The following is a 61738-nucleotide window of genomic DNA, read 5'->3' on the forward strand; positions in this document are numbered from 1 at the left end:
ATGTATTATAGTAAATTTAAATGTGCCAATAAGTCACCTATTATATTATTTAGTTAATGTATATTTATATATTTTTTAGCTGAAAGAAAACCTCCGTATTTTAACATGAATGCAATGAGTGCACTTTATCATATTGCACAAAATGATACTCCTACCTTACAATCATCTGAATGGTCCGATACATTTCGATATTTTGTTGAACTGTGTTTACAAAAAAATCCTAGTGAGCGTCCACCATCATCTAAACTTTTACAAGTAAGTTTATAAATTGAATGTTTTAATTAATTTAGAGAAATATGTTATTTTATTTTTATCATGTTTAGCATCAGTTAATAACTCGCTCAAGATCATCTCACGTTTTAATTGATCTTATACAAAGAACAAAAGCTGCTGTTCGAGATTTAGATAATCTCAATTATAGGAAAATGAAAAAAATTCTTATGGTTGATTCATATGAAACTGAAAGTAATGTTGGTGACAATGATGGTAGGTATACATTTTTAATAAATTTGTTGTTTCGCATTGAAAAACGAAACAACAAATAATACAATTTTTTGTAATTAATGCCAGACAATGCTGATGAACATACAGGAGGAGAAAGCAGCAAGAGTAATAGTATAACTTCAGAACATTCAATACAGTCGATTGGTGTCAGCGCTTCATCGCACAGTAGTTCCACCAATAGTACGCCAAATATGAATGAAATAACTAATATGAGCACAAACGACCACTATCCAACAGCTAGAAATCGTCACAAAGTATTATTATTATATTTTTATTGTTCTAATGCACTACACACGAACACCATAAATTTTATAATATGTATGTGGGGTATTTAAATGAGATATCATTGTATTTTAATACAATTTAGATAAAACTAAAAATAATGTAGTTAATATTTTAATAAGTTGTATCAATAAAACTGTATAAAACGTTTCTATTGAATAATGTATTAACATTATAAAAGTATTTATTTCGCTTCTAATCATTAATTGGTTATTCAATTTTCCATTAAAAAAAATAATAATAAGAAATATATTAATGAAAAATTTAATTTGAACACATTTTTACTTAATCTTAACTTAAAAGAAAACGATACATCCACATGTTGTGTTTTTCAAACAATGCTCTATAGATGTTAATTACAAATTTTGAATATTCCATTTAAATCTGTTGTATTTAATATTAGACTGAATTAACTTGTTATCAAGTTAAAAAGTATGAATATCTAGTAAATTTCCATTCTAGTATTTTATATAACTGAGGTAAATGAATTGTTTAGAATGTATAATTTGCTAGGTATGCATAAGACTAGAACAATGCAACAATACTCGTATATAAAAATTCTATTCAAATTTCTATGGTAAAATAATATAAAGTATTACCTTAATACACTTTACAAAATATTGTAAAATTCCATCAAAAATGTATTGACTACTCTTTTTTTTTTTAATATTGTATTTGTAAATGTTTTTATTTTGCTTCTTAAAGAAAATACTGTTAATAGATATTTTTGATTTTGAATCATGTTACAATCTTATTGTAATTTTGAAAATTGATAATATTACTTAACATATTTTACCGTAGTTATGTTGTATTGTATTATTACAGTTTTACATTGTGGGAAATTGGTGGATAATCCCCTCTCCTTGGTTAGTCATTAAAACAAAACATTTGTCATGAATAAAAATTACTTCATGTATAGATGTACAGCAAATAATTATTATAAAATTGTAAAGCACATAAAATAAATTCTTTCACCTATTAACCAAAAAAAATGTGAGATGCTTGTATTGTCATTTATAGTTTTTAGTTTTATTAATACTATAATGCTTGTTATGAAATTTAATATGTTTCCTTTAAATTTCATAGTTTGTTTTCTAAAAACAAAAGTCTAAAACACTTGAAAAAGGAGGTTAAATGATCTTATTAATATTATTTAAATTTTTAGCTCTTGAATATTAAAAAAAAAAGTTTAATTTAAGTGAAGTGTATTATAAATCTTTATGTTTAGTACTTAAACGTATAAAATAATAATATTAATATTTTATTTTAGCCATCTAGTAATAATTCAAATTCTATTGTATCTAACGATCATGTGGCTATTGGAGTTCCCAATAATTTTGCAACTATTCGAACAACATCTATAGTCACAAAACAACAAAAAGAACATATGCAGGAAGAAATGCACGAACAAATGTCTGGCTATAAACGAATGAGAAGAGAACACCAGGGTGCATTGTTAAAAGTAATTAAGCTTAAAATAAGTTTTGAAATATTTGTAAATTTAATGAATTCATGTATATTATATACTTATGTTAAAGCTTGAAGATAGATGTAAACTTGAAATGGAAAGTCATAAACAACTCTTGGATAAAGAATATGAAACTTTATTGCAACAATTTAGCAAGGAACTAGAGAAATTACAAATTAAACATCAGCAAGAATTAGAAAAAAAGGTATTTTTTAATTTTATAATAATCATAGTTTTTAATTTATATTAAAACCAATTATATTTAATATAATTGTATTGTAAGTTATACCATTTATCATTTCAATATTATAACTTTTCGAGTGTTCTGCAGGATGGCTATTTTCCTTAAGCTTTTGTCAAGTATTTAATTTTTCTTTTTCTACGTTCATATGCTTATTGTAACCGTTACTATAAATTATATATTGATATTTATATTGAATTTTTAAATTTTTATTGAGGTAATGCAAGTTGAATATAATCTTTCTTTACATTAATTTATACATTTTTGAATTATGCATTATTATATGCCTATAAATGTACACTTCATCTAAATTGTATTATTTTTGTTACTAAATTTAACCATTAATTTTTTTTTTTAATAAATATTCAGACTATTTATATTGTCCAATTTTATCAATACTTATGTATACTTTGTATACATTTACATAAATCATTATATTATTTTCTAATATAAAAAATCTAGTGTATTATATTGAATATTAACTTGTTAGATTTATTAGACATGGATGTAACTAAAATTTAGTAACAAGAATTTCTGTGAAATCATAATTAACTGAGTAGTAAATTTAAAATATGGCTATATCACTAAATTAAATTTATGTGACAATTAAGATATATTAAGTATGTTTTAATTTACTTTATACAAGAAAAACTATCAATAAAGTTTTTTTTTTTATACATCAGTACAATAATTTCCATGAAAACTGGTTAACCATATTCTTAAAAATTATTAATTTATATTGATAAGTATACATATTGAATCCATTTCGCAAAAACTTGGCTTAAATGTCAATGATTAGAGGCTAAGTCCTAACATAAATAATCACATTTAGATGAAGTGTTAATAATTTATAATATATGTATATATATGAAGAATTTTAATTTTATTGAAACAAAATTTTTTTCTTCAATCTATATTTATACATTATACAATAGGTAAATTAGATGATATTAAATGATAAGAACGGACATTGCTCATTAGTGACACATTGTGAAAATTGTTTTTAAGGAAAGAGTAGGTCCCTACACCAGTCTTTTTATAGTGCTTTAGTGGGTTACTACCTTGAATTTTTTTGAATGAAAAATGAATGATAATAGAGTGTGCGAGTACTGAAAGTTTTATGTATGTTTAAGTGAGCATAGCAAGTTTATTTAAAGTTGGATGTAAAAGTCTTTGTATAGTAAGTTGTTGATGATATACCAGAAAGCTCTTAATATTATGTATATTATGCACTTAGACTGACATACTTGTATGGTCTTAATGTTGTACAGTTCCAAAGTTGAATATCATAGTACCACATGGGTCTTAAACAGCTATGTAGATTGTCTTTTCAATTTTCAATGAAAGTTTAAAACAGTAAAGATCTAAGAAGATGAAATATTGAATTGAGTATTTTATGCTTGTTTTAAGAAGGACCTCTAGTGAGATGTTTATCAAGGATTAGACTTTGGTATTTTAATTGTGTAGAATATAGAATTTGTGCATTGTTAATAAAGTCAATAATTCTATTTTATAAATTAAGTTGTGTAGTTAAATAATATTAAATTATAATTATTTTATTGTAGATGAAACAAAATGTTGCTGCTGAAAAGAAAATAATGAAAGAAATAACTAATAAACAAGAAGCTGATCGCAAGGCGTTTGACACTCAGCGAAAAAAAGATTATAAAACCAGTAAAGAGCGATGGAAACGTGAGTTATTATTGGATGAATCCACGCCTAAGCGACAAAAAGATGCTGCTTTACAGTTAGTATGCATATATTATAAAATAACTGTATATTTTAAAATTAATTCTTGTTTAAAGATCTCAAAAAGAAAACCTTAAACAAATGGAAGCTCAAGAAGAACACAGACTTATTCGAGGTCAAAAAGACTACTTGGAACTTGAAATTAGAAAATTTCGTAGAAAAAGGCTGAATCAATACCATTTGTATGAACAAGGATTATTAAGAGAAGTATGTATTTTTTATTAAGTTAAGTGAACTCTGTAGTGAATATTAGTTATGATTTAATTTATAACAACAAATGAATTTATTTATTATAAATAGTTAAGCAAATGTTTTAATGTTTTGTCTATTTTTAATTAAATGCGTGACAATTATAATTAGTTTTTTTTTACTAAATGTATCTAGAATTACAAGAAACTATGGGAGATAATTTTTAATAACTTAATGTTGTTGAATATTTATAGGAACTCGGAAAAAGACAACAGCAGTTAGAAACTGCTCATTCTATGTTATTACGACATCATGAAGATACTAGAAACCTCGAAACAAGACAACAAAGAGCTGTCCATGCTTTACGAGCTGATCAAGTAACTAGACAACATGAAACTGAATTACAGCACCAACATGATTATTGTTCTCGGGCTCATCGTGATTTACGTAAGAGACATGCAATGCAACTTCGACAACAACCTAAAAGTCTCAAAGTAAGTTAAATATAAATTATTCAAAAAAGTGAAAATGTCTACATGTGTTATCTTTGTATTACAATAATTTTATTTTGCAATTCCAATTTTATATAGTTAGCTTTAATATTAAAGTGAATAGAATGACCTTTTACACAATTTAAAAGTAAAGACATTGTCTTTCTTAAAAGCCCACTTGAAAAATATAGATAATGTTCTTTCCTTTGAAGTCAATTTATTTTAATTTAAAATTAACTATATCAAATTTGAAAAACTCGACCCAAATTTTCCATTTACATTTGTTAGACAGACTAAATTCAATTTGTGTCTTCAGTTTACTTATAATTAATATTAGAGAGCAATTACTTATTGTCGAATTTGTGAAGAATATATATTGAACCATAGCAATTTTTTATATTTTTAATTTAAATTGTATATATGAATTAAACCTAACTTGTGGCAAAGATAATATTCTGTATAAATTCAATTATATGTAAATTTGTATTGATATCAGCTATAAATAAACTAGTAAGAATCAATAGAGCTATTTGTGTGAATTTATCATTGTATTTAATTTTAATTAGTACACAATGAATTTAAAAAGATAAAAAATAAATAATTGTGTATATTTTAGCACAAAGAAATGCAAATTCGAAAACAGTTCAGAGAAACATGTAAAACTCAAACACGACAGTACAAAGTATTAAAAGCTCAAGTACTGGCAACTACAACCAAAGAAGAACAAAAAACTGTAATAAAAAAACTAAAGGAAGAACAACGAAGAAAATTAGCATTGCTCGGAGAACAATATGAACAAAGTATTTCTGAAATGTTACAAAAACAATCTGTAAGTTCACGAGTTATTATAACATTTTTTAAAATTAAAATATGTTTAAATTATACATATATATTACCTTTATACTTTTTAGATACGACTCGACGAATCACAAGAAGTCGAGTGTCATGTGCTTAAAGAACGTTTAAGATATGAACTTGAAATATTAATGGCATATCAATCCAAGAATAAGATGCAAGCAGATGCTCAAAGAAATCGCGAGAAAAAAGAATTAGAGGATCGTATCTCAGTTCGAAGATCATTACTTGAGCAAAAGGTGTTGTGCATAGTAATTAATTATTCATAATTTTATATTCTTCAAATGAAAAGTTACCATTACTTATAAATATAAAGTTAAAAAATTATAAAAAATATAATTAACAAATAATAGAAAAAAAGTTTATTTTTATTTAGTAATATATTAGTTATTTCTATTAATTTCGATGTTTTATGCAGTTTATTATACATTTTTGAAGAAAAAGCTCCATTTTAATTAGTTTTTTTAATATATAATATTATTAGCAATAGGTCTTATCATAATTTATTTTGTGCTATTTCAGATGGAAATGGAAACAAAACAATTTCTACAAGAGCGTGGGGAACGTATTCGTCTCCTTCGTGAAAAACAAGAGAGAGAATTAGAACAATTTGATGAAGAGTCTGCCCGTTTAGGATTTAGGTTAGTATTTTTTTTTTTATATTGCTTAATTCATTATTATATTTTGTTCTATGTGATTATTTTAGTGCCTTAGCGATTGCCGAAGCATCAAGTCATGAACAGGACAGTTTGTCTGGTAGTGTGCTTAGCCTAGCACGTAGCAACAGTACTAACTCATTTCATGAAGGAAATCTATAGCCTCGTATATTTCTATGTAAATAATTTTACTATCTACCCTTTCTAACAGCTTTTTAATATTTACACATATCAAATAGTGGACAAATTTCTCGTTTAAATTTGATTCTACTTAAATATTTTTTATCATATTCAGTATTAGAAAGCTTAATTAACGGATTAAAATTAACATATTTTCTTGAAAACAAATTAATTATAATAGCATTGTTTAATACCATAACATTTTAATTGTTTAATTATAATTACCTACTGTAATCCCTTGATACATTTTGTAGACATTGTTTCCTTTTGTAATTAAATGACAAAAATGTGAACAAAACGATTTACTTTATATATATTTATATATATTATTATTATTGTAACATTTTTATTATGTACATATATCTATTATAGTAAGCTAAAAATATTTAAATGTATGTGTTGAATGTATTTAATGTTTTTTGTTCTTATGGATAATTTGATTTTTTAAATTAAAAGTTTACATTGCTTTTAAAGAACATAATAAATTATACTATGATTCTGATGACCATTTTTTATTACTCAAGTATAAATTGAAACTATAAATCTAATTTGTTATCAGTTTACAAGATTGACCATAAAACCAATATAAAGTTTAATGAAATAATTAGATTTGTTTGGAACAAATTATGTCTGCCTATTTTGATACAATTAGCAATAATGCTTGATAACATTTCAAAATAGACAAACACAATCGATACATTTACTATAGCAAAAATGTATGAATTAAAAAAAATATATCAATAATTGAATCATTCAGTGTTTTTATTAACAATACATATTTTATTTCTTACATTTTTTATTGGATTCATTAGGATTCCTTTTCATCCATTGCTTTTGCACTGAACCTTTGAAACTGAGCATAGCAGATTTTGAATAAACATCTTTTGTAGCGAAAGGAGACAATTTAGCTGTATAATCTGGGTCCAAAGCATTGGTTTTAGATTTAGCCAGCCTAGATGGCCGTTGATGAGGCATCGGTTGATCTTCTACTAGTCTTGGATTAACTGCATGTTTACCACCTTGTGGTTTGGGTAAAGAGTACTTCTTACCTTTAAGATTTAATGGTCTTTTACCATTAATGTACACACATTGTTTACCATTTTCATCTAAATAAACGGCAACTCTTTTTAAGCTTTTGTTTCCACATTTTGGACAAAACAATCTTGTCATATTTGATGTCAATGTAAAGCATCCATAACAGCGTCTTATGTAAGTCCGAACTTCTTTAATCACACGGCCATCTAAAGCAATAATAGACAGGCCAATTTGTTTGAGCACATTTTGTACAGCATAATCAGTAGTAATACAACCAACTTTAGCTTCTTGTTCAGTGAGATCATCTCCATTATTTTTATTTATATTTTTTATATTATCTTCTGTAATCCACCCATCATTGATATCTAATTCTGACACATCATCACTCAAATGGTCTGGATCGTAAAATCCAACAGTTTTTTCATTAACCTCAGGCTTTTCAAATATAACTGATTTAGAAATAGGTTCGGTCTTTAAACCGTCTATACCAAAATTTTCTTTGTGTATTTGATAAGCCAAAGCTATTACTTTAATATCGGTAACAGATAAATTTGGATAGTCACCAGTCTTTTTTGAAAAGTCCACAACAAATTGAACATGTTCGGGGAATACGGTTTTAATGTTGAGTGTGTACGGCAATACTGATAGATCTGTTTTTTGACGTTTATTTGTCACTTCGTTCACCACCTCTTGTATAGTGTAGATGTTCACGCCAAAATCTTGGAGTGGTGCTTTATCAATGAAACCTGCAGTGTCCACGATCAAATGTTCAATTTTATTCATTTTGAATTCGTAAATTCATTGAAAATTGAAATCCAAGCCGCTAAACTAGTCACTTACACAGCACACGTGAGAAACAAGTACGCAACGAGTGTATTGAGTGTAAATGTAAAATCCTCAATGCCAATTGAACATACCTGGGATGACCAATCAGAGAATAGTGATTACTGAATAACTGATAACAGTTTATTTTTTATAGATCAGTAGTGATAAGCAATTTTGTATGTTTAGTTGCTTTTCTTCACATTACGGGCACCAAATAATATTATGTTACGTCTTACTGATACTGAATGTGTTAAACAACTATGTCTTAAAAGAGTGGTCGGCAACTTTTCAAAATCTCGGGCCACATTCACAAATGTAAAAAGTTTTGCGGGCCACACAAAAATAAAAATTTCATACCTTTATTACAAAGAAAAAATACTGCTATTTTATTTAATTTGAATTTTTAAGAATAAAATTTGAATATTGAATAAAATAAAATGATGTTTTATAATAGTGTGGAAATTATAACTGTATGAAAACATATTTAATATATTAAATGCGATTATTGCTGTTGGATTTTGCTCACGATTTTTTCAATTACTACATCAAAATTACTTGTGCCAGCTCTATTAAATAATGGAGGCGATCATCGATTAATTATGAATATAGTGGGTTTTTAATTTTTTTCATGTGAGAAAAGGCCTGTTCACATACGTATACGTTAGTTTAAATATGCTTAAGTATTTTGCAGCTATCATTTTTATTTTTGTAAATTCTGAAGGAAGTTAGCAAAAAACAGCGAAGGTGAAAGTTTTATTGAATTTTTAAAAGTATCTTGTGATTGTATGGAAATGATAGATTTATCATTTCCATTTGAAGATCAACAATAACTTCATTCATATCTATATTAAATTTATTTGAGAGTAATGTTAAATATTGTGAACATTGTTTAAAACCTTGAAAGCGTTTATTAAATTCATATTGAAGTGTCGAAAAACCTTCAACAAACTTAATTGTCGAAAACGGGATTTCGACGATTCAAACAAACTTATACACGCTGAAAAATATGTCAGTTCATTTATTTCAATATGAGACCGTAAAAGTTTTAACTTAGTTTCAAACGATTTAATATGAAACCACGTATCAGGAATTAATTGATTTTTACATTGTAGTTTTATATGAAGTTCATTTATATACTTCAATGTATCAATGAAAAATACCATACACTATACTACACACATCATGTTATATTTTATCATGATTGATTAAATAAAATATGAAATTAAAAGTTAAATTACTTTTATTGAATATATTTAAAATTTTGTTAAATATGTAGGTTTATAATATGAAATTAAATTTCGTCAAGCGGGCCACTTAAAATAGATGTGCGGGCCGCCGGTTGCCGACCACTGCCTTAAAATATTTTGAGCCGTGCGTCAGTGTGCATTAAATAGTGTCAATAAGAATGATTCAATTTTCCTGAAATCATCAATAAAAATAAATAATAATATATAAACTATATCAATATAATAATTATTGATTAAAAATATTTATCCAACGATAAGAATAGACAAACATTAAAGTTCATAAAGATAAAGTTGCCAAAATGACAAGTAAGATTTAAAAGTACCTATTCATTTAATAAGTTATATGCAAATTGAATAAAAACATTAATTCGCCGAGTAAATTAAAGAAAAACTAGTTTCATCGCGTTATTTCATAGTAATCGGCATAATTTATATTGTACTTAATACTGAGGTACATTGTAGTAAAAATATTTAGGTATATAACTATATTGTGGTGTGAATCATTAGAAAAAACCTAATCTATGTTCAAAAAATTGGCATTTAAAAGTGTTTAAAAAAAAAAGCCATTAGCATAATATAGTGTTGAACCTCTGAATACATTTTTTTATGTGAGAATCAAATTCACCAAATTTAAAGGACTAGTTGCGTGTATATTTGCTTAGTTAAGTAGTATCATATAACAATATGTATGTCGTATTTACCTTTAAGTAAAATTAATGTATTATTTGAATCAGTTATCATTGGAGATGAATTATTTAAATATTTCGACTTTTTACTTTTTGATTTTTTTTCGTTTTATGTTTATAACATTTTTTTTTCGAATTAAAAAAAAATTAAAAATCTTGTACAAAGTAAGTTGTTTTTACAGCAGTTAAAAAATATCAAAAATACAAAGTTACTTAATATTTTTTTTTTTTTTTTTTTAGACGTTTGAAGGTCGAATTTTGACAAAATTGTACATGTAAATGAAGCGCATTATCATAACAATTTTAATTATTATTTTGAATAAGGTATCTAATTAAAAAAAATAATCGTTGAAGCTTAATACTTTTCATTATTATGTATCTGTATAATATTATTTTCAATGCACAAAATAGAATAACAAAAGTGTATTATATGATAATCATTTATTAGGACCCGGAATTTGATACGTTTGCATTTTTTTCTTCTGCTCTAATGTGGTTGCTCGTTTACAGAAATTTGATTCATGAAATAAAGAATTTAATGATACAATTTTTATTTAGAATTTTTTGCATTTTTAGGAAATTTTATGCTTTACGATAATTTTTTTAGTGTTTTTGATGCATTTTATACATTTTTTTGCATTTTTCTCATTGAAGATTATACATTATTGTATCATAATCAGTTTGGATTAGCTTGTCGATTATTGACGTTCATTTCTTTATCATTTATTATTGAGCTATATGATTATTTAATAAACTGTAGACAGGTATAAGCTAGAGAAGTAATTGTTAACTATCATATTTCGGTTATCACAAACCCGTGTTTGACATTATTTTGGACCCATATTTCTCATTTAATTTGAGTTTGACGGCCTTGTTAATTTAATTATACCTATTTACTGTAAAGACTGTATATTGCTATGTTGTGTCATTTTTATTAATTTTAAATTTCTATATTATTTTTTACGTTTGAAATGTTTAAACTTAAATTAACAAATTAGATCAAGTTTAATAGCATTTATTGATAAATTTGAAAAAAAGACATTTTTTCCACTGACGGGATAGCCTTGTTTTGCAAAATTTATGAAGTGAAGGTTGCTGCAGTGGTCTATAAATAACTCAAAAAAAGTCAAAATTTTTTGAAAATAAATTGTATATAGATAACACTAACATAAACATTTGGTAAAAATTTCAAGTATTTACCGTGATTAGTTTTTGAATTACAACCATATAAAAAAATCGATTTGGTCAAAAACTGGTTTTGCGTAAAAATTCCCGTTTTTCCATAATTTTTTTTTTTGTTTTTCTCGATTTTTTTTAAAACTGTTGGAAAATGTTTATTTTTTAACCAAGGATATTCACTTTTCCATCGGAAACCACCCCCGAAGTTTGAAATTGAAGCATTATTTCGACTACTTATGCTGTACACAGACACACACAAAAAAAAACACACTTCATTGTAAAATCAATACATTCATCACTCCGTTTAGAATCTAAAATTATTACTTACGTAAATATTTTAACTTTAATTTTAAATTGAAATGATATTTTGTTACCGAGTAGTTTAAAAAAAAAACCAAGAAATTCGATAAAGAAGACATTACCAAAAAATTAGTGAATGCTAATATTTATTTCACCTATAAAAAATATCGATAAAAAAGTAATTAATTGGAATACTTATTATATAGTTTTATTTAATTAAAAAAATATACATTTTTCATGTCATTTTATGCATTTTTTTTCGTAAACTCTTTATATATTTTTAGTTCATCAAATTCCGAATCCTAATAATAATTATTTCGTTAATAATACTATATATATGCGATGTTCTGGAATAAAATGTGCTTAACGTACATGATATATCACGTATTACTAAAAGTACCAGTTATAAATAAATTATAAGACATCGTTGAAAATATAGGCTGATAAATCAACCATCTCTGCTCAGAATTGTTTTTGGAAGGCAACTATTTATCATATTGAATTAAAATGTTAACACGTCATCCAATACAACGACCTACTAGCTATAACTTAACCTAACCTACATAGCAGAGCGACTTCAGCAGTTTTTTTCTTTTATTCATATTTGAGACCCGTTATAAATATATACTGGTATATAGCATATTAATACCAACGTATTCGAACACTTTTATATATGAAATAAATATGGGTTTGGGGAGGGGTTGTATTGCTTTGTTGAGTATAGTTAAAATGTTAAATATAATATTGTGTATAATGTTTATTATTGTTAACGTTTGTTATATTAATTAATCCAGAAATGCAGCCAAAGCCGTTGGGTGTAGCCGTCAGATCATAATATATCCAAAAAAAAAAAATGTCATTGTTTTTAAGAGTAGAGGAACTTATAACAGTTGATACATTGTGTTTATATAAAATAACCTATAGTAAAATAATCAAAAGTCTATTGTTTGCAATATATAGAGTGATTCATTAAGCATGCCCACTCCCTTTTTCTTCTTCAATAATGCAGTCATCTAAAGGCTTTATTTTTGAATAATTAAAAAATTGTCATTCCTGCGTTTGATGATATTATAGTATTATTATTTCTTAGCTAATAATATTCAAATGATTGAATTATTTATTAATTTAATTGTATTTTCACCTCTTTTTCCTTTTTGGATTCAATAGGTTTTATATAACTGTCCCGTTTTGAAAATAATAAATTTAAACATCAATTTTTTTTATTTAAAATATTCTTAACTTTTTTTATTTTTCTGTTGATACTGATAAATTAATTTTATTATTGATTGTAAATTATAACTAAGTGTAATTTATATATATTTTATGTATATATATATGTATATATATATTGCACAAAAATAATATTTACGGTAAATGTTACAAAACAATTTTTGGACGTTGCGTGTTTATGTGAATTCAATTTAAATATGAGTTTTATTTAAAAAATAAAATGTAAATCATCTAAACCTAACAATTTAAATATTTTATTTTTAGGAGCACATATACCAATTTACTTAGAATATATATTATACTATAATATTTAGATAACTATTCGGATATATAATCCAGATTTCAAATAAAATTACGAAATAGTATAAGTATGATGTAGATAAATAAAATTAGGTACTATTTAAATAAATAGAGCTGTCTTTTAGTATGTGGTCTAAAATACATAAGGTATATCTGCCATTGAATAAAGTATTATAAACATTTTATTTTAAGTTTTAATTTTGTACGGATGATAAATAAGAATAAAAAATGTTACCATAAAAAATAATTCATATTCGCTAGAATATAAAATATTATAAATAAATTCTTGATTTCTTTATTTGTTTTCTATTTTTTTTTTTTTTTTTTTATATATATATAATAATTACTAAATGACAGCCTTATTTAATTAGCTTTACAGACATCAATGCCTTGAGTCTATATTTACAGTCGAATATGGAAAATTAAAATAATTATATATATTTAAAATAATAAGTAGTGTATTGAACAGTAGAAGCAGAATACAGAGACATAGAGTAAGATATAAGTGTATAGTGGAAACATTTACTTTGTATCATTCCCAAATTCCAAATAGAGCAATTTGACCCCGGTGACAAATTAATAAAAAGAACTTAATATAGTGGGTAAAAAATATATGTAATATAATAAACCATCTTTAGTACAAAATAATTTAATTAATGATTACGTATCTAAAATAACAAGGCAAATATATAGGTACAGTTTTCTTCAATAGGTACTTTATTTATAAAGGTATAATTATAATTTAGAAAGATTCCATCATCCTACTATACTTAGTAAACATATTGTATAATCATAAATTTGTTAAATTTAAAGAATATGTCTGTACATAAAACGTTAATTTTTTGATTAATTCTTAAAAGTAAAAAAGAAAAAAATATAAAAAGACTAAATTATATACTTATAAGAATCTATTTTTTTTGGTAAAATAACAAAAAGTAAATAAGTATAAGCTAAAAAGTATATTTTACTAAAAAAATATATAATAAATAAATATGTAACAAAAAATATGTATTTATATTAATAAATACATATCAAATAAATTCTCTAATTCGTTCAATTGTATTCACAAATTTACAATTAGACATTAGTATAATATAAATCTGATTTAATAGAGGTCACTATACAGTATACATCTATACGTATATTAACTATATTACAATATTCATAATCTGCATCCGTGTCTCGAATGTTTTATAGGCAATATTATGAAAAGAAAAACTAAATACTGATCTTTAAAAATGTTTAATTTACAAGTTTAATATTAGTAGTCTTTTAGGAAATTTGGGATAGAAAATCCACAGCTCACTCAGCCTCCCCTAAATCCGTCCCTGAATCTATGATAGTAATTATTAAACATTACACTTCAAATATCATGATAATTTAATAGAATGAATAACCGTTTTTCTAATAACTTAATAGATAATAGCCAATACACGTATACGACATGAAAGTAACCATTGTATGTCTGTATACACAGTATTGTCAGTACCTACACTAATACACGATAGGTAGGTCATTGTTTGCAATATTTATATACATAATTGATTATACCTATTCGAAATAGAATTTATAATAAAATATAACTGTTTATTTTTATTATAAGGTTGAAGGATTATGAATATATTATAATCAACACATTTAAATACAGTTTAAACTATAACTGTTTTAATAGTATTATCATTATGATTTAAATGTAAATCTGCTTTATCATACCAATCACTTCTGTATCTAAAATAGATAATCGAGCATTGTAATTGTACCTATAGTACACGCTAGGCTGTAGGTAGACACAGTAGTGTACATAATCGTTTGTTGTTTATAACATCCGGTCAATCAGCTAAACTAAAGAAATTAAAGGGTGTGGCGTATAGTTGACATTGCCCAAATTTGATGGTCATTACATTATATATTTATAGAATGACTGAACGATGCATGTATAATTATCCTTTGCTTTATCCATTTTCCGCACTCTGACATTATAACGTATAGGAAAAATAAATGAACAGTACTCGTATAATATTGCTGATTATAAATATATAATTAAAAAATACCAATCTAACTTCGGTTTGTTGATATTTTAATATTTATTATTGATGTAAAAATATACATACATATTATATTATATACTACAGACTACAGAGTATTAATCTGTTAAATATAATATGTAAATGAGTGGATCGTGAAAATAATAGATACATAATACGTAGCTGGTACATCCTTTCAAGTGTTGTCATTAAACGTGTAAGATATGTATGTTATTTTTAGATTTAAATAATTTGTTGAGAAATATCGATATATTACCAGAAAGATAATCATTAAATTGGTAATTGTAATATGTTTAGCTGTGAAAATAAATTCTTGGTCACCCAAGAAGTACACTCAGTGCCCAACTCTAAATTTAAAAACTTACATTACTTATCTATATACTGCATCGGTATATATAAATAAAAATGAATACATTATCTATTGTTATTTATTAGCCGATATATACATAATTTCACATTTCCACTGTAGTATATACAATGCATTTTACTATATTACATAAATAGATACCTACATGAGCCATACAGTTATAATATAACTACAAATACTTACCACCTATTGCTCTTCAAAAGTCTATTATACCGTGGTCGCCCCGTGGATTGAGAGTGCAAGCAAGCGCAAATTTATTAATATACTCAGATTATGTATACCTATATATGTATTATGTATGTATATTATATTATTTAGAAGTTGCAGGTACAATAGACGTTCTCAAACATTGTTTTTTGTCTTTTATTAAGCATGATTATTTTTGTTATTTTTTTTTTTTTTTTTTTTGCTACCGGTACTTATAATTATTTTTACAATTAAATTAATCCGACCTTCGTATCTTTATAACACTCACACAGCATGAAATTGTACCTACTCATTGTTTCGTCGGCGGCGTGTGCATAATATGTCTACATAAGCTCAATGATGAATATAATATATTATACGTTCCTATAACATACATTATTGTATAGGTAAACCTACATGCCTAATTTCATACTTGCACATAATACAAACGATTGTTGTATAAAACCGTTTTGAATCATATTATCGTATATTGTAGGTATATTTATAGTTAAATGCACGTTGCATTCAAAAAAAAAAAAACTTTAAATACATTATACATGACTACAATTTGCACATCACGTTTTCGAAACGATTCCTATTTACATTATAAGTTATAATGCACGAATATCCGTTCAACTATCATCGCTGTTGCAATATCCGGACACTTATCAATAACGATCATCGAATATTATGTACTTACGTCTAAATGTTTAATTTATATCCGCAGATTTATATCACAATAATTACTATCTATGAACCATGTACAATATTGTTATATTTAATTTTATTATCGCTAGTGCTCAATTCGGCGAGTGGTTGTATATGGGGGGGGGAAGGGAGGGAGTGATGGAGATCTCCCACAATTTCGTTTTGAGAACATCTATACAATTATTCTACTAATTACTATTTTCAACAAGTCTATTCATTATTTTTTGTTATTTGTTTTTTGCAAAATTGTATTACCTCTATAAGATATATAAGTTATTTCATAAATTAAACAATTTATTATTATTACACTATACAATATATATCTGCAATTTATCAGTGTATAGAATAAAATTTAACTGAAATTTAAAAAAAGATATAAATTTATCAATATTTAAATAATCAAAATTATTTTTTATATGAATAATTATTTATTATTTTGTAATAATATTTGTTTTAATTGCTTTTAATAGACAATAGTATAGTATAGTTTATGTACGTACTATACTTACCTACATGGCTACACATATTCGTTTAGGGATTGACGGTTGAACGCTTGCTTATGCCCTTCACAAGTTATGTTGAGTTAAATGATTTCATAAAACACTAATTTTTTTAAGCCTAAAAATCCCTTTCTCTTATTTTTTAAATTCAAGTACTAACACCACAACTGTGAATTATTCTTTACCATGAATATAATCGGTGGACCCTCAACATATCCCTCGATCCTTGTTCAAAATATCCTAATTAAGGATATACCCATTAATATATATCCTTTATTTCATGTATATATTTTATTGATTTTCAGTGGAGGTACCTCATATTACATTTTATTTAGTTATTAGTGTTATTATACCACAATAGCATGCTCTTATTTTTAATGAATATATAATTTAACTGTCAATAATTAATAATTATATATGCTTATTTTATTTTCGTTATTTTTATGCTAAATCAGGTATAAAACTTTTACGTTCTAATAACTTGTAATATGAATACCAGTATTTCATATTAAATAATAAAAACCATTATATAATAGCCAATTCATAATGGACAGTGATAACTTTTAATTAATATGGTTTGTAAACTCATCACATTTGTATGCGTTTTGTACGACAGTTAGATATTTATTTCTAATCTGTTGTTATTTAATTATTTTAAAACGTTAGTACGGTGATTTCATACAGAAATTATGATAGCACACCAGATATGGCATGAGGAAGACAGAAAGAGTTTTTTTAGACAAAAAGTGGAAGTATTAAATTCAATGGGACACCTAAGGGAAAAACCTGAAGAAATTGAACAATAAACTATAACTCAGTGTGACAGCACAAAGTGCTCTGAAATTAAAAGAAAACTTTTAACTACTTCCAACTTCGGTAAAATTATTAACCGTACATTTAATATTGGTTACGAAAATGTAGTAATAGAAGTTTATTACGAGTATAAACGATACAATTTACTGCTCCTAAAATCGAATATGGTCGTGAAATTAAACCAGTTAGATTCAAAAGCAAAAAAAAAATTGAACCATGTGGGTTAATTATTGATTTTGAGATTTTTACCTGAGTGTTACTTCAGATAGACTAATCAATGACGGTGAAATCGTAAACATTTTTGGCAAGTACATAAGGATGACACTATTGGAGATTGTAAAAAAAAAAATTATGCAAGGCAATTATATCTTACAAAAAGAAAATATTGCGTATTTTTCATATGATTATTTGAATCGAAAAAGGATTCAAAACTGAAAAAAATGTGTATGACATATTATTTTGACAACAAAATATGTTGCCAAAATTAAATAATTTTTTCTTCGATTGATTATTGCCTGAAATTGTGACCTGAGACACCCTGGAAGACCTATCGGAAATTCGGCTTCATCGTTCAAGTTTAAGAAAAAAAGGCTTTAGCAATATCATCTAACAATTAAAAAATTATTGTTCATAAATTATAAATTACTAATTTAATTCATTAGAAAAGTTAACATTTATGTTCTTACCTATTTATTATGTACCTATACTATTAATAAACTATTTTAACTACTATATACTATACAAAATACTATTACTTATTAGTTATTACTTATAAGTTGTACTTAATAGTAAAAGTTCCTAGTGTTCCTACTATTTATCTGAATATTTTACATGGTGTACTACTAATAACAGTATATGTACTAGCCACTAGATATTAATGTAATGTAATATCTATATCTGCCTAAAAAAAAAAAAATAATAATAATCTAATACATTTTAAGTATTTTACATATATTTATACTAAGCCTTAGTAAATTTAGGTATCTATATTTTGCTTCTCAGCTTACTGGTCTGTTAAGGACCATTATTCCCTTCAAGTGGTCTCGCCATCCGTCTGTGTAGTAAGTCGATTCAAAGATCACATTCTAGTTTATTTATTTTATGTCTCTTGTTTTTAAATCAATTCACTGAGTTCTGAGTCATCTTAGGAGTCTTCTTTTGTTTATTCTTTCAACGAGTAATTTTTTATTAGTTTCCCATCTGCTCTCCAAGTGTGTCCGAACACTCCAGACCACTTTAGTTGTTTATTTTTGATAAAACGCTAAGAAATTCGGTCTGTCTTACAATTTCTGTAATTCATTATTTCTTCACCTCTCATAGGTATTTGTTTCTCGATCGAATTGTAGTCCATGTATGTTCTAGAGCATTTTTTCTCAAATATCATTAATTTTCTCTCATCACGTTTTGTCAAGGACCACATCTCGTATACATATATGTTACTATTGGAAATAAGTAGCTACAATTTCATATTGCTCACCAAAACAGTGGCTGATACAGTGGGTTGTATTTTTATGTTATAATATTGGGCTGAAACTCACTAAATGCCAATATTTCTATTTTTATGATACTTTTAATAATACATGCCCGTATATAATAATCTTAGATAATAGATAATAGACCTATCTTACATTATTATCCAATATCTTAGAATTCTTAGATAATAATATAGAAACGTTACTTCTCGAACGCGCGCCGTGGATGTTGTTATCAATTTACCGCCACCGTCGTTGTTTTCGTATTTTGTCTGATTATCACAATTTTAAATACGTTGTGCCGAAGGTTAGGTTAAAAAAATGAAACGTAAAAAAAGATCTGGTTCATTAGACGCGTTTATTAAAAAAAGATCAACAGTGTTTCAAATACACCAAGCGAGTACAACTAATTTAAAAAAAATATTTATGAACTATGTACCCATATAAAAACATGTTTATGTTATAGATTTAATTTTTGTAGATAATTGTATTGATTTTGTAAATTAATACATTGTAAAAATAAATTACTTTTATTTAATTATTGTTTATTATGTTTATTAACTTCAAATTTATTTAGTTGTACAGGTGAATTAATACAAGTATTTAACCTCCAATAAATTACAGGTTAAATTGAAAAAAAGGTATTTCATTTTTGAAAATTCGCCCCCTACCCTTAGGTGACTTCTGGATCCGCTACTGAACCAAAAGGTAGTTTGAGTTCTGATTGTTTCTGGACATCATCATGTACCTACTATTAGTGTCGTTTATACATACTTGCTTTAAGTAGTTCTCGATCGTTTGAACGAATTCCTTTTTTAGTGTATAATACTACAATATTATCGGCAAATGTCAAAATCACTGAATTTCCAGTTATGTTTATATACATTGCTCGTTTATATCTTTTACTATTTTTCCAAAGATAGATTGAATAATGTGAGAGAAAAGGCGTCTCCTAAGCGGAGGCCAGATTTTACCTCAAATGGTTCAAAGCAGTTTTATAACAATCGTATTTTACAATTTTTCTTTTCATTATACATTTTTATTGGATTTTTATACTTCTTTGGTATTTTAAGTAGTTATAATTCTTTTCATAATTCATTTTTGCTTATTCTGTCATATGTCTGAGGTATATAAATATCTAATGTATGTTTTCACTTCTCATCGAATTCATAATATTTTCCCAAACTTATCTGAGGATAAATATGTGGTCGGTGGTTGATTTTTCGAAAACCGTATTGGTAACTTTCAATAATTATTGTTTTGATATAGCAATATTCCAAATGTCTAGAATTCTTTCTATTCTTCATACACATCTAATTATTGCTATTCATTTCTTCTATAACGGTAATCGTCCTCTCTTTATTTAATATCTACATAAATATTTTTATTTTATAAAAATTTAGTAGAAAGTTGTATGTAAATAAATTATTGTAAATCACTTCGAACAATTTATTATATTATATTATGTTTTTATAGAATAATATAAATTAATGCTTGTAAAATAAACAATTATAGTGGTTAATTTTAATAACAAAAATTTCGTTATTACCATCACTGATTATGATTATTAGAGATAAAATTTTATAGGCATTTGCTTTTTTTTTATTGGTTAGAAATGAATCTAAATCAGATACACATTTAATTCATAATATTTATACAATAAAATTATTTTTTTTTTTTTTTTGATTTTTTAGTTATTATTTTTTTAAATTTTATAGTCTTCATGTTAAATTCCACAGATTTTGATTGTAAGTTTATAGGTGACCGAGTTATATACTGTTTATACTCAAGAAAGGTAGGATGATTTATCTCTTACTAATATCAAAACTAAATTTGAATACTTTTACAAAATTATTATTTTACTAATAATTTTACTTAACAATAAATTTGCAGCTTTTTTTTTTTTATTTTTATTTTATTGGCTACTGTATTACTTGTATGAGAAAACATAAATTCCGATACCTAACTATTTAGCATAATAATATATGGGAATAATTATTACGACCAAGTATTGATGGTGCGAAAGGAAACGGTACCTACATGAATTCTATTCACACTAATAATACTCGTAAGTAATAATCATTTACGACTAACTCATATACTCGTAATCTCCGGTGGCGTTGATGAAATTAAAATGCCTAAATGTTGCTCCTTAAATAAAAGCTCTAGCTAGGCCTTTTAAGGAATTTTCATTAGCAAACATTTAAAATAACAATATAATATGATAATGGATGCATGTTTATTTTGTTAATTTTATTCGATTTTACTTTAAATTTATATCACATATTTAGTATTTACATTGTAATAATATTTGATTTGGTTGCTATAAATATATATATTTATATTATATTTAGATGTAGTCGTAAACACACAATTCTATTTACAATATTTTAAAAATAATAACTTTATTATATAATATAATTATATACAAATTAATATATAGTTGTCGATGTAGTTGGCTAAAAAAATTGATGTCACCTTCAGTAATATGAAAATTCAAAATTGCAATAATTGCAGACATCTATTTAAGTTAGCGAATTAACTGTTAGGTATTGTATGATTGTGTTTATGGTCAACAGAAATTCTTTCTACACACGAAGACCTTGAAAGTTGTATACAGTTGTGATATGGTTATGGTTAAAATATAGAAAAAAGAAATGTTGCAGTTAATTATGTTACATTGACAAACATATTATGTATTTAATATCTAAGTATATATTTTGTATTCTCAATACATTTCAAATACTTTAAGGAAAAAATAAGTTTAAGTCAAACTTGTTTTAGATTCTGTGCAGAAAAATGAATATATAATTGGTTCTAATATGTTTTTTATAATAAAAAAAATGCTCTGATATTTAACTTTGAAGGAAGTTTCTCAATTTCTGATAACCGAATCTACTAATTGGATCTAGGTTGTAGAGTCAAATGCTTAAATATAGAAATTTCATAGTACCTGCCCTATTAGATAAACAGGAAAAATAAAATTTACGTTTAATTAGTTTTTGACAAAATTATTTTTTTTGTAATCTCAAAAACGAGTATAGGTAACTTTTTACTTGAAATTTTCATCACATTTTCAAATATAGCATTTTCTAGATATTATGATCAATTTAAAATTATTCTCTTTTTGAGCTATTTTTAAACATTTATAGTTTTATTTGACTTATGCATGAAATATTTTTTTGTTCATGAATAAAAAGCTTTAATATTTAATAAAAGGTTTCTCACAAGTTTTTCATATAGCAGTTAAGACAATAAAAAATAATATTGACAATCTTTTTTCATAAACGTTTTTTTTCAAAATTGTGAATTATTTTACGTACTATAAAATAACATACTAGTTTTGTTCAGAATTGTTTTTCTACGCATGCAATGATTTATCATTGGTTTAAATTTAACACACCCATAACAATAATTTATAATCAATGCAAAGAGTACTTGACACCTACTATTATATGTAGCAAAAAGACTTCACCGTTTTTTTTATTTTGTACTCGTAAATATTAAATGAAAAAAAAAATATATTAAATATTAAACGCACAAAGATTTAATGCATTTAGCAATGCAATCCTGTATATATGTACAAAATGAAGAAGGATTTCACGATAACCTTGTTTAATAAATAACTTGCTTGTTAGAGACTATATTAAATAATTTATAGTATTATATAATAACTGAAAATTTTTAATAATTAATTATAGACCGTATAACTGTTCTTTAAAAATTATAATTGTTTAATTGTAGGTAGATACCTTAATCCCATCCTAAAAATAAATATATAAAATTGCAAAATATATTTAAATAATAAAAACACTACTTTATCCAAGCGTTTATATACTCATTCATTTGAAATAATTTTCAATCGCATTCTTAACTGGTATCGATAATGGTACATTTTTATAATACATTATTATACTATAGACTTTATTATTTATCTCACGTATGCATATTATGTGGTATCCGGCTAGACATATTTTATAACATTATACCTAAGTACCTAAGTATAACTATCGGTTTATCGACCACATTACGTGATATATATATGTGTTTATTCTATGTTCGTTTATTATTGCAATTTATGTACTTGCATAAAGATACGTTTTAAATTTTATATAGTATATATTATATGCACTTTAAATAGCCGGGGATGGAGTGGAATGTAAGCAGAAGGCTGAGGGGTATCACGACAATTCTCGCTTTATCTCGCTATACATATAAATGCTATTGTAATAGTGGTATACTAGAATAATACAATACATTTGTGTATAGCGTATATTTCGATCACTTATACAATAAAAATTATGAATTAAAATAGAATAATTTAAGAATTGGGTAATATAATAATACAGACAAATCATGCTAATAATCAATTGTATTATTATATAATAGTGATCAGTGATCACTGATCCGCTGCGTTCGTAGCTAATGGTGTGATTGTCAGTGATAAGTAATAATTAAATAATAATAAAATTATAGATTATAATGTATATTGTGTATAATAATTATTGTATTATATATAATACAATATATTATATTTTATATAATATGTATAATATATAAAACTGAAAAAATGGTTTTCCAACAACCCCTGCAATTTTATCATTGACGTTGCGTCTCTGAACGCCGCTAACCTGCAGATTATATATCAAAGTCGGAGTTCGAAATGCATTTTTTTCGAGTAGATGGAGATGTTTAATTTTTTATTTCCTTCCTCCTCCACCCCTCCCGGGTAACCAACCATCCAATCCCGTCAACATATTTTTGCGTGCAGTTCATGGCGGACAGCCACCGCACCTCGGGAATCAACACGACAACAATAACAATAATCGCAAACGGCTGTCTCCGGTGCACGTCCCGCCGCAATACCTACTGCGTACAGTGTAGCGCCGCCGCCGCTGCACCGCGCACAGCAACGGCTCGCCCGACCGCAGACGGCAGCAACAGTCCGGCAGACGCAAACACGCGATCGACATGGAACCATCACCGGTTGTACGGCCGCTGCGGGAACCGTCGCACGGACAGGCGCAAAACGACCGGCAGACTTCCGACGACGCTTCCTCGTCCGAGCCCTGTTACATCGACGGCGTCACCGTTTCCGACGAGGTTACGACGGCCGCTGTGGTGGTCGACCGTTCGGAGACGACGACGGCCGCGGACGAGAGTATTGTTACTGCGGTGGCGACTGCCGACGAGAATCACGCGACCACCGCGGTGACGGCCGCCCACGATAATATCGCTAATGCGGTGACGACCGCCGACGAGAATATTGCTAATGCGGTGACGACCGCCGACGAAGAGGTCACTACTGCGGCTGCTGCGGTGGCAACGTTGCAGGTGACCACTGAAGAAAAGGTGGTGACCGCCGCCCCAAGGGTATCCCAAGTGAGTTTCGTCAGAAAATTCAAACCATTTTTCATTTTTTCCCTCTTTTTTTTTTTTTTTATCTCGAAACCGCTCTTATTGGACGTCACGCCTGCGTATGCGTTGTCTCTGTCTTGCAAACGGATAACGCGGACGAATTTCGTCGCTTGACGGTCCCATTTTTGTGTTGTTGATATATAAGAATGATTTTATAAAAGTCTTCAAGGTGAGAATTTTGTCCGTGTCCTACCATTAGTTTTTTACAATATTTTAATTTTTTTTAGCAAGTCATGATGTTTTTAAATAGGTACTTATATTTTACTTACACTTAGCATTGGATTAAAAATTAAAATATTATACGAAACCGATGATGAAACAAAGATAATATTCATACCTTTTAGTTTAATTGTAAGCAATCCATTATAATATTTAAGCAATGTAACAACATTAAATTAGACCTACTAAACGCATATTTTGATATGTTATAATATATTAGTAAAACAGTGTCAACGTATTCGTATAGGACGTCGTTAAGTCGTTGAAGAGTAAACTCCCGTGTGATGTTAACGTGAGATAAATTTAAAAATGTTGATTTTGCTCAAGTCAGATATACACGAATTGTGAGGTTTGCGGGAGAAAATTTATAATTTTTAATGCTTATTAGGTACAAATTGATAATAATAATATTTTTCATACATTTAATTATTCTATTTTACCCCCAACTACCCTTAAATGTCCATTGATACTAGTTAGTATAATTACAACATGATTGATGTGATGTGGATGAAGGATGGAATTAGCTAGGGTAGGGGTACTATATAGTATATATTTATAAACGTTCAATATTGATTTATCACCTGTAGCCGATAGAATTTATCAAATTAAGACGTGTTTATAATAACCATGTGTTTGTTAATTAATTTTTTAAATGAATTATTGCGACAAAATTACGGTCTTGTCAAATAAATTTAAAAGTTAAAATAATGTATTGCTAAAATATATTAGAATGTTAACAAATAATGATAAATAATCCATTAAAATTATTACGTCTTGATAAATGTGAATATCAAATGTTTATAAAATAAGAACGAAATTTGAAATAATTTAACTCTTATTTATTATCGTTTTAATACATACCAAAATAATTAAAGTCAACGACTAATACTTTCTGGAAATTTATTAGGCATGCAATACGTATACATAAACATTAAATACACACAATAATTATGAATTTTGATTATCGTTTATTTAAAATATAATAATCTTTATACATTTGAGTATAATAACACATTAGATGATCTTTTAAATTCTCAATAAATTGGAAAACTTTAATGTAAACATAATTATAAAATTCTTTACATAAAAGAATAGAGAGATTTATCATTTAATATTTATATATGTATTATTATGCTATTATATATTTACCTATTTAATTAATATTTTTATTTTAAATTATTGATAATTAGAATTTCCATTACGTTATCAATTTAAAAATATTATTTTGGTACTATAATATTATCGTCTATCAGTTATCGCTAGACAGTTAGCTAGTTATCTATTTACGAACATAGTATAATACAATATACATTATACATACACTTATAAAATTTTAAATATTAGTTATGGATTAATTTTTTTTTTTTGAAAGCATTATTTTTTCTTTTCAAGGTCTAAAATGTATCCATAAAATACTAAGAAGTAGGTATTTATGTTTATAATTATGTATGATAAGTTGTTATTCTTTATATTAGATACCTACTCATTGTCAGCTATACATTTGATTTTTTCACGAGATATACAATCTATATCTAAAGCTAGTCTCACACTACGGAATTATTTATCCGTGAACTACAATCAATGCAAACAATGTATACGGCGTAATACGTATTCATATCTACTTGCAATATGAACACATACTGTTCAGTGTACAATTTTCATCGTTGTTTGATTCATTATACTTTTAATCTATTTTGAATATTGATCATGGAATGAAAATCGAACAACTCAATTTTTATTCCATTTCAATGTACAACATGTGTTCTTTTAAAGTGATATAGTTGTATATTGTGCATTTATATATACTATATCATACTAAATTTACAGAGCATTATATGCACTATCCGTGTACATTGTTCAAAGTTTATCGAACACTGCTCACAAATAAATAAAAACGTAGCGTGTGACGAGCTTTAAGTCAAAATTAATACTACTATTTGGATACGAAAGAGATACATTCAACTTAAAAAGTAAAATAAAAATACATGTATAAATTGACAAAATTTGAGGAGAGAATCCACCCATTAATAAATGACACTCATTTTTTTTTCTTGGGTATGGAGTATGGACACTAGAATAACTGCCATTTTTTAGTATTTTTTTTACATTATTATTTTTACCTATTTTATACTTAAAAATAAAAACAACTTAAAGTAGAATCCTATTATTTCATGTTGTACATAGCTTTAAATTAGATATACTTAAACATTAACAATATTATGCAGTTTTTAAATATAATAATTTTAATGTTATTATCGATCTTTATTGTATTATATGTGTAAGGTTAATTTGATACCTATGTTTTATTTTATGTGAAATTGATAGTAAGACATAAAAACCAACCAATTTCACCCCGCATAAAATTCTGTTCAGCAGCTTAAAATATGTAGCATAAAAATGTCCATTGGGATGGCTTAGAATAGAATTTTTAAATTAGTGGATTTTTATAAGTAATAATATCTAAAATCACTTTTTTTTAATTTTTAAAATAAAAAGTTCTATTAAATAATAAATGGACAAAAAATACTTATAATAAAATATATTTGAATAACAACCAGTCACTCCATAATTATGAACATTTTTTCTCCAAGATTATAATAATATATATATTAATAATAAATTATTTTATTGAAAAGTATTCTTTTTAAATTGTTTTTCGACACTATCACCCAACAAGTTTCTATGTATTTATCGTATTTTTTACCTAGTTTGTAAATGCCTTGTTTGAAAAACACCCATCCAGTTTGTGAAGCTGGCCGTTTTTGACATTTTTTACTTCTTCATCTAAATGTTATTGCTCTTTAGTTAGCTCATTTTTCATGAAGCCGATTACAAGGTGACATATTAGAGCTGCTGGGAGAGTGTTCCCAAACTTTCCACTTGAATTTCCAAAGAAGTTCCTTCGTAATATTTGCTGAATGTGGAGTTACGTTATTATGGATAAGTATAATTCCTTTTAACAGTTTCCTTGGTCATTGGTCTTTTATCGTATCGCCTTTTCGATATCTTGATAAACGTCATAATAGGCAATCGAGTTGATATTGTTTTTACTAAAAAGAACATCAGAATCACTTTTACAGAAAATGCAATGATTATGGCTTTTTTTTCATGGAAAAAAACTTTGGAAAAACTATTTAAGTGGTGCTACAAAATTTCACCAAAAAATATTTATTTGAGTTAATATATGACACAATTCAACTTATTTTTTGATTGACCCTCATATAATAATTTATATATATGTTTGTATTAACAATTTGCTATCATAGTATCATACTCAAATAGATCATTATTTTTACATTTTAACAACAGCCCCGATTTTTTCCATACAGGCGCAACATTTGAACCATATTAATATCAAGTATAATGTTTTACTAACTTTGTGGCAATATTATTGTTAGTTACAACTTACAAGATTATGTTGACCAACATGCACGTTAGCAAAATAGACGGATATATGATTGTATCAACGATTAATATTATATTATAACAGTTAATCAACACGGCCCGCAGGCAATAATAGTAATTATTACTATACAAATACAACATAACAAAAATTAAATAAATTATTTCAATAAATTTAATCTTGCCTTTCATTATTAAAGTCGCCTTAATCTACGATATTTAATTTCTAATAATTGGTAATTACTAATATTAATTAGTATTATGCATCTAGCAAATCACGACAATATTTGAATTTAAATAACATTTTTTTTTTTTTTTTTTTAGGTTATTGAAAATGAAATAAATAAAAAAAATGAAGTCATCATTTTTCCTTCACAAATGCAGGTAAAATAAATGAATTATTTTAATGTATAAATGTATGATGTACGTTTACACATAATATGTATATAAGTACTGTGTAAACTGTATAGCACCGCTTAATAAATTTTTATTTTTATAGAACAATGATAACAATTTTTTTAAAACTTTTTATATTATTTAATGTTTATAATAATTAATAAATATCATTTCGTTATTTTTTCGGCTTTTAAGACCATACTAACAAACTTATACTTTGCTATATTTTTACCTATCCGTCGCTAAGACTCACCATTCTGCGCCTGGCAAAATCTGTTTCACGTCTTTCATAACTTGATTTTCTCACCTTAATCTAGGTCACCCTATTGGTTTTCTTTCTTCTGGAAAACCACTTTGTAGTTTGTTCCGTGTATATGAATGAACCGTATTTTCGCCATACATGTCTAGTTAAGAAGAGCCGCCGCCTCTTTCTATTGTTTCTTATATAATTCTAAGTTTTTAATAAGGCTAATTAATTAATATTAATCAATGTGCAATATTGTGTGTAAACGCGTAGTTCATATCAATTAAATAGATATAATATAGATTTTAGAGCACTTGAGTTGTTGGGCCCCTTTGCTAAAGCCTAAATTATAGGAGCGAAAAAAGTAAATATTAAAATACCGGTTGTAATTCCGCAACTAAAAAGTTTTGAATAAAAAAGTCCAAAATAAAAAAAATCCACTACGCATCATAAGAATACAACAATTTGATCTTGCTATCTTCAAATTTAGACTATTTAATTTATATTTTTATTAACTGTCATAACATTTATTAGTCATAATATAATTTTAATATCGGATAAATTATATTTAATAATGTATTTTAAATATTCTAAAAATCAATAGTTTTTTTTTGTATTTTAAATATGGTTTAATTAATTTAACGATCATGAATCTCACTGACCCACTTCCTGGATGGCAAATTGACGAAGTTGCTAAATCTTACACCATATGTTATTTTAAAAACATAAAATACTCAATACCAAGAAACTATAAATGTGTCACAATTATTCTCGGTGTATTCCTAAGAATTCATAGTATACAAATTTTAAGTTTATTTCTTCTTTAGTTTTAAGTTAGAATGATTATTAATCTTTATGGTAGTCTATATGTCCCACTATTATATTGCCTTTATTTTACTGTGCCTTTTACACACACCAATATAACAACATTCTGATATCGCAATTCGGTTTGGTCATAACTAGTGTGTGTGTTCAATCGCAAATTACATTTTTTTTTAATATTCTATAATATTGTTTTCTAAGCACAAATTTTGCTTTATGCATCAAAGAACTTAAAAATTAAATATTATTTTTATGATGTATTATGTTTTTTACTTATGTGCGATGTACCAGAAAAAGCTGGTTGTTAACATGTAAGTTGTACGATAGCAGTCTGACGAACGAAATTTTCGTTTCATGAGAGTAGTTATACATACGATTATAGTACTCGCTATATAAATAATCCGTTTTATTTAAAACATATATAAATCACAATAAAGCAAATTTTAAAAGTGCATGTACATTAAAATAAAATAAATACATTTTTGTTTAATCACTTATATTTAACGTTAATTAAAAATAATTTTCTAGTGTAATTTTTAAGTTTTATAATGTTATTAGTTTTTAGAGTATCAAATCGTATTTTTCTTGTTCTTTTTATTTTGTTTGTTTATTAGATATTATATATTCTCGGCTATACGTAATTAATAATTAACTTAAAATTTTATATACTTAGGATTGAGCTTCACGTCATCTATATACTCACGGTTTCTTCACATTTTTTGTTTATAAAAATAAATATTTTTCACCATTTTCACGTACACAAATCTATTTAAATATGAAAATAATTTATTTAAATACAATTTAATTTAATCAAATATTCTAAGTTTTATTTACAACAATTTATCTTAAAATACATAACTTTTTTTATTAGTATATATTTTTTATATTAATAACCATATAGTGTATTTATTTCAGGTAAATAACAGTGTTAAGGATATCGAAAATATGAGTAAGAAACAGAAAAAAATTGAAAATGATAAGGTTAGTGTTTTGTTTAAATTTATATTAAGTATTATATACGTATATCATAGACATACAATATAATATTATGTACTTTTACATGAGTATTTTGGGTATCTTATTTTCATTCAATTATATATTTACATGTAATTTATTTATTAAACTGTTATCACTGTAACTAAAATCATTGGTCATTTTTAAAGTTCGAGCTAAGCGAACAATGTGATTTTTTTTTTTAAATATTTAAAAATTGTAATTTAAAGTGCTTATAAAAAAGGATGTATACATTTAGTATACATTTAGCCTCCGTTTAAAATAAACTATACTGTACATTTTATTTCATGCAATGATTTAACATCATTTTTAAATTTAAAATTACATCACACCTCAAACACACCCATTCAAGTTATTTAAATAAAACGAAGTATGTTTGGCTTTTTTTATTAATCGTCCATGACTAAACTTTTCACTAACTATACTAAGTACTAACACTAATTTCTATGATTAAATAGATGACACTATACATTTATAATATTAATTTATAAAAAAAAAAAACTATCATTTATCACTATGAAATAAAAGTTAATTGAATATTTTTGAGTTCGAATATCGAATGTTATTGATTTTTTTTACGACACAAATCAGAAAGCTATAATTGGTTTATAATGTAATTACAAACTTGGTTAAAATTATTTAAGTATTGAATAATTCACTGTGAAATAAAAAAACAATATAGAGAATATATAGTTTATTGGTCATTATTTAAGTTTATTTTACATTCAATGACTTATAAAATAATATAAAATAATGTTAATACCATTTCAGAATTTCAATATCCTATATGAGAATTATAATGTGCAAGATAATTGTATAGATACACAGAGTTTTTTTTTAAAACAACTTCTGTATTATAATATTAGATGACTTTATATTTACGTATTTAATGTGTACGGTGTACCTATATTTAAAATTTAACACAAAATTATACTAAACTGCTTTATTCGACAACTATACAATATACCTATCTATAATACAGCGGTTCCCAACCTTTTTAGTTTCGCGGACCATTAATTTTGTAAAAAAATATTTGAGGCCCATCCATAACATACCTATATATACGTTTTCACAAAATTATAATATATAACATAACATATGTCATATATTGTATATATATCGATAGTTATTAGGAATAAAAATTAAAAAAAAACAATTGTTTATTAAAAAAAAAACTTAATTCAACTTTATCACAAGATAAACAATTTAATGTGATTGTTGACATTGCTTGTTCTTCACGAGAAAGTCAATATCTGGATTAAAACTTGTTACTTGTACACTTATTGTACACTATAGTTAAAATTGATTAAATATTATTATGATCAGAAATATAACAAAAAATATATAATAATATTATTTTAAATATATATAATTTTTAATATTATACCTATGGCTCGCGGCTCACAAGCGGGCCGCGGCCCATGGGTTGGGAACCGCTGCTATAATACATTTATATTACAAATCGTCAAGCGTCAATCAATAATTAAATATATATTTTTTTAAATATATTAATTATAAATAACACTATATTAGAATGATATTTCATTAAGAATTCATTAATTAATCATATATATTTTTTAAATACTTATCTTTAAATCACTAAAGTTTGAATATTTTAATAAAAAATTGTTTAAATTAGTAAATTTATAAAAGAGTAATAAATAATGTCATGTGATCAAGTAGGTATAGTAAAAATTGTATCGCAACGATAAATAATTTACTCCGCAGTCTGTAATATAGTCAATCAATGATATGATATATAATAATAAAAAATAGACAATATAGGTCGTATAGTTGAATATAACACTATAACTACTTATTAATTATTTATAGTATGTTTTTGTTCTGTTTTACACAATCAAAATAATTTATTAATTAATAAAAATAATTGATTTTAAACTAAAATCTAAAGATTCATAAAATTAATTAATTTCAATAATATTTATGAAGTAGTTCACCAAATTTTGTTTTGTTCAGTTGAATTGTTTACAAATTAACTATGATTAAACTAAAATTATTTCTTAATGAAAATAAGCAATTTTAAATTAAACAATTAGATAATATATAGGGACTTATTTTTTTGAGTAATACAATCAAATATATGTACGAGTTAGGGCAAATCACTGTAAGTAAATATGAGTCATGACTATTGACTAATAAAGTATAGTTTCAATTTATTTATAAAAATTAAAACTAACACCAAAGTAAAAATAATTTTATGAAATTTGGATAATGTAATAGCAGGTACAATATTAATCAGTATTTAAACATAAAAGACAAAAATAATTACCTTATTGGACAGAGGTCATTATAATGGTTTAAATTGGACTATTGCAGATGTACAAATTAATGATATATGATCGGTTTTTATACTCTTATCGTTCAAATACAACCATTTATTATTGTTATAGCATTTATAATAATTTGGTCGCGTTAACGTTTGAACTTTAACAATTATGATAAGATTTTACTATGCTATATATGCTATAAGTATATTTTAAAATGTCGTTACTATAATAAAAACCACGGTGTCCATCATTACAAAACTAGAAATCATTTTATTCACTTTCATAAATTCTATTATACGAGTAAGAAGTAATCATATTAGGTGGAATTATATGAGCTAAAGTATAATTTTTTAAAAACAATAGGGGTATATAGAGGCATATGTGGTTGATTCAGGGCTCACCCATTGAAATATACTTATTTATTTAATTTTATTTAAAAATAAATTAAAAAACAATGAAAGGGTTATATTTTATTATATTATTTTAATAAATATATTTAAAACTAAATGCCTGTAACATTTCGTGTTTTTATTTACGTTCGATAAGATAATAGATGGCAATCACGGACGGCACAAAAACCTGTCTTATCTAGATTTTAGAATACCTACAGATATTTTCATTTTTAAAAATACAACAAATTGTATTTGTTAGATAAAATTTTATTTTGAATAGAAAAATAAATGTCCATTCATTATTATATGTGACTATAAAGTAATAACAAACTGAGGGGAGGACTCAAATTTATGGGGCCTCTGATCTACACCCCACTCAGACCACCCCTAAATCTGACTCTGAGTAGTAGCATGCTGTATGAACTATAGAATAATTATTATTAGGTATTAGTATTAGCATAATCCGTATGCTCGTATACCAGTTTAGGTACCAATTATTGCCTAGCTGGTAGGTATTTAAATTATGTATAATTAATTTTATATTTCCTATGTAATATTAATACTTTTTTAGTCACAATGGGCTGTTATTTTGTGTGACGTGTATATTATTATATTGTCATCATGGGTGTATCAAACACCGATAATCAATGTAATGCCACATCGAACAATTATAAAATATTTATTTTAACGATGGACGATATAATCGATGCATTACTCATTTAAATGACGAACTTTTATATTTAAGATACTTTGATGTAGCCGATCGTCGAATCATGTTTTCCGAGTTCCGACGTACGATGACTAAATACATTAGAAATATATTTAAACAATTATCTATTCAGCTAAAAGTTGGTAGTTCTGTCATAGTCATGATACCGGACAAATATTGTGTTAACACGTTGATAACGATGATAAGGTATTTTATAATCTATGTGGGCAAATCAAAAATAATAATTCGTATATAAAGTAAACCGTGAAATTCGTTAGTGTGTATAGCTAATTAAATTTAAAATGTTTTCAATTCACTTTTTCAAGCATGATTTAATTTAATTGCTTCCTTATCATTTTTTTATTTTTTAATATGTTGTTTTACTCACAATTATAAGTAGTTGTTTGCGTATAACAATATTTAATACTGGTATAATGAACTCTAAGTACAAAATTGTAAAAAAATTTAGCGATGAATCTTTACATTCTCTTTTAATTCACGAATCACTTAATAGTCCATCAGCCTCAAATTTTGTATGTGCCTCGACATTAATTTAAAAAAAAAACAACCAGTAACTGAAGTATTAAAAAATAAATTTATTTATTTTAATTTAGATGATAGCAGAACATGAAAAGATGTGGCTTACTACTAAAGAAGCAAGTGCAATAAGTGCTGAAGATGTAGTATCAAGATTAAGAGTTGGTTTTAGGAGCGGATTGTCTTGGAAAGAATGTGAATTTAGAAGACAAATAACAGGATATAATGAATTCTCTGTTCATAAAGGAGATCCATTATGGAAAAAATATTTTGAACAGGTAATATATATATTGTATTATTAATGCTTGAGACTCACATTATATATGTCACTGTTTATCTTTGAAAAAAGAACTTTTATAAAAATATAAATTCAAATTTTTTAATAATTTTTTTATTTAAGAATAATATGTATGGGTATACTATTAAATACCTATAGTAAAATTTCAAGACCTAGTATTTTATAATTGTTTTTTTTTTTAAACATAAATGAAAGTAATTATTAAATTTAAAATAAAGATTAAATTAAGTACAGTAAAAGCTTGATTATCCGGGGTAATGATGGGGAAAGGGTCACACAGATAAATGAAAATCACGGTTAATCGAGACTTTATAATAATGAAATTTTTTATTTAATTATAATTAGAAATACATAGGTACAATTTTATAATGATGAAATTTTAAAAATTTTGATTCAATTGTAATTAGAAATATACATAAGAAGACGTATATACATACAATAAATTTTCGGAAGAGTGGGCACGGTTAATCATAAACAATGGATAATCGAAGTTCTACTGTAGTAGAATATTGAGTATTAAGTACTACTGATTTCTGAATAACATACTACTTAATCAAATATTAAAACGTATATGAACATTGAATTTGTTGAAAATAAATTTGTAATTTGTTTTTCAAGTACAAATAATAAAAATAAGTATTTAATTAACTGAAAAAAATATTCAATATTTCAAGTAAAACTTTATTATTAAACTAGTATATCATTACTATCATTTGAATATTCAAATATTATAAAATATAATATGTTGCATTTTTATATTTTGATTTTCATGAAAATCCAATAATAAGTATTTACATATCCATATCCATATCCATTTACTTTTTTTATAGTTTATTTATAATGCAACTATAATTACTAAATATTTACAGGCAATTTTAAAATGCGTTATAATGAATTTTATATTCATAAATCATTTTAATTACATTATTTTGCTTATAATAGGGAAAATTAATTTATGCTATTTTAAAAATCTTAACTGCATAAGATAATAAACTTGTAAATTAATTCTAGCTTATAATGGTTAATCTATACTACTTACAATTTTTACACTATTCATACAATATTTATTATAATATATATTTATTTAGAGTATGAAAAAACATATATACATTTAAATATTAATAGTATACTTATTTTTTCAGTTCCGAAATCCATTGATACTCCTTTTGCTAGCTTCAGCTGTTGTGAGTGTATGTATGAAGCAATTTGATGATGCCTTCAGTATTACTACAGTATGTATTATTTAAAAAAATTGCTATTTAAAGAAAATGTAAGAATTATCTTACTTAACTCATTGATTGTTAACAGATAAGTTATTAAGATTTTGTGAATAATTCTAATATTATCAATTCTACTAAAAAAGTATAAAAAGTAATTTTAACTTGAAATCACAAAATTTTTTGTCTTCATTTTTTTTTTTCAAATAAAATTAGTTAAATTGTGCTATTATTAAATTCCTATATTATTTGTTACAGGCTATTATCATTGTTGTTACTGTGGCTTTTATACAAGAATATAGGTCTGAGAAGTCTTTAGAAGCATTGACAAAATTAGTTCCACCTACATGTCGATGGTTAGTATTTAAACAAATATTTATTAAATTATTATTTGTCATATTTTTAGAAAAATATATTTAACTTTGTATTATTCAGTGGAGAATAAGTTATAAAAGGCAATAAAATAGTGTTTACTCTCATTTATATTTTGAAGAATAATTGATAAAATATTTAATTCTAAAATTAAAAATTTAATGTAAATATCAACAAAAATATCCTAGTTTTATACTAAATAATCTAATAATAGTTCATTTTTATCTAAAATCTTTGAATATTTATTACATGATTCATTCAAAATTATACAGAAACAAATTTTAAGGCACTGGTTCAATGATTTTTCTTTATATAATTTTATATGCTATCGTTTTTTTTTTTTATTTTTTTATTTTTATTAGCTATTAGTTTACAACTATGACAGCTCGACTATTACAGAGATAATACATAAAATAACATTGTACATTAAACAAAATATGTTATCGTTATGATAAGTTTTTGAAATATACTGTAATGTTCATTTGAAAAAATATCTTATATTTATCGATAACTGTTTTTAATTTGGTTATTTTTTTTGTATTTTATTTATTATTATTTTACTTATTGTGTAAAATGTTTGTAATATATTTTGTATTATAATTGTATAGTTTACAAAAAATGTTTTAATTGTTATAAACTATTTGAGTACTGAAATTTACTTCTGCTAATAATGTTAATTTTATTACGAAGAATGAAAATTTTTTTTAAATTTAAACACCAATTTGGTTTCTAAAATAAAGTTTATTAATAACATGACATTTATTTTTACTTTTTAGCCTCCGAGAAGAACAATTAGAATCTATGTTTGCAAGATCGTTAGTACCGGGCGATATTGTTTATTTGAGCACTGGTGATAGAGTCCCTGCTGATATTAGACTGTTTGAGGTAAAACTAAAGTGTAAAATATAAAAATAAAATAATAAATATAAATTATAGTTATTTTTGTTAATAATAAAATAATTATTGGATTGTTCTTTTATAGGCTATTGATTTAGCTATAGACGAAAGTAGTTTTACTGGTGAAACAGAACCATGTATGAAAATTACAGAAATAGTTTTAAATCCTGTAAGTCATACATCAATGAAAAATATAGCATTTATGGGTACGTTAGTACGGTGTGGAAATGGCAAAGGAGTTGTGGTAAATACAGGAGAAAAATCAGAATTTGGCGAACTTTTCAAATTAATGCAAAGTGAAGAAGCACCAAAAACCCCTTTGCAAAATAGCATGGATATTCTGGGCACTCAGCTGTCAGTGTATTCTTTCTTTATTATTGGTTTGATAATGATGCTTGGATGGATTCAGGGTCGACCTATTTTAGATATGTTTACAATTGGCGTTAGGTAAAAAAAAAAAAAGAACCAGAAAATTAATACATTTTTTACAATTTTTATTTGTATTGCTTTAGTTTGGCCGTAGCTGCAATACCTGAAGGCTTACCTATAGTTGTAACTGTGACTTTGGCACTTGGTGTAATGCGTATGGCTAATAGAAAAGCTATTGTAAAAAAATTACCAACTGTTGAAACCTTAGGTAATTTTGTAACTTTAATTTGTAATTACTAGTTTGTTATTACTCTTCATATTTTTTTATTTTTTTATTATAGGATGTGTTAATATAATATGTTCTGATAAAACTGGTACTATAACTAATAATGAAATGACTGTAACTACAATTATTACTTCAGATGGATATTATGCTGATGTAAGTCATAAAGTATTTTTGATTTTTGTTTAATGTTAAATTTTTTTTTAAATTTAAATTGCCAATAAAAACTTATTATATTTTAATACAATAAAATCTTGATGATTAGAAAAGGCAAATATCACTTTTTTATGTTTTAACTCATTAACGGGATTTTACTGCATTTAAACATTAGAAATTTCAATAATGATCATTTTTATATAAAATATATTATGAAACTTCAATACACATAACAGATTTATTTTATGATGTAGGTTTCTGGAACTGGATACAACGATCAAGGTGAAGTTCATTTACTAAAGTCATTCTCTTCAGATCAAGCTAAGCAAGCTATATATAATTTATTAGAAGTATGTATTGTATTTTTTTGATAATTCAGATTCTTAATATTTTTAGATTATTTTTTGCTTCAATTTTAAATATATATATATCATTTTATATAGGTTGGAGTTATTTGTAACAATGCAACTATTAATGGAGATACACTACAAGGACAGCCTACTGAAGGGGCTCTTTTAGCAGTTGCTATGAAGGTGTTTAAGAAGTTAAATCTTTTGTTAATTATTAATTTTATTTTTTTAATTATAATTTTTTCACTTTTGAATATAGAATAGAATGTATGGAATAAGTGATAAATATTTAAAACTTCAGGAATATCCATTTAGTTCTGAACAAAAACTTATGGCTGTGAAATGTGTTAACAAATACGATGATGTAAGTTCTTAAAATACTATATATTTCATTAATACAAGTATTATCATTATTTTATCAAAATTAAAATGTATAGGTCAAAGAAGAAATTTATTTTGTCAAAGGGGCATTAGAAAAAGTCTTAAAACAATGTACAAAATATTCTAATGGGAATGAAAGACTATTGTTGAGTAGTAAAAAAGAACAAGAAATATTTACTGAAGCATATGAAATCGGCAGAAAAGGACTTAGAGGTTTGTTTTTAGGCTGTATAATGGTTATATATCTTTCAAATCGTTGTATTAATATTTAACTTAAACACATTTCTAGTCATTGCATTAGCTAAAGGTGATTCTTTACAAGACTTGGTGTATTTGGGATTAGTTGGAATTTGTGATCCTCCAAAACCATTTGTTAGAGAATCAATAGAACAGCTATATAATTGTGGAGTTAAAGTAAAGTTAGTAACTGGAGATGCTCAAGAAACTGCAGTTGCTATTGGTTTGTCACATATAACATTATTAACAAATAAATAATAAAACATTTTTATTTTTATTTTATAATGTTATTATAGGAAGCATGATTGGGTTAGACATGATTCATGGGCAGACCATGTCTGGTCAACAAATCGATAATATGTCTGATCATCAACTAAAGGCAATGGTAAACAATGTATCTGTGTTTTATCGTGTTACACCTCGTCACAAATTAACAATAATCAAGGTACAAAATACTTTATTATCATTACCATTAATATTTGATAACACTTAATATTTTAATGTTATTATTGATTTTATTTAAACTTTTTGAAAAAATATTGATAAACATTATCATTTAAAAATGAATAATATTAGTTACTTAAAATTTTCACCAAAAATTATCATTTTTTTAAACAAAGTAATTTTTAAAATATTTAAATATTTTGGTTTGTTTTTAGCTATATAGGAATTTGACATTTTTTTTACATGAGGTTTTTTATTAGTTTTTCATCTTAAAATTTAAAAATACTAAGTCACAATTTTTTATAAGCTTATAAAGTTTAAATTTTAAATAACCATAGTCTTGTAGTTTGAATAAAGGTTACAAGATTTTTTTTTAATTTTCTTTATTGGAATAAAAAAAAAAAAAGTTAAGTGTAGTAAAGTCACATAATTTTATTAAGTGCTTGAATTATTTTTAATATTTTATTGTAATTTAATAAATAATGGAATTTTAATATCATTAAAACTAATTTTAAGTTAATTATTCCACATAATATTAATACCATTGAATGGTACATTGGTATTGACTCATAAGTTTATTACAATAATCATAATAGATCATAATATATAATTTTATAATACTATGCAAGTTGTTTTGACAAAAAATAATTAAATTTTGATTTACTAAAATAAAAATAAATTACTATTACTTATATTTATAAATGATAAAATATTCTTAAAAATAGATGCAATAATTTATTGTTCTGTTATCTATTTATTGACAAGTTATATTTAAAACCTGCTATACAGCAAAATAATTTCTTAGTTTATTTACAATTACAATTTACTAAATTTATATTATTATTTACAAACTATTATTCATTAGTTATTTATTAAATTTAAAATACTACAATGAAACAATTTTATGTTGTCTTTATGTGAACTCATTAATATTTTTTCAATAATACATTTTTAATTCATTTAAAACAAAACATCAATATTTCAAAAGTATTAACAAAATATTATACGTTTAAAATTAGCTTATTATAATACTGGGAAAACAAATTTTAATCAAATTTTTTTTATAATTGTATATATAATTATAGGCATTGCAAGCAAATGGTAATGTTGTTGGAATGACAGGAGATGGAGTGAATGATAGTGTTGCATTAAAAAAAGCTGATATTGGTATAGCTATGGGTAAAAATGGAACAGACGTTTGTAAAGAAGCATCTGATATGATACTAGTTGATGATGATTTCCAAACTATTGTGGCAGCTATTGAAGAAGGGAAAGGGATATTTTTCAACATTCGAAATTTTGTGAAATTTCAATTGAGTACTAGTATTGCTGCATTATCTTTAATTGCGTTAGCAACAATTTTTAGAATACCAAATCCATTAAATGCCATGCAAATATTATGGATTAATATTATTATGGATGGACCACCTGCCCAAAGGTAGCTTAAGTTATTTTTTTTTATTAAGTTATTTAAAACTTATTATTATTTTTTTAATAATTGTACTATTAATATTTTTTTTAGTCTTGCAGTTGAACCAGTTGACAAGGACGTTGTAAAACAAGGTCCTCGGAATGTTAAAACACCAATGATAACAAAAACGCTTGTATTAAATGTTCTTTTTTCAGCATCAATTATAATTGTCGGAACTCTTTGGGTCTTTAAACGAGAAGTAAGTTCTTATTTTTTATAAATAATTAATAAGTAAAATATTAAATTAAGTTCATAATTATTGCTTTTGTATTTTATTTAAATGTTCTGTGTATTAAATATTACAAGAATTAATTAAAATAAAACTGATATTTTTTCATATTAATTATAAACTTTCAAAACTTAATAATTAATTGATTTTAATTATTTTACCATATAATTTCAGATGAGTGACAATGATGTGTCTAAGAGAGACACTACAATGACATTTACCTGTTTTGTTTTCTTTGATATGTTTAATGCTCTTAGCTGTCGTTCACAGGTTTGATGGTTTTCGATTTTTAAAATATTATTAGAACTGATTCTATTATGTATATTGTCATTTAATCACATACATTATGTTTACAGACAAAATCGGTATTTACTATTGGGTTGCTTTCTAACAAAATGTTTCTTGTTGCTGTTACACTTTCTGTTGTTGGCCAAATGTTAGTGATATACTTTCCACCATTACAAAGTGTATTTCAGACAGAAGCACTTACTCTATATGGTAAAAACAATTATCTATTATAGTTATTGAATTAAATACTAAATTTTTTTTTCTTCAAAATTTAGATATTTTACTTTTATTGGGATTAACATCAAGTGTTTTTATTGTATCAGAAATAAAAAAATTCTTTGAGCGACATTTACAAAAGAGGCTCACTAGAGCACCTAAGAAACAAATGGCTTTTGTGTAATAATATTGCAACTACCACACTTAGTTACATCATGAATGGTATAAAAAAGATTATAATAATAATATCCAATTATAAATTAAATGACAATCGAATAGTCATAATATATAAAATATATAAATAATATATACTATGTTTCTAATTTTTTTATATTTATTGATGCAATATAAATCTCATGTTTTTTAGGTTGTGTATTTGCATATTTTAGTTCCTTTCTTCTTTTATTGACTTAAATATTTATTATTGTATGTGAATCCAAAGTGTTATCTATTGATTACTTATTGTCTTAATTTTATTAATTACTACAATTATAATATGTTATTTAAAGAGAAATCCATTTTTGTTTAATTTATAAATTTATATATATTTTTATGAATAAATGTATTTGTATGCTTAAAATTTAAAATGTTCACGTTTTCTTGTTTTTTTTTTTTTTAAATTTTTTTTTTTTAAACTGTTTTAATCAAGTGATTGTCTTACTTAGTTATTGAAGATTAATTTTATTATTGTTTTGTAAAAAAATAAAACAGAATACGTGAATTATTTAGTATTTATTCGTATAATTTAGAAACTAAAAAGTATTTAATTTTTTTTATAATGTATAGTAGATATAAGTCTAATAATTGTTGTTTAATCACTTTTTATATAATGTATAATATAATCATGACAAGTTTAATAATTATACTGTGAAATCATACTGGTGATATTATTATTATTATTATTATTATTATTTTTTAATATTAAATCAGGTTCCCTGGAGCTAATCATTGTTTACATATCAGTATATATTTTGAATTTTAATTTGGCTGCTTGTTATTAGTTTTTATTAAATATAATATACTTATAGAACAAAAGCAAAAGTTAAATATTGTTTTCTGTATTAAAAAATGAGTAAAAGTAATACAATATAATACTGTGTTATAAATTTGTCATGTATAATTAATTTAAGTTTCACCAATGAAAAGTAAGATAATGCTATTGGTTAATTTTTTTTTAAACAGCATATTTATTAATATTCATGTTATACTATATCACACTACTTACTTGAAATAATTTATAGTCAATGGATGGAGTACATTTTTTTTATGCACATTTTTTTTATAATAAACAATTATTTGTTGATAAAATATAATTGTTTCGACTTTTGATATATTTAATACCTAGTTTTATTTTCTAATCAATGAGAAAATAAATGTATTAACAATTTTTGAATTATTTGTCATTTATTTATACAAATACACAGACTGTTTATATATATATAAAAATAAATAAATAAATAAATAATGTAATGTATTTTTTTTTTTTTAAAAAAAAATAGAAAGCATTTTATCTTGACCATCTCTAATTTATCATTCATTCAATGAGACATACCCCACAGGTGAAACCAGAGTCAAAATGTTGTTGTAGTAGTAGTAGTAAGTAGTCTGAATAGAAAATAAAATTAATGTATCTAAAAAATGTTATAGTAACCTGCGTACAAGATATTGGTAAGACTAAAATTAAAAAGAAAAATGGACCAAGTATCAGTTGTACAAATTTTCCTTTATGTATAATCCATAAATGTAATTACTTTTTATTATTCATTAGTTATAAGTTATAACTAAGGCACAACTATGCATAAAATAGATGTTTAGGAAATTATAAACTCTATTTCAACTGTAGTCTAAAATTGTGTTTTAATATTTCTTGGTAGTTTACATCAAATTTGGTAGTATCAATCTGTAGTACTGCTGTTTAATAAATTTCTTTTATTATTTCTTTTAGTATAAAAATATAAAAAAATTAATAAATTCAAAACTAATATTTTTTTTTTTAAATATTAGCAGAAGGGTTGGTCTGAAATGATATGCTGAAATCAGTCTTTGAGTGATTAGGTTAAGTGAATTAATTTTCTTATAATCTGTGGACTACACTCATCACATTCAGATCTGGGCTCCAAGGTACCTATGACCAAGTTGAAGGGAGAAGGGGGTTATAGTATTTATTTGCACCATATTAAAAATTAAATAAATAAATAAATAATATTAAAAAAAAAACACACAAATTATATATTTCTAATTAAATTAAAGTTTGACAAATTAATTTTTAGTATACAATGTTATTGTTTTAAATAACTTTTTAAATAGTAAAATAATTTATTTTTTGTGTTTAAGTGGGTTTCTACTTCATAAAAAACCATAAAGGCCACCGTGCTTCATGCCTTATGGCTTTATTCACCGTCAAGCACGATTACAAAAAAGATTTTAAGTCGTGATTACCAATTAGGATCAAAGTGACAGTAATTAGTCAGATATTTTTTATTATTATTATTAGTAATAACTCAGATAAGATTATATTTACATGTTTATCTAAAACAATTGTTATTATATTTCTTATCAACTGTTGAAGTGAATTTGAGTTATCTGGATTGAATTCAGAATTTCTAAATGTTGGTACTCGAGGTTGAACACTTGAGTCTAATAACTGATTAGTGCTCGTAATAATTTCAAAATTTCTAACGATTACAGAAAATCGAATATTTCAAAATTATAGTTAGGTCTTAGAATAATATTGATCATTCATCTTGTTGATTTTTAACATAAACAGCCCATCATGCGTAATCTCGGTGTTCTTAGTAGTTTGCTTACCAATCGTTCGTTTTCCACAAACAAATCGAATGTGTTGGTGTACAATTGTAAAACTAAGACCAAAGAACCTTTGAAATGTAACAAGCTTTTGACGTGGTATGTATGCGGTCCCACAGTATACGACTCCATGCATATTGGGCACGCAAGGTCAGTTTTTCTATTTTAATACCTTAATATCATTTAAAAGATTTAAGCAACAACTTTTGTATAAATTTGTTTAGCTGTTACGTTAAGTTTGACATTATTAGGAGAATTTTGGAGAATTATTTTCAATTTTCTGTGTTTCAAGTAATGAATATAACCAATGTGGATGATAAAATTATTTCAAAAGCACGTACCTTAAACACGAATCCACTTCAATTAGCAAGGTTTAGATTACCTATACTATGTTAATCATATTAATCTTATTTTTGACTATAAAATAATTATTGAATGAGTTATTAATTATTTTTAGAAATTACGAAATAGAATTTATTGAAGATTTAAATTTGCTAAACATAAATAAACCAGCTGTTATAGCAAGAGTCACTGATTTTATTCCTCAAGTTTTAAATGTTATTCAAAACCTATTTGATAAAGATTTAGTTTACTCTGCAGCTGATGGTAAGTTTTAAAAGTGATTCTAAGATATTTTGGTTGTAAATGTTGAAAAAGCCTTTTAGGTTTAATAGTTTCAATGTAAAAAGGTTCATTATTTTTTGATACTACCAAGTATAAAAAATATGGAAAGATCGTTAAAGTGCCTGAAGTTGTGCCTCATATGTTCAAGAGAAGTAATTTAGATTTTGCTCTGTGGAAAGCAACAAAACCTGGCGAACCTTCTTGGGATTCACCATGGGGACCAGGAAGGCCAGGTTGGCACATTGAATGTTCTGCTATTGCTAGGTATTTACTCATTATTTTACATATACTTAATGTGTAAATTTGTTATTGTATTTTAATTTTTTTTTTGTTACCATGTATATTTGGTTTTATTAATTGTTTACAGTCATTATTTTGGATCCAGTGTTGACATACATTCTGGAGGAATAGATTTACTATTCCCACATCACGAAAATGAAGAAGCTCAATGCTGTGCTTATCATGATGTTGATGATTGGGTTAAATATTGGATACATACAGGTTCTTACTCAATTATTTGCTTTTTCTTGTTATATAGAATAATAAAATTTTTTGTTTTTTAGGACATTTGCATGTAGGTGATAATATTAAAATGTCGAAATCATTATTAAACACCATCAGTGTTAAAGAACTACTCAAATCATATACCGCAAATCAATTTCGAACATTATGTTTATTATCAAATTACAAAAATAGTAAATATTCTGATACTAATTATATTTTTTTAATCTATCAAATATTTCTAGGAAGAGCATTATAATTTGGTTTAATCAATAATTTAATCGTTGACCTGTATAAATATTTTAGATTTGGAATTTAATGAAAGTACAATGGATATAGCTTGCGGAGTATTAAAAAAATTTGATTGTTTCATCACTAATTGCTATGCTCATTTAAATAATTGTAACATTAAGCTTACTCCTGATATTACATTGCTAAAAGTAAGAAAATTTTACAATTAAAATGATCATACCTTAAATTTAACACTTTTATTTCAGAAAATGAATGATATTGAAAATGATATATTAATCAATTTAGCAGATAATTTTAATACACCAAAAGCTTTAAATTTACTTATTGAGCTTATAAACATATTCAATAAATTACTTACAATGGTAATATAAACTTTTTTTAAATATAATTTTAATTTTAAAATAAGGTGTATAATTTAAATTTAGGACTTTCATTTTAATTGTTCAAAATTGGAAGTGATTCAGGCATTAAATTTAGTATTTAAAACGTTGGACTCATTTGGAATCAATCTAGCTAATACAAAGGTAATGAATAAACAATAAAAATGAATAATAAATAAATTAATACAATTTTTTTTATTAAATAATTATATTTTTAGTTCAAGTCTGATGCTGAAAACACTTCAATTATTAATACCACAGTAAATTTTAGAAATAAACTTAGACAATTAGCATTACAATCAAAGTCTGATATTAAAAAACAAGATATCTTAAAACTTTGTGATACTTTAAGAGATGAGCTTGCTGTAGACAACATCATTGTACAAGTAAATTGAAATAATAAATATTATATTATATACTATACTTATTTTATTAGGTATTACAATTATTTTACTTTTTATTGTAGGACTCTAATAAATTATCAATATGGAGGTATGAAAAAGAATAAAAGTTATAAGAGTTAAAAAAAGTTGAATTCGTGAATGATTATTTTTTTGTTTACTATAAGTAATATTCAAATTGGTCTTACTGTAGTTTATTGATGTAATCAACTTTTATTTTCTATCATAAATTTTTAGAGAAATTGATGTACATTAACATAAATATGTTAAATAAATAATTATTAGCAATCAATTAATATGAGAATTTGTATAACCTAGATTTACTAAGTAACTACTGCATTTTGAAAATTTTTAATCTTGATTTTAAATATTAAATTAATAAAAACCACCATTGTGCATTGCATAGTGACTATATATATTAAAAGGTTGTTAAGTATTTTGAACATGACTTACATTTTATTTTTAGAAAATTCAAATACTTAAAAACAGATTATCATTAAGATTTTACTTAAGATCAGAAAAAATTTTTGCAAAAAAAAAAAAAAAACAGATAATTATTTACAACTAGTAACTAAAAATAATATAATATCCTCATTGATTTATGCTGTGAGAAATAAAATATTAAATACATTTTATTTTGTTCAGTAGCTAATATAAATATCGAGGACAAATAAATCTTAATATGTTTTAGTGCTAAGTAATTGAAGATTAACTTATATTAATATTGAATAAAAGCTAAACGTGGTATGACAAACAACCTAATGCACTAAAAAAATAAAAAAAGATTTACAATGTTGTTAACTTTAATTATATTGTAATTAAGTACTTATTAAGTAATACAAACTTTTTGACTAGATTTGTGTTTAAAGTAAAAAAAATACAAAAAAATTGAGGAACTTGCTATCATCACTAATTGAGTATTAAAATAAATGTTGGAATAATTTGAGGAAAATCACAATTATTGTTGCTACAAATATTTGTAATATTTACATATTGATCAGAGCAATGAAATTTGTTTTAAATACTGTACATAAGTTAATAATAAAAACATTCAAATCTTAGATTATAATACAATTTTAAATTGACATAAATTAATAGTTTTCATCATAATATATAGTAGTTATTATTAAATAGACCTATGTTCAAACAATTGATAAAAATATAATGTGCAAAAGTCTGACACAATAGTTTAATCAATTCAGAAAATTATCTACAGTCTATTGAGTTTTTTCCTTTAACAATTTGTATATCTTGGCAGTCATACGATAATTAAACAAAGTCTTACACAATGTAACATAATTTAATAGCATTACAAACGAAAGATAAAATATATGATGCCATTGAAAACTGATAATTAGTGCTATTATTAATACTATCATAAATGATACTTGCATTGATGCTAATGTAAAAAATACTGTTTCTGAAGGATTACTGAAAATTCTCTTAATATACATATATAAATAGATTATTAAAAACTTTTAGTGCAAAATTTATATTTTATGTATACTTACATAAAAAACTTTGTCAGAATTTTTTCCTGGTTCGGCTACATTCGATACTCCTTCAGCCTTATACAAACACTGATTATGTCGAACTAATGATCCTTGTTGCCATACCACTTCTTCTGACCATCTACAACATTCTTTTAGTTAACAGCCAACATAAGTATAAAAAATATTGATACGTACAAATGTATAGGTAGGTGAGGACGATCTAATTTTACTCTCTTCCAACGGCCCAAGTGCATAGCTGCTTTATGTAAGTGATCAAAATACCTATGTATATCACAATTAATAATTAAAACTAAATTCCTTTTTTTACATTATATTTAAATCTCTAAATAATATATTCTTTGCAACATATTTTTTTTAAAAAGGTGGTCAAGTGGATAATGCTCTGTTGAATCTAGGCATCAAGTGGTCCAATATAATAGATGTGTCAAAATTGAATTCAATAAATCATTGTATACAAAAAACGATTCTGAGTGGAGACAGTCTGTTAACTAATATCACTAAATATATTTTAAATGTTTATTGATATTGATTTTAGAGCAATTTATTTTACTATAAATAACACAGAAGGTTAATTCAATTTTTATAAAAACATTGCAATTATTACATTATTATTGTAATGTATCATATTGTATTAAAAATAATTTTGAGTCAATATTACATTTCTATAAATATCCAAGTAAATTATATTTGTAAATTTTTAGAATTTTTAGTTATAATAGTAAACACTTATGAAGATAATCATAATCAATTTATAAATTAAGCATTGATTTTGACAAATTTAAACATATTTATTTATAATATTTTTATTAAAAGAAAAAGAAAAAATGTTGTGGAATCTTGTATTAAATTTTCAACAATTTTAACCAAGAGATTACATTTTAATGCATATTTATAAAAAAAAAAATAAATGAAATAAATTTCAAATGGCAATTATTAATAAAAAAATTATTTTATTTTTTTAGTTTTTTTAATTTTAATATTACTTATAAGAAATCTTCTATTAATTTTTCATGCTTTATCTATAAAAATTAACATTCTATAATTTTTCAACTATAAAATAATTTGTAAATTTTCATTATTTTGAATTATTTTGTTAACTCTTGATCTTCACAAAATAATTCTTTAAAAAATAAACTAAAAAAATTAGAAAATTTTAATTACTAAAAAATTGTTAAAAATTAATATTTTAAAAATTGTACCAAGACTAAACAATGATAATGTAAACATTGTAAACATTTTTACATTTTAAATTTATAAAAAAATAAAGAAATCAATGCTGTTGAAAGTTAGTTTTACGTAAAAATTCCTAATTTTCCTTAGTTTTTGTTTCCAGGTTATTTTGAAAAGGATTGAGAATTTTTTATTTTCAACCTTCTAAATTATTAACTAGATCAAATTTACTAACAAGGACCACTCATTAAGTTGAAAATTGAGGCATTTTACAGCTCCAAAAGATGATGACATATAAACACTAATAAAAATAAACGCACATCATAATAAAATTAATACATTCATTGATCTAATTAGAATCAAAATTTACATTCAAAATTGTATTCGAGTAGTATAAATAATTCCTTACTTAACAGGATAATAATGAATGCATAGCATCATGCCCATAGTCATCATAACAAAAGGAAAATGCATTAACACCCAATGTTCTTCATAGACAACATAAGTCTAAAATACATATATATATACATGTAATTAAACAAAAATAATTTAACGAAATAAAATAAAAGGGATAATTATCCAAACAATTAACCAAATTTTAAAGTTATTCGTAAAAAGCATCAAAATTGTTTCAATAGGATATCAACTGCAAACATTTAAAAGTTTGTAATCATTTCATGTAGATATCAGTTTATGGTTCAACCATAATGATTGGATAATTTTCCCATAAAATAATTATGTAAAAATTAAAAAACAATATACTGATTTTTATAGGTAATAGATTAGTTGTGTTTTCATAATCGTTAATACAGTGAAATATATATTTATAGAATACAAACATTTCTCAAAAATGTAAATCTCTATGTTAAGAATAATAATTGTAAATACTTTAATAGTTCAGCTAAAGGATCTTTATATGGTTCATTTTCCTAATAGTGAACAGATTTTTTTTTCAATTACCATTACATAGAGATTCACACATGAAAAATTAGAAAACTATTAGGTACTGTGTTTATTTAAAAATAATAAAATAACATACTTGTACAAATACTAGTGGTAAAAAACATGCATAATATGCTGAGAAAAAAGAAGAAAACAGTATTTGGGTTAGCCTATTGTTAAAATCATCTCTCATATTTTCCACTTCTGATCGAATTATTTTTGGATTTGATGTACATATGTGCATATTCGTATATTGAACTGAAATTTTTAGAAGTTATGTTAATAAGTTCTATCAATTATGGTAAAGTTATATGATTATTTAAATAGTTATTGTTAACAAAAAAGTTGCCATTTATCAAAAAAGGACCTTGATATTAGTCTTACAAAAAAAATATTCTTAAATTTTCAGGTTTAAGATAAGCAAATAATTTTGGTGTACAAATAAAATTACTAATGCATGTAAAATTATATTTAATGTTTTTTATTGGATATAAAGTGTTGAAACTTTTTGCGTTACCGGACACAAATGTTTTTAGTCATTTTTATTTGTTAAAAAAATATCGATACAATCAGAATTTTGAATAAAAAATAATAAAAATAATAATAATATTTATAATTTTGAATTTTTTTTCTTTTATAATTTTGAACTTGGTTTCAAAATTATAGCTATTTGAAGTTTTTTATCAACTATAAAAACTTTAAATGCCTAGTATGCCATACATTTCAGTAAAGTATAAATATACCAAATTATGTAACTATGTTTTAATTTTTACTTACCTTTTTTTAAAAATGGCAACCCTAGTTAATAATATAATATTTAAAGTTGAATCAACTGTTAATTTAAAGCCATTAAGTATAAATGTTTATAATAATTTAAAAACTTACTTAATGGTTTTCCATTGATAATTATTTCTTTTTCACTAATACACATCATGTCGAAAAATGGACATGCTTTAAAGCCATAATAGCATAAATAACCAATTATTCTATAATAAATCAATTGTTAGTTTTAAAATGAAAACACTTATTTATTATATAAAAATTGATTATTGACTTACGGCATAAATAAGTACATTATTATTAAATAATCATATTTTAAATAGAGATCAAATGCCAATAGAGCTAATAAAAGGAATAGTGTGACTGAAACAAATAATCTAAAAAAATATATGGTATATAATATTTATGTTAAAAAATGTATTTCATATTTAAAATAATAATAACCTTACCTAATGAACAGTCTAATAAATTTCCAATAATTTTGAGGACATAACATGTGGAAAACCCATGTTATTAAGCAATATATAAATCTACGACAATGCATAGCCAGTATAAATATTACCACTTGATAATCAATTAAATGGATTTTCTGAAAAAAGAAAAAGAAAAATAATGTTGAACATTATTAGATCATAATTCATAAGATTTAAAAATAATTTAGTAATATTATTAGTAGAATCCATTTTTAATTCTTTATTTTATTAATGTGACAAATTTAGAAAAATATTTATATCAATTGAGACTGCTAAATAAGTAATAAAAAAATATAATAGATAATTTTTTGATTTTTAATATGTTTTAATTATTATTATACCTAATTTAACTATAGCTATAAAAAGTTGTTATTCAATATTAAAACATTAGCCGCTCTATGGTATAAACTATCTTATATTAAACAATTTTCAAACATATTTTACAACTAGGTATTTAAGATAACCTTAATACCAACTCATTATAATTAGAAACACAATAGGTAATAATACTTATATTTACTATAAATCAGTTCTCAATAGATTTGTAGTATTTTATTATTTGAAATTATAATTAGATTTTTTTTTTTATTAGGTTTTTATAAATAAAATTTAGAATTTATAAAAAATAAAATATAATAATTTTTATTTTAAATATATATTGTACCATTATGGTTAAAAAACAAAGATGCAACTAATAGTGTAATAGTGTAATTTAGTTTAAAGTGATTAACAACAATTCAATTTTGAATTACATTAGATTTTTTATTGTAACATAAATTATTAATGCACAATAAAATAATATGCACTAACAATTTGTCCATTTTTAACAAAATAATTTCATATTTAATTTAGAAATATACTATAGGAATACTATGTAGAAAAAAATATTTTAATATTATTTCAACTAGCAATAATCGCATCTCGGATGAACCTCACTGGTTACAATATCACCACTGCGCAAAGCTATTTTAATATTATATTAATATATAAAATCTTACCCATAATGTATAATTTGAATTTGGTAACCACCACACTGATCTATAAATGTTTAAATATTGCAAATATGTAGAAAATGATGCAAAAACCACCATTAATCCTTCAAATGTAATATTGCCATCATTATACATGCGTGGAGATGTAACTCGTGGTAATGTGTCATCAGATTTCATCTAGTTTAATAAAACATTCATTATGATACACAAAATATGTAAATATTTTAAAAATTGATATAATGGTTAGATCCCTATTGTAACTTAGTACTTCAAAATATTGGTGAGCACTTAAATTATTGTATAATTCATTTTTTATGCAATCTAGCATTACATTAGTCATTAATCTTAGCCAATGACACAGATGTAAAATCTATTTTTTCTGATCTGTAATATGTATGCAACTATTCATTTTTTTTTTTTAAATATCTTCCAATATTTAAATTAAAACAGCTTAATAATTACAACTATATATTTAAATAAAAATAAGAAAAAAAACAATAAACAATATTACAAATAATATATAATATATAAAATACTGAAAACATAGCTACATTAAGATTAAATCAAGAATCCAACAAATTCAAAAAACTTCAATATATTAATAACAACAAGTCTAAAAGAAGAATTTACACAACTTAAGGGTATATTAAGATAATATTGTTACTAGCTAAGAAATAAAAAAAATTTAAATAAGGATAGGAGAATGATGGGCAGTTGGCAAAAAAATTAATGAAATCACAGATAGCTTCCTCAACATGGTGAGTACAAAAAGAGTAGTAATTTAAAGAAAAGTAAAAGGCATGTTCAGAAAGTAAATTGTGTTCTAATGAGAGTCTCGAAAAATGAACAATCTAGGTAGGGGCTATTTATGAAACCATCAATAGAATGAGATTACAGGGGTCATAGATCTATACCAATAAGCAGTCGAGTGCAACTGATGACCACATATTTTTTTAATTACATTTGTTATTAATTTTGAGCGTATTTAGTAGCAAGTAGGTCGAAAAATGAGATTTGTCTAATAGGTGGTTTTGTGTAATATTTTGTAGAAGTTGCAAACAGATCAGCTATTTTGTTACCCGAAATTCCAACATAGCTTGGAATCCATAAGAAATCAATTGTAAAATCTAATAAATACAAATTAAAGAGTGATGCTTGTATATTAAGAATAAGAGGAGAAGTGGCTGCAGAGATCAATATAGAGATTTATACTAATAATTATAAACTATATATCAGAGACTGGCAATTGGTGGAGAGTGTTTTTATGCCCATGTTAAATTTTCAAGTAAATTTATAAGGATTTCACGTTTACCTGTAATTTATTGTATAATATTTTTTTACATTAAAACATGTTGTTTATATAAATAAATACATATAAAAATTAAATGTCAATTGTAAATTTAATATGTCATTGACATTTTTTGTTTGCTATCTATACTCTTTAGCTAATTAGATTTTAAAATTCTAAAAATCAACTTTTTAGTAACTTTGAGTTGCCCATTTCTGTTATAAATTATAATTTATTTTCAATGAATGCAAGTATTAGGGTTTTAACATTTAATTTTGATAAATTTACACAGGTAATTTGATTGACAAGTCAACAGTTGAAATAAATTTGAAAAATATGCACATTTAAATATTTAACACTGATTTTATTAAGAAAAATATAGGAATTAGGTATTGATAATTATTTTTTAAATTTAATTAAAACTTACTTTTTTTAAACAGTCTGCCAAAAAATTAAAAAACTCCATTGTTTCACTTAAATGAGGAAAAAAGTTTTGTATTTTAGTTTGAAATGTTTATAGAAAATAAGACAATAGCTAATTTATTGATTTTTGTGGTGTTCTATAGGACGTTATTTTAAAGAGCGTTCTTCGGTTTACATATTTGACTAGTTTAAATGTGGTATTAGTGTTAAACATCGTGATTTTTTATGACAGTTAAAATTTAGAACAATTTTTTTTGTTACTCTTTTTTAAACATTTTTAAAAAGTAAACACTTAACGATTGAAAATTGAAATGGTGAAATGTTCTGTTTTCTGTTTGAAATTATGAATTATGATTTATGGTACAATTATTATATGTATGTATAATAATATATTCTGTGTTATTACAATACACGAGATAATAATACTGATAATAATAATAAATCGTGGTATAGACCAAATTGACCATAACTAATGTTCCGGACGAGGGATAAAAAAAAAAAATTATCCGGTGATAACAATGCTAGAAGGCACATTTTTTTCAAATCTGTAAGCACGACGAAATACAATGTATCCTATATCCCGAATTTTCCAATTAACTTGATCAATAATTCAACTATAAGTGACGTTAATAAAAAAACTAAGTCATTTTTATTTTATAAATATTTTATAATAATACTAACAAATTTTGTTGGAAATTAACGACCGGCTAGCCGACAGTTATTACTTAAAAGTCGCTTTAGATATAATTATATAGTGCTATTTCAAAGAATGAATATTTTTACTTCATTATGTGCTAATAAGTACCGTCATTATAGTACATTAATTAAATATCACAGGTATTCCGAGTTTTATTATTAATTATTTTTTTAATGTGTTAGTAGTAAAATTTTTTTTTTACTGATGAATGATAATATCTATGTTTATGTAACTCTTGTCGTTTTTTTTTAATTTAAATTTATTTTGAACTTTTAGATATGGAAAACTAAAATTTACTTCTTTAGTCATACAGAAAAGATTTAAAAAAGATGACAATTTATCTACTCTGTTCGTTCCAGTACCTGTAAAACCAAACCCAGATGATATAAATGTTGGAGCTGAACTTACTGGTAGACTAAATAAAGGCGATCTTTTAAAAGTACTAAACAGATTTTATCAAAAGCCTGAAATCAAACAGTTAGCTTTAGAAAATGGATTGGATAGTAAGATACTTTTTTACTACTCTTATCTAGCTATGTATTGATCTTTATATTTGTATGGGTTAAATTCAGTTCACATAATTATTATGTTTTAGATTATTTGCAGCACCAAGCATATATAAGTTTTAGAAGATATTGTCTTGAAGCCAATACATTGCCTGTTGATCTTCATGTAGTTATTAGTGATATTTTACAAGGAGCTGGACACGTAGATGATATACTTCCATATTTCTTGAGACATGCTAAACAAATGTTTCCACATCTTGAATGTATGGACGATTTAAAGAAAATAAGCGATCTTCGATCACCTGCTAATTGGTTTGTTTATTACTTTTTTTTTATTAGTAATATTTATATTCAATAAAGCTGCTTAAAGGTTTTAACTTATTTGCTTATATAAAACTGTTCTTTATAAAAACTTCTATTTCATATGTAATCATATTTTTAAATATTCTCTCAAAACTCAAGAGTGGATAAAATCTTAGTCCTGATAAAAATTATTTCAAGTTTTCTAACACTTTTTTGTTAGACTATATTATAAGAAAAAATAAGTTTTAAAGTTTGATTTCCCCATACTAAACAAGCTTTCAAATATAATTTTATTATTATTTATATTTAACGCTTTACAAAATTGTTAGATTTAAAATTTCAGCTTTTTTTAATTTTAATTATATTTAATCAATTATTGGTTCCTACTGGTGACATTCTCTGAATATTTATACACATTTATTACTAAGGAATTAATATTCAGTTTTTGAAAATAGTCTGATTACAAAATTCATTAAAAATCCATTAAAAAACATATTAACATATCTTAAAATTATTTTAATACAGAAAATAAATACTGTATTAAAATATTAATGTTGATGTCTATTTAAAACATAAATAGTTTTTGTGTAACCAAGTATTAGTCTAAATTATATTATAGTGTTTAAAATGTTATATTATGACAATTTTGTATAGGTATCCAGAGGCAAGAGCTATTAATCGAAAAATTATATTCCATGCTGGTCCAACAAATAGTGGAAAAACATATCATGCTTTAGAAAAATTTTTGTCATCTAATTCTGGAGTGTACTGTGGTCCTTTGAAACTTTTAGCTACTGAAGTGTATCGAAAAGCAAATGAAAGAGTATGATAACAAGATAATATGTTTTAGTTTTATTTGATTATAATTTTCAATGTTAATCGAAAATATATCATTTTTTATTAAATAATAAATAATCTTTAATGTATTATACTTATATATTTTATTTTATATAAATTTAATTATCTTAGGGTACACCGTGTGATTTGGTTACTGGTGAAGAAAGAAAATTTGCAGATGAAAAAAATGAAGCTTCTAAACATGTGTCTTGCACTGTTGAAATGGCAAATGTAAATGCATCCTGTATGTTGACTACATAATATTTCTATTAAAAAAAAAATAAATAAAAAATAATTATTGTAATGATAAATTCTAAAAAATGTTTCTACATTTCAGATGATGTTGCCGTCATCGATGAAATTCAAATGATGAAAGATCCTAGTCGGGGTTGGGCTTGGACAAGAGCTTTGCTTGGTTTAGTGGCCAATGAAATTCATATTTGTGGGGAAGAAGGTGCAGTTGATTTGGTTAAAGGTTTAATGATAACAACTGGTGAAGATGTCCAGGTATTGTATTAAAAACAATAGTTTTGTATTTATTTTAATCTTGATATGTTGTAAGGTTTGTAGGTATAAACGTCTCACTGAATTAACAATTGAAAATTCAGCAATTTGTACTTTGGATAATATTATGCCAGGTGATTGTATTGTTTGCTTCAGTAAAAATGACGTGTACACGGTAATTAAATGTATTTATTAAGTACAATATTGAAAGAGTTATTTTTAAAAATATACATAAATTTAGGTAAGTCGAGGGATAGAATCTAGAGGTATTGAGGTAGCAGTTATATATGGTGGTTTGCCACCTAATACAAAATTGGCCCAAGCACAAAAATTTAATGACCCTAAAAATTCTTGTAATGTTCTTGTTGCTACTGATGCTATTGGAATGGGGTTAAATTTGTAAGTTTTAAAATAAGTTTTTGAACAATTATCAGTTCCTGAAACATAAATTTTTTTATATTTTTAGGAGTATTAGAAGAGTTATATTTTATTCATTAATAAAACCAACGTTAAATGAAAAAGGAGAAAAAGAAATGGATACTATTTCAGTCTCACAAGCACTTCAAATTGCAGGACGAGCTGGACGTTATGGAACAGAATATGAAAAAGTGAATAAAAGATTTTTAAAATTTCAGAAACATTATTCATTATTCACTATATTTACTATTTTCAAATTTTCTAACATTATGACGTATTATTTAAGGGTTGTGTAACAACATTTAAGCCTCAAGACTTACCTACCTTAAAAAACATATTATCAGAAAAACCAGAACCTATACTTAAGGCAGGACTTCATCCAACTGCTGATCAGATTGAATTGTATGCATACCATTTGCCAAATTCTACATTATCCAATCTTGTGGTTAGTTAAATACAATTATAATTTCAATATGATTATGCAATCAATTTTATAATTTAATTTTTGGTATTAGGATATTTTTATTTCATTATCTACAGTTGACGATTCATTATATTTTATGTGCAATATAGAAGATTTTAAATTTCTTGCTGATATGATACAGCATGTACCATTACCACTAAGAGCAAGATATGTTTTTTGTTGTGCTCCCATCAATAGAAAAATGCCATTTGTTTGCACCATGTTTCTTAAGGTGTGTAATATAATTAAATTAAAAAAAAAAAATTATTACAAATGTATAATTAATTTAACTAGAGTTCAAATATTTATGTTTAATAAAAATTTTTATTTTTATTAATAACAGTATGCAAGACAATATAGTAAAAATGAATCTATTACGTTTGATTGGTTATGTAAACATATTGGATGGCCTTTCACTATTCCAAAAACTATTATTGATTTGGTACATTTAGAAGCAGTGTTTGATGTTTTGGACTTATACTTATGGTTTAGGTTTGTGTTGTTTTTTAGAAAAATTATTATTTTATTGTTATAGTTATTTTACACTTTTTATGTTTTATAGTTATAGGTTTTCTGATTTATTTCTTGAAGCAAACTTAGTAAGAGACATGCAATCAGAATTAGATGATATTATTGAACAAGGTGTAGTTCAAATTACTAGACTTTTAAAGAATTCTGAATCATCTAGTCCAAGCAGTGATTCAATTGAAGAAGAATTTAATGTTGCAAGACATAAACATAATTATTTAAGAGGTAAATCTTAAAATCATTAAGTAGAAATAAATTATTAATAATTGCCATCTATTTTTTTTTAATGTAGGCTCAGATCAAAGACATTTCAATAAAAATCAAATTGGAAAGGGAAGATTAACAGAAAGACTTTTAGCTCAAGGATTATTAACTCCCAATATGCTAGATGAATTACAAAAAGAATGGGATAAAGTAAGTAGTTATATATTTTGGTATTTGTTTAGTGTGACCATAATTTTCCATTTTAAAGAAGGATACCTATAAAATAAAATTATAACTTCTCTTAAATTGTTATCAAATATTTCCTGTTGAGACTGAGTTAAAAACCTATTAAAATAAAATTTAAAAAAAATTTAAAGATTTATTGTTATATCACAAAATTCTAAATTCTCTGTCATATGTAATTGATTGTAAGTATATTTTAATAATAAATAAAATGTAAAACTGATTATTGAATGATAGTCTTTAATGCTCAATTGTATAATAATTGAAATCATGGGCCATGGATAGTAAAATATTTATTTTTATCATATTAACATGTTAACCACCATATGACGACTGGCGGTCATTTAATAGGTATTTGTTATAAGTCAAACATATTTTTTAATGTTTTCCAAATTTATATATACTAAATATTTAAAAAAAATTGAAAGAAAAAATAATGTATTATTGGTACCAAAATTGTAATAATTCCTGATACACTATGGTCCTTTTTTTGGTGCATTATTGTAGCGCTATAGAAAAGTTAATAATATAATTCTAAATTCATTTATGGTTGCCGGCGGTCATATGGGAAAGTTATGATAAACTATGGGCGTTGGTGGTCACAAATGTCTAACATTTGAGAATTACAGATGACTGCTGGTAGTCATATGGCGGTTAAAGTGTTAATTAAAGAATATAAATACTTAAATTGTGGCTTGGCGTGGTGCGTTGGCTGCTACCAGTCGTGGAATATGACTGAGAGTAAGTAACGGCCACAACTACTAGCTCCCGGATGAATGACCACTTGGGATCATAGTGGTTAAAAACCTTGCCACACATACATGATGTTTGGTATCATCCTTAACAATTGTAAAATACAACCTACCGTACCGTACTAACCTTACCCCTTACCATAGTTCATAACCCCTACAAACAGCTAATAGCCCTAGTTGCCGGGCTTAAGTAGTTCAATTAAAAAAAAAAAAAAAATACTTTAATTTTTATGAATTTATAAAAAAAAAAACAGAACAATCCCATTTATTTTGATATGTTAGATATTTGTGTTTTAGATGGTAAGACATAAAAAGTAATACAGTGTTTTGTTTTTGAATGTATAAGTAATAATTATAATAATAATAATATTTTTAGAGTAAAAATAAAAATGAAGATGATGTTGAAAGTGATGCTGATAATGATGATGACCCACCTCCACAACCTAATCACCCAAATAATAAAAGATCCAGGAGAAGGAGAAGAAAATACTAGATAGTATATTGAAATTATGTAATATTTTATTGTTTTTATTTAATATAATATATATATATATTATATGTATGTTATAGTAATTTATATTTTGTATTTTATTAAGCTCATAAAAATATAGAACCATCGTAATAGTGTTAAAATTATAAATTATTCATCAGTTGCAAAGTAAAACAAAAAATTAAATTATTGTACAATAAATAAATGAACATGTAAATACTATTTTTGGTCAAGTGTAATAATGTTTTTATAGATTTATACTATTTACATTTTTGATACTTAGTACTATGTATCTAAGTCTGTCACTTTCATTATTATTTGCTAATAGATTTATGTTAGCATCCGAAAAACAAAAAACCTAAAAAAATAAAAAAATACCATCCTGTAACACAAGAAATGTAAGATATAAATTTGATTCATTTCAATATAATTATACTTATCTATCAACATCATCTTATTTTTATTAAATTTATAAAATGTATTGACATTTGCTAAGGAAATTTCTTAAAAACATCTATGTACCTTCAACTATTAACGGCCATATTATACATAATAATTTACTAATTTTTCATTTTTTTCTCTTTTACAATGATAAAAATTAAAATGAAAATCTAACATTAACTTTTTAAAAATCATGTAAACAAATTATGTATTTAGTTAAGTGTTAGCAAATTACAACATTTCAATTGCTATTTTTTTAAAGTTTGTAATTTTATTAATTTTCTTTTCAGGTGTTAAATTGTTAACTCAAATTAATTGAAAATTATTAATTAATCATCATTTTGACGAAACTAAGATTACAGAGTAACAAGAATTATTCTATTATTCTAATTACTCTGTGCTTACTGTTTGGGACTAGGTAATAGGGTTAAAACTTTAAACTTTAAATTATTGGAAATAATGTCATCTATGTTATCATAATTTAATGTTTTTAAAGACTAATATAGGTAATTTTATTTACCGATCCAAAAAAGTTTCATGCAAAGATTCATTTATTTTTAAATTGTGGATTTGATAATATTATCACAAAATAAATTTAATATATTTTATTCTGTGATAGTATGGTGACACCAACATAATGTTGGTAATATT

At 24.7% G+C, this 61738-nt stretch overlaps 6 protein-coding genes and 1 non-coding gene across 10 annotated transcripts in view; 4 read left to right on the forward strand and 3 right to left on the reverse strand.

Moving 5' to 3' along the window:
- The window catches only part of LOC112598888 (serine/threonine-protein kinase Tao), a 10772-nt gene extending 3882 nt beyond the window's left edge, over positions 1-6890 (forward strand). The window contains exons 5-16 of one of the 3 annotated variants that reach the window (XM_025345548.1): positions 80-255; positions 324-486; positions 571-758; positions 2057-2248; positions 2325-2459; positions 4061-4242; positions 4301-4451; positions 4688-4927; positions 5541-5753; positions 5836-6018; positions 6302-6420; positions 6486-6597. In XM_025345548.1, the coding sequence (XP_025201333.1) occupies positions 80-255; positions 324-486; positions 571-758; positions 2057-2248; positions 2325-2459; positions 4061-4242; positions 4301-4451; positions 4688-4927; positions 5541-5753; positions 5836-6018; positions 6302-6420; positions 6486-6597 (2054 nt within the window). Of the gene's footprint in view, positions 1-79; positions 256-323; positions 487-570; positions 759-2056; positions 2249-2324; positions 2460-4060; positions 4243-4300; positions 4452-4687; positions 4928-5540; positions 5754-5835; positions 6019-6301; positions 6421-6485 lie in introns of all 3 variants that reach the window. The other 2 variants (XM_025345551.1, XM_025345549.1) reach the window with 2 other exon arrangements.
- A 309-nt stretch (positions 6891-7199) lies between these two features.
- LOC112598926 (RNA-binding protein NOB1) lies at positions 7200-8550 on the reverse strand. The gene has a single exon (XM_025345593.1). The coding sequence runs from the start codon at positions 8431-8433 to the stop codon at positions 7396-7398; it is 1038 nt and encodes a 345-aa protein (XP_025201378.1). The 5' UTR covers positions 8434-8550; the 3' UTR covers positions 7200-7395.
- Positions 8551-24433: 15883 nt separating this feature from the next.
- LOC112598979 (calcium-transporting ATPase type 2C member 1) lies at positions 24434-42341 on the forward strand. 2 transcript variants are annotated; one of them, XM_025345662.1, is made up of 21 exons: positions 24434-24890; positions 28872-28931; positions 30925-30990; positions 35027-35227; positions 36390-36479; positions 36723-36820; positions 37613-37721; positions 37819-38180; positions 38246-38370; positions 38444-38541; positions 38796-38891; positions 38985-39074; positions 39151-39255; positions 39329-39485; positions 39562-39732; positions 39806-39954; positions 41039-41391; positions 41476-41623; positions 41828-41923; positions 42010-42151; positions 42217-42341. In XM_025345662.1, the coding sequence occupies exons 1-21, from the start codon at positions 24480-24482 to the stop codon at positions 42339-42341; spliced, it is 3252 nt and encodes a 1083-aa protein (XP_025201447.1). In that variant the 5' UTR covers positions 24434-24479. The 2 variants fall into 2 exon arrangements, with proteins under 2 accessions (XP_025201447.1, XP_025201448.1); XM_025345663.1 differs by lacking the exons at positions 24434-24890; positions 28872-28931; positions 30925-30990 and adding an exon at positions 34847-34945.
- A 2391-nt stretch (positions 42342-44732) lies between these two features.
- On the forward strand, positions 44733-47488 carry LOC112598959 (probable cysteine--tRNA ligase, mitochondrial). The gene is made up of 11 exons (XM_025345634.1): positions 44733-45112; positions 45187-45333; positions 45420-45568; positions 45652-45850; positions 45954-46087; positions 46150-46281; positions 46394-46527; positions 46585-46701; positions 46765-46863; positions 46938-47105; positions 47186-47488. Exons 1-11 carry the CDS (start codon positions 44931-44933, stop codon positions 47225-47227), a joined length of 1503 nt encoding a protein of 500 aa, XP_025201419.1. The 5' UTR covers positions 44733-44930; the 3' UTR covers positions 47228-47488.
- Positions 47489-48232: 744 nt separating this feature from the next.
- LOC112598970 (transmembrane protein 39A) lies at positions 48233-55067 on the reverse strand. Its single transcript, XM_025345652.1, has 10 exons — positions 54707-55067; positions 52998-53168; positions 51976-52115; positions 51805-51903; positions 51632-51732; positions 50844-51004; positions 50214-50311; positions 48809-48895; positions 48632-48752; positions 48233-48562 (listed from the first exon to the last, which is right to left on the reverse strand). The coding sequence occupies exons 1-10, from the start codon at positions 54743-54745 to the stop codon at positions 48338-48340; spliced, it is 1242 nt and encodes a 413-aa protein (XP_025201437.1). The 5' UTR covers positions 54746-55067; the 3' UTR covers positions 48233-48337.
- Positions 52846-52964, reverse strand: LOC112599247. The gene has a single exon (XR_003114929.1). It is a non-coding gene; the product is annotated as a U4 spliceosomal RNA (small nuclear RNA).
- Positions 55068-55231: 164 nt separating the features above from the next.
- LOC112598759 (ATP-dependent RNA helicase SUV3 homolog, mitochondrial) lies at positions 55232-60712 on the forward strand. The gene is made up of 15 exons (XM_025345354.1): positions 55232-55539; positions 55676-55902; positions 55995-56217; positions 56863-57031; positions 57178-57289; positions 57383-57552; positions 57608-57724; positions 57791-57948; positions 58016-58157; positions 58253-58411; positions 58482-58661; positions 58773-58921; positions 58992-59182; positions 59250-59371; positions 60533-60712. The coding sequence occupies exons 1-15, from the start codon at positions 55472-55474 to the stop codon at positions 60647-60649; spliced, it is 2304 nt and encodes a 767-aa protein (XP_025201139.1). The 5' UTR covers positions 55232-55471; the 3' UTR covers positions 60650-60712.
- Positions 60713-61738: the final 1026 nt, after the last annotated feature.

This window comes from Melanaphis sacchari, unplaced genomic scaffold (genome assembly GCF_002803265.2).
Source record: "Melanaphis sacchari strain LSU unplaced genomic scaffold, SCAv2.0 Contig4_pilon_pilon, whole genome shotgun sequence".
NCBI classification, from domain to species: domain Eukaryota; kingdom Metazoa; phylum Arthropoda; class Insecta; order Hemiptera; family Aphididae; genus Melanaphis; species Melanaphis sacchari.

Bases quoted from the DNA above. Each gene is read 5' to 3' on its own strand.
- LOC112598926 (XM_025345593.1), bottom strand. From the start codon at position 8,433: ATGAATAAAATTGAACATTTGATCGTGGACACTGCAGGTTTCATTGAT.
- LOC112598979 (XM_025345662.1), top strand. From the start codon at position 24,480: ATGGAACCATCACCGGTTGTACGGCCGCTGCGGGAACCGTCGCACGGA. The intron at 30,991-35,026 runs GTTAGTGTTTTG...ATTTTAATTTAG, and splicing joins AAAAAATTGAAAATGATAAG to ATGATAGCAGAACATGAAAA. The intron at 38,542-38,795 runs GTAAGTCATAAA...TTTATGATGTAG, and splicing joins CAGATGGATATTATGCTGAT to GTTTCTGGAACTGGATACAA.
- LOC112598959 (XM_025345634.1), top strand. From the start codon at position 44,931: ATGCGTAATCTCGGTGTTCTTAGTAGTTTGCTTACCAATCGTTCGTTT. The intron at 45,334-45,419 runs GTTTAGATTACC...AATTATTTTTAG, and splicing joins AATCCACTTCAATTAGCAAG to AAATTACGAAATAGAATTTA. The intron at 47,106-47,185 runs GTAAATTGAAAT...TTTTTATTGTAG, and splicing joins TAGACAACATCATTGTACAA to GACTCTAATAAATTATCAAT.
- LOC112598970 (XM_025345652.1), bottom strand. From the start codon at position 54,745: ATGGAGTTTTTTAATTTTTTGGCAGACTGTTTAAAAAAA. The intron at 53,169-54,706 runs GTAAGTTTTAAT...TTATTAAACTAG, and splicing joins TGGCAGACTGTTTAAAAAAA to ATGAAATCTGATGACACATT. The intron at 51,904-51,975 runs GTAAGGTTATTA...ATATTTTTTTAG, and splicing joins TTTATTAGACTGTTCATTAG to ATTATTTGTTTCAGTCACAC.
- LOC112598759 (XM_025345354.1), top strand. From the start codon at position 55,472: ATGAATATTTTTACTTCATTATGTGCTAATAAGTACCGTCATTATAGT. The intron at 58,662-58,772 runs GTGTGTAATATA...TATTAATAACAG, and splicing joins TTTGCACCATGTTTCTTAAG to TATGCAAGACAATATAGTAA. The intron at 59,183-59,249 runs GTAAATCTTAAA...TTTTTAATGTAG, and splicing joins TAAACATAATTATTTAAGAG to GCTCAGATCAAAGACATTTC.